This window comes from Amblyraja radiata, chromosome 5, assembly GCF_010909765.2.
Source record: "Amblyraja radiata isolate CabotCenter1 chromosome 5, sAmbRad1.1.pri, whole genome shotgun sequence".
NCBI classification, from domain to species: domain Eukaryota; kingdom Metazoa; phylum Chordata; class Chondrichthyes; order Rajiformes; family Rajidae; genus Amblyraja; species Amblyraja radiata.
The window spans coordinates 43,481,450-43,553,538 of NC_045960.1; the positions used below are offsets into that span (position 1 = coordinate 43,481,450).

At 43.9% G+C, this 72,089-nt stretch overlaps 1 protein-coding gene across 2 annotated transcripts; it reads left to right on the top strand.

Moving 5' to 3' along the window:
• The first annotated feature begins 14,283 nt into the window (after nucleotides 1–14,283).
• On the top strand, nucleotides 14,284–38,155 carry LOC116973230 (G-protein coupled receptor family C group 6 member A-like). 2 transcript variants are annotated; one of them, XM_033021105.1, is made up of 6 exons: nucleotides 14,284–14,569; nucleotides 24,770–25,073; nucleotides 27,507–28,355; nucleotides 30,310–30,513; nucleotides 34,352–34,475; nucleotides 36,621–38,155. In XM_033021105.1, the coding sequence occupies exons 1-6, from the start codon at nucleotides 14,358–14,360 to the stop codon at nucleotides 37,700–37,702; spliced, it is 2,775 nt and encodes a 924-aa protein (XP_032876996.1). In that variant the 5' UTR covers nucleotides 14,284–14,357; the 3' UTR covers nucleotides 37,703–38,155. The 2 variants fall into 2 exon arrangements, with proteins under 2 accessions (XP_032876996.1, XP_032876997.1); XM_033021106.1 differs by lacking the exon at nucleotides 30,310–30,513.
• Nucleotides 38,156–72,089: the final 33,934 nt, after the last annotated feature.

Consider the following 72,089-nt stretch of genomic DNA (forward strand, 5'->3'; position numbering starts at 1 on the left):
CCACAGATGCTGCCTATCTCATTGAGTTCCTCTGGCAAGTTTGCAGCATCTGTAGTTTAGACGTTAGAGAGATACAGCGCAGAAACAGGCCTTACGGCCCACCGAGTCCATGCCAACCGGCGATCACCCCACACACTAACACTATCTTACGCACTCGGGACAGTTGACAATTTTACCAAAGCCAATTAACCTACAAAGCTGTACGTCTTTGGAGTGTGGGAAGAAACCGGAGGATCCGGACAAAACCCACGCGATCACAGGGAGAACGAAAAAACTCCATGCAGACAGCACCTGTGGTCAGGATTTAACCCGGATCTGTAAGGTAGAAGCTCAACGGCTTTGCCACTGTGGCACCCAAAGTGCCTCATGTGTGCGTGTGATTTCTCTGCAATAATCAAACACCATTGTCTCTTAAGAACACATACAGGCTGCCAGTTTCAACATGGGAGGCCACTTAATTGACAACCTGCGGCTTTTATGCATATCCATTAAACCAGCCTTGGATATGTTGCATCCTGATTCTGTACCATTGTAACTCAGCAAGGAAGACCATGGCTCATGTTAATTGGCCTTCATCATCACTATTTTTTAAAACACTCTGAAGGAACGGTTACTGTAGGTTTAAGGTGAGGGAGGAAAGTTTTAATAGGAACCTGATGGAACGAGCTGCCAGAGGAGGTAGTTGTGGCAGGTATATACCAAAGTTTGAATTTAGAACATGGACAGATAATGCTTCGGGTCAGGACCATTCTTCATATTCAACGTTGTCTATCCAGTTATCCAGAGATGTTGCCTGATCCGCTTACTCCAACACTTTGTGTCTTTTTTTGTAATCCAGCATCTGCAGTTTCTTGTTTCTAAATTCTTGCTTGCTGCAGCTTTAAATCCACATTGAATGCAACAGCACGTCAAATAAATATACAATAAATGATCAGTTACAGTAGGTAAACCAGACTATATTAGTTCAAGCCAAATTACGTAATTAAACCACAGTGTACAAAGCCCATACTAGTTCAGTGTCGTGGTGTGGGTGTGGTTATGGTTTTACAGCGTGGTTTAAGAAACTGATGCTTGATGGAAAGAACCTGGTTGTAATGGCTCTCAGACTCCTGCACCGTCTTCCTGATGGTAGCAGAGAAGAAAGCGTGACTAGGTTGGTGTGGGCCTTTGATGATATTAGCTGCCTTCTTGAAACACGTTTACTGTAGATCCCATCGATGATGTGGAGGTAAATTCCCATGATGGACCAAGCAATAGTCTTGGTTTAGGCTTAAGTTCAAGGACTTGGACTTCACCCGGGAATGGACCTTGTGTACCATCCATGGTTTAATTTGGGGAACACACCAATCGCCTCCTTTGGTTCACAGATCCCGACGCACTTGCTGATGAAGTCTGTGGCAAGGCATATTCATCTGGCAATGTCCGTGATTTTCTGCGGCCTCTTTCATTCATGGGCATTCGAATTACTGAATGTGTTAAGAGGGAGAGATAGATCAGCCATGATTGAATGACAGAGTAGACTTGATGGGCCGAATGGCCTAATTCTACTCCATTCCTTATGACCTCATAAATGAACTAGACTGCGATACAACAAGACAGCATGCACTCCACCATGCAGCTGTAGAAGTTTGATACCGTTCTCGGTAAAGTAGGTTGAGGAGTTCGGAGGTGAGTTTGGTTGGAATTATGGGGTTAAAGGTGGAAGGAACAACTGATTGTATTGCCACATTTGGCATTAGTAATAGAGTTGTCCTGCCCAGATGTACATTTACTCTTCGGAAAAAAGAAATAGTAGGGCTGCTGCTATCTGACTAGTGACAGCATGAGAGGCAGAATTAAAAAGGCACAGGAGATAGAGTTATGTTTAAAAGAATCAGAGATACAAAAGCCCTGAGGAGCATGAGAGACAGAGGACCATGCGTGTATGTGCCTGTGTCCATTCATTTGTGCATGTCCACGTGTGTGCACTAAGTCTATGCAGCACGGCATAGTCTACATTCATTTTGCCAGTGGGTCAATACTTCACACTGTAAAACGCATCTAGTAGCTACTGAGCAACAGTCACCCCACATTGAAAGAATTCACATGCAGGCATCTTCTACTCCACAGAACTGAAGTGGATGCAAGTCATCCTTAATCCCGAGAACACCTAAAATTTAGTTAGTTTAGTTTAGTTTAGTTTAGAGGTACTGTTTAGTTTGGAGAAATTAAGAGATTTAGAATTGACCCCATCCTTGGCCTGTCTTTTGTCATTGTAGGTAGCATTTACCAGTGTTCTAGCACTAACCAAGCCTTAAGTTATCATGCAATACTGACAAGAACAAAAAATGTGTCTTTATACAATGGAAACATTGGGAAAATAATCAGCGTTGTGCGTCTAACCCGTTTACTGCCATGTTTTTTTTACTATTGGCCATGACCCAAATATACTCAGGGGTGGCACTGAACAGATGAAGTGAGTATTAGGGGAAGGACGGTGATGCAGTGGTAGAGTTGCTGCCTTACAGGGCCAGAGATCCGGGTTTGATCCTAACTACTGGTGCTGTGTGTGTACAGAGTTTGTACGTTCTCCCCGTGACCGTTGTGGGCTTTCCTCCCACACTCCAAAAGACGTACAGGTTTGTAGGTTAATTGGTTTTGGTAATTGTCCCTAATGTGTAGGACAGTGCTAGAGTACAGGGATCGCTGGTCGGCGTGGACTCGGTGAGCCGAAGGACCTGTTTCCACGCTGTATCTCTAAACTAAAGTGTTTGCTTGGTCACAAATATGTGAAACCACCATGGCTGCCAGGTTAAGAGCAAAAAGCAGATCTGACAGTTCATCCGTGTCCACACGCTCTGTAGATTATATTACTGTAGATTAGATCAAACTCAGACAGAGAAACCTCCAGCTTTATGTTTGTTTTCCTGACAACGGTGCTCATTCTTAAACCAGCACCCACCAAATTTTAAACAGGGCAGAGAGACTGGGTTTGTAAATACTGAAAAAGTTGAGAATAAATGTGCAAACACGCAGGCTTGGTATTGCGTGACTGTTGCGCGACAAGGATAAACTGGTTTCACAACTTGGGGGTGCATAATAAGCCATGTATATCATTCACAGTGCACACTGGAGAGGATGGAGGTATTTATAGGGGCCAGCCAGGGGCAATGCACAGGCCTTTAATGCTGAAGCAAATCATAGAACAAAAGGAAAATCGATGAGAAGTGAGGACAGGTCCATTGGTTTAAATGGGTAGTTAGAGGGTGATCATGCACTGTATACTTGTATTTATACTTATGCATTTTAAACATGTATGTCATGTTTTATACTTTGGCAATATAACAATGTTTTTTTATCATACCAATAAAGTTTTTTAATTGAATTGAATTGATGTCTTTTTTTTGTCTCTGTTAAGTGTTGCTTATAGTAGGGTTGAGAGACGTATCCAGTAGATCAGGACTTATAAAGGAGGTGGGAAAACACAATAAAGGAGGGGGGGGGGGGGGGGGAAGAGGCAAAATTACAGATGAATGCCCAGATCTGATGCAGAGTTTTAAAAAAAGAACTAGTTGCTGGTTCGTAATTTAGTCCAGTCATCCACAGTAATCCCAAGCATAAAATAAGATGGTGTTCTTCATGGTTGCATTGGGCATCTTTGTGACAGTACAAAAAGCCACAGGAAAAATAAGTTGGAACAGGAATACAATGGGGGATTCAAGTGGTAGGAAGCTCTGGGAATAAATATATGTGCTTTGCAAAGTGATCACCCAATCTGTATCTGATATCTCCAACTCTTTAACTCTGCATTCTGGTGTCATACAAGGAGCTACATATCTGACTACAATCGATTTGAGTGTCTATTAACTGCAAGAAAACAGTTGATCTGCTTTTGATAAAAATCAATATAGACCTATTAGAACGGTTAAGATAAGAATTGCCAGAGTTAAGATGAAACCTTGCCACACATAAGGAACTAGTTATCATTCACCGCCAACAACAGTTCACATTGCATTTCTTTGAGCATTTTATGTGTAATAATGACATCAACAGCCTATTGATTTCCTCAACCCTGCTATTAACACACACAAAAGAGACAAAATTAATTACCACCCTGATTACAATGGAACTACAGAGAGATCTGTTGGAATGATAAGTCGTCTATTACTAACACGCTGTTTAAATACCATACTACATTGCTAGTTTTCCTCCAGCAGAGTGAAATGTTTCAGGTCAAAGACCTCTCTGTAGAACTGAGAAAGAGACAAAATAATTTAGGTTTATGGTGCACTGGTAGGACAAAGGGAACACCAACAGCTTATCTCGTCCCTTTCTTCTTTTGTTGTATTTAGTCTTTTTACTTGTACGTTTTAGTGTAATTTTAGTTCTTGTATTATGTGGGGGGTTGGGAGAAACTTTTTGTATCTCTTTCCTCGACAAAGTTACGACTTTTTCCGTATCTCTCCGTCCACACAGTGGCCTTAACATCGTGGAGCTGGCGGTCCCTTTGTTGGCGATTGTTAGGCGCTCACCCCCCCTGGTGAATGCTATGTACTTACCTTTCTCTGTTTCTCTCCCGAGTACAGGCCTCGTGGCTGTGAGTCTGGAATCAAGGGGTTAAAGGCTCCTGTACCCGATTGGCCAAGCTGCGTCAGGTGACGGGTGACTCATCTGAAGCTTAAATACCAGAGTTTCCCAGGATTCTCTCTCTTCTTCGTAGACCCTGACTTGTGAGAATCCTGCTGGTGTGAGCTGAGGAAGGCCTGGCCACATGGCATAGAACTTTGTGTACTTTCACCATTACTTGTTAACAAATATTGAATTGGGACGGATAAGGTCTGACCTTAGTGTTTTCGGGTATTTTGTTTCAGGGTTATATCTCTTTAGGCAGGTTTTAGAGTCCTGACGGCCCATTACGTGGCTGGCTAGAGCACTGTTTAATTGTTTGTTAGTCCATCCATATCCCTGACTGGGTTGTTTGAATCAGGTTTGGGTTTTGTGTTCCATTGAAAAATTTAAACTATTTTTGAACTTGAACCTGGTTTTTGAATTATGTTACGCGGCTCTGAAGTACCTGCATTCGGGAGTCGTAACAGCGATCGACTTCGGGAGCTCCAACCGCAGGAGCTTCGACCGCCTCGATCATGGGAGCTTTGATTGCCCCGATGCGGGGGCATCAATCGCCGACTGCGGGAGCCTCAATCGTCCCGACAGCGGATATTTCGATTGCCCCGACCGCAGGAGAAAAGTAGGAAAGAAGGTTTACGTTATTTGCCTTCCATCACAGTGGGGAATGTGAGGTTGCCGAAAAACAAGATGGACATGCTGCCTGCGCTGGTGCGGACTCGGAGGGAGTGCCGTGAGTGCAGTGATCTCAGTGTTTGCGGGGACATCGCTCCATGAGGATATCCCAGACATCCTAGTGTGATTGTGGACGGCTTTATGGCTGTTCCGGAGGACAGGGACTGCAGAGAGAGTGACAGCAGTCATAGAAACATAGAAACATAGAAAATAGGTGCAGGAGTAGGCCATTCGGCACTTCGAGCCTGCACCGCCATTCAATAAGATCATGGCTGATCATCCAACTCAGTATCCCGTACCTGCCTTCTCTACATACCCCCTGATCCCTTTAGCCACAAGGGCCACATCTAACTCCCTCTTAAATATAGCCAATGAACTGGCCTCAACTACCTTCTGTGGCAGAGAATTCCAGAGATTCACCACTCTATGTGTGAAAAATGTTTTCCTCATCTCGGTCCTTAAAGATTTCCCCCTTATCCTTAAACTGTGACCCCTTGTTCTGGACTTCCCCAACATCGGGAACAATCTTCCTGCATCTAGCCTGTCCAACCCCTTAAGAATTTTGTAAGTTTCTATAAGATCCCCCCTCAATCTTCTAAATTCTAACGAATACAAGCCGAGTCTATCCAGTCTTTCTTCATATGAAAGTCCTGACATCCCAGGAATCAGTTTGGTGAACCTTCTCTGTACTCCCTCTATGGCAAGAATGTCTTTCCTCAGATTAGGAGACCAAAACTGTACGCAATACTCCAGGTGTGGCCTCACCAAGACCCTGTACAACTGCAGTAGAACCTCCCTGCTCCTATACTCAAATCCTTTTGCTATGAATGCGAACATACAATAGTGTCATCCGCAAACTTGGAGATGTTGCATTCAATTCCCTCATCCAAATCATTAATATATATTGTAAATAGCTGGGGTCCCAGCACTGAGCCTTGCGGTACCCCACTACTCACTGCCTGCCATTCTGAAAAGGACCCGTTTACTCCTACTCTTTGCTTCCTGTCTGCCAGCCAGTTCTCTATCCACATCAATACTGACCCCCCAATACTGTGTGCTTTAAGTTTGTATACTAATCTCTTATGTGGGACCTTGTCGAAAGCCTTCTGAAAGTCCAGATATAACACATCCACTGGTTCTCCTCTATCCACTCTACTAGTTACATCCTCGAAAAATTCTATAAGATTCGCCAGACATGATTTACCTTTCATAAATCCATGCTGACTTTGTCCAATGATTTCACCACTTTCCAAATGTGCTGTCGGTACAACTCTGGTCACACCACGGTTAAGGGACGTGTGTGACGCATGGGCATTGAACTTGTGTGAGGCATGGGCCTGTGGGCCTCTGCTTATGCTGTGTGTCTTGAGGATTCTCACATGCCACTGTGGTGGCTGTTTATGCAGATCAGAGAAATTCCACTTGTACTTTCCATCCTCTAAGCATCCTCCCACCCTACCCTTGCCACAGAAAGCCTTTTGCCAGAGGTCAAATCAGTGGATATTTTTAAGGCAGAGATAGATACATTCTTGATTAGTACAGGTGTCAGAGGTTATGGGGAGAAGGCAGGAGAATGGGGTTAGGGAGGAGAGATAGATCAGCCATGATTGAATGATAGAGTAGACTTGATGGGCCAAATGGCCTAATTCTATTCCTATTCCTTATGACGTTATTACTCCCTCTCCTCCACAGTAATTCACACACACACACATCATATTCTCACTGTAACTTAAAACTAACCTGTTTTCTCTTTTTTTAGTTTAGTTTAGTTTAGAGATACAGTGTGGAAACAGGCTCTTCGGCCCATCGAGTCCGCGCCAATCAGCGATCCCCGCACATTAACACTATCCTACTCACACTAGTGACAATTTGCACATCCACCAGGCCAATTAACCTACAAACCTTTGATGTGTGGGAGGAAACCAAAGATCTCGGAGAAAACCCACGCGGTCACAGGGAGAATGTACAAACTCCATACCGACAGCACCCGTAGTCGGGATCGAACCCGGATCTCCGGCACTGTAAGGCAGCAACTCTACCACTGCGGTACCATGCCACCCGTCTTCGCCAGTTCTGAGGAAGGATATTCAACAAGAGACCATAGATGCTGGAATCTTGGGCGATAAACAAACTACTGGAAAAATTCAACGGGTTAGGCAGCATTTGTAGTGGGAAATGGATAGAATAATGAAGATTATTTTTCTACAATCTGAACTTTTTTTTTCAATTCTTCAGCTGTTGACTCTGTTTCTCTCTGCAGAGGTGTTGACCTACTGAGTTTCCAGCGCTGTCTGTTTCTATTTCAGAATTCAAACATTTATAATTTTGGTTATCAAATTTCTCAGTGAATTTGTTCAATACGTCAAATTTATGCATTCAAGAAGGATGCAAAACGTTTAATTTGGATTAAAATAGGAAAAAAGGTATTAAATGAGACAAAACGTATTTATTCTTCTTGCAATAAAAGTAATTAATTTCTTCATTCCCTGTTCCCATATTATATGAAAAAAACTCAATTGATGAGGAAACTTGAAGCACTGTAATATAAATAATAACAAAATATTACTCCATCAATAGAGAAGACTGATGTATTTTGTTGCAACTTTAATGAAAAACCAATCGGAAAAATGAAAAAGTTGTGTGGCTGTTTGCATCAAAAGAATAAAGTTACAGTAAATTTGAAAAAGAGAGTGAGGAATTCAGGTATCAATCCGCGTGGATCCAAAATGGCAGCCAAGCCAGGTGACTCTTTGTGTGTTGGTCACAGAAGTGGATCTGCAATCATGCTTTACAATCACTCCACTATTTTAAATCTCTACTTCAACAGTAGCATTTCTTAAACGTTATTCCCTTTATCGTGTACATGTACACTCTGGATGGCTCGATTGTAATCATGAGCTGCCTCTCCGCTGACTGGTTAGCACACGACAAAAGCTTTTTGCTGTACCTCGGTGCACATGACAATAAACTAAACTAAACTAAGGTAAACAACAATGACGAGAGAAGAGATCAGCCCACATCTGTGGTGAGAGTCAGCATTTCATGTCATCATCATCATCGAAACGAGTATGACTGTCCTCTCCATAGGGTCGTCTGTTTGTGGGTTTGCAGATGTCTGTAGAGGCCAATCTGCGATCCACACACCTTGGTGCAACGTGGGCAGTGGAGACTGGCGGTAATTGGTAGTCGTCGCGCCCCCTTCTCTCTCTCCTTACGGTGCTGTCACTTTGTCTCCACGACACGGCGTAGTTCCATTTCGTGAAGTGTAGCTCCTTTCTGCACGGATTTCCTCCAGGAGCGCCTGTCCAGTGCAATGTGCTCCCAATTGCTTGATGTGATGTGGAATTTCTTCAGACTGTTTCTTCAAGGACTTTCAGGTTGAAGAGCCTGCCGTCAGTTCTGTAGGGGATTGGGGTCCCCTGTGGCAGCTCTTCACCAATGAGGTGAAGTATGGCAGCAATGAAGCCGACAAACAGGGTGGATGCGATGATGTATCCCTGTTTGACCACCGTTTCCACAGTGAAGGGCTCGGAGTCAGAGCCGCAGTTGCTGAGCACTGCGACCGACATGCCATCATGTTGAAGCCTCAATTTCATGTCATAGACCCTTTGTCAGACTGAAAAGATTTCTTCTTCTGATGAAGGGTGCCTGACTTGAAACTTTGACTGTTTCTCTTCCCACAGGTGAGGCCTGAACCACTGCGTATTCCCTGTATTTACTGTTTTTGTTTTGTTTGCAGATATTTTTATTTTCACCAGGGAAGAGGTACTGAGCAAACTGCCTGCCCTGAGAATTTCCAAGTCCTGATAAACATTCATCCTAAGACCTTAAACAAAGTAGTCAGACAGATGTTTGATGCATGGTTTAATTTTTTTTTAAATTTCTTTGATTCAGGGAAGGTTTCAGTAGCTGGAGAAATAACAGATTTAACTAATTCATTCAAAAAGTGAGGGAGACAGAAACCTGGAAACTACAGGACAGTTAACTTAACATCTGTCATAAGGCAAATGTTGGTAGCTACATAAAAGAGGTTATTGCAAGGTACTTTGTAAAATTCAAGATAATCAGACAAACATGGATTTGTGCAAGACAAATTATGTTTGCCCAATTAATTGGAGCTCTTTGAAGAAGTAACATGTGGTGTGCATAAAAGGGAACCAGTGGATGTGTTATGGATGCTTAGATTTGCAGATGCTATTTGATAAATTGCCACATCAAAGGTAATTGCGTAAAATAACAGGATGAGAACATATTAGCTTGGATAGAAGATTGGCTGGCCTACAGGAGATTGTAATCGCAAATGAGTATTTTCTGGTTGGCAAAATGTGGTGAACAGTGTACTATGAGATTCAACTCATGTAAATGCCTTGGAAGAAAGCAATGGAGTTCTGGTTTCTAAATTTGCTGATGACATGAAGTAGGTAGGAAAATAGTTAGTGAAGAAACCTAAGAAGGTTACAAAGGGATAGGTCAATTGAGTCAGCTAGACCTTACTCAAAGCGCAGTATTGATCTCCAAATTTATAGAAGGATGTTAATACATTAGAAGCTATTCAGGAAAAGTTATCTAGATTAATATCTGGAGTTTGTTAATTATCTTAAGAGGAAAGACTGTATACGCTAGGCTTTTAACCACTGGGGAGTCAAAGATAAATACAGGATTTGTCTTCAAATCCCTTAGGAGATCCTCATAGACCAGATGGACATGGAGCCAACAATATCTCTTGTGGGCAAAACTAGATCTGTGTCACTTTCATCTGGTCTCCCTTTTGACATTATAGAACGCCTTCAATTGAGAAGGATATTATTATATATGTGTGGCCGCATGTGGGTATCAAGTCATATGTCCCTAAACAATGAAATTCTTACTTATATATAGTGCAAAGATAAAGACAATTCCCCCCAAGTCTATGTAAATCAGAGCTTAGTTGGAGGCTGTAGTGTTTTTTAACCTGATGGCTGTCATGGGAAGCTGCTCCTCAACCTGTACATTACAATTTTCAGGCTCCTATACCTTCTACCCAATGGCAGGAGTGAAATGAGAGTGTGTTCAGGGTGATGTGGGGCGCTGATGACACTGGCTGCCTTTTTGATTCTTTTGATGGTTTAATTTTAGTTGTGTTTAGTTTAGTTTTAGTTGGTGGGGAGGTCAGTATCGGTGACGGACTGGGCAGTGTTCACCATTTTTTCCAATCTCCTTTATTCCTGGGTATTTGAGTTGCCGTACCAGAACGTGAGTGAGTGAGTGGGCAAATGCATGGCAGATGCAGTATAATGTGGATAAATGTGAGGAAAGTAGATTATTATCTGAATGGTGGCCGATTAGGAAAGGGGGAGATGCAACGAGACCTGGGTGTCATGGTACACCAGTCATTAAAAGTAGGCATGCAGGTGCAGCAGGCAGTGAAGAAGGCGAATGGTATGTTAGCATTCATAGCAAAAGGATTTGAGTATAGGAGCAGGGAGGTTCTACTGCAGTTGTACAGGGTCTTGGTGAGACCACACCTGGAGTATTGCGTACAGTTTTGGTCTCCTAATCTGAGGAAAGACATTCTTGCCATAGAGGGAGTACAGAGAAGGTTCACCAGACTGATTCCTGGGATGTCAGGACTTTCATATGAAGAAAGACTGGATAGACTCGGGTTGTACTCGCTAGAATTTAGAAGATTGAGGGGGGATCTTATAGAAACTTACAAAATTCTTAAGGGGTTGGACAGGCTAGATGCAGGAAGATTGTTCCCGATGTTGGGGAAGTCCAGAACAAGGGGTCACAGTTTAAGGATAAGGGGGAAATCTTTAAGGACCGAGATGAGGAAAACTTTTTTCACACAGAGAGTGGTGAATCTCTGGAATTCTCTCCCGCAGAAGGTAGTTGAGGCCAGTTCATTGGCTATATTTAAGAGGGAGTTAGATGTGGCCCTTGTGGCTAAAGGGATCAGGGGGTATAGAGAGAAGGCAGGTACAGGATACTGAGTTGGATGATCAGCCATGATCATATTGAATGGCGGTGCATGCTCGAAGGGCCGAATGGCCTACTCCTGCACCTATTTTCTATGTTTCTATGTGATGTGACATAGAATACAATGGCAAAATAATACATGAGGAATAACATTGAAGCTGGTCTTTGACTTCGATTCCTCTTGGCATCGGCAAATTTTGACCTGGCAGGTGAAGTCGAAATGGGTAGCAGCAGAGGTAAATGGCTTGTGTGCATCTTCTGTTACACTTCCACATTACTTCCTCGTTCGGGTTATACAACCTGATAATGTGATCCTGCCCGTAAACTTGGCTGGGTTTCCCACCATCTTGAGCGGATGATCGGTCTACTTACACCTCTGATTAGGTACCCACGAGGTTAACATTGGAGTCATTTAAAGTTTAGACATTGGTGGATAGTTTGTCTCCTGAGATGGAAGCAAGAAATACAATAAGTGAGGAAGGTGTAGAAAATAGTGAAAGCAAACTTGAGGGCAAGGTGGGAGTCAGTAGCAAAAATAATAAAGTTGACATGTACTGCAAGAGTGAAGGAAGAAACAACAATGCAGGCATCAATGTCACAGAAAAGTTTGGGGAGAGCCAAAATAAGCTTTGAACAAGAAATGTTGCACGTAGCCAAAGAAAAGACAGATTGTAGCCAGGGACTATTTAAGTGCCTTCATAACAAGAGGGTTTCAGTATAAGAGTAAAGAGGTTCTTCTGCAGTTGTATAGGGCTCTGGTGAGACCACATCTGGAGTATTGTGTACAGTTTTGGTCTCCTAATTTGAGGAAGGACATCCTTGTGATTGAGGCAGTGCAGCGTAGGTTCGTGAGATTGATCCCTGGAATGGCGGGACTGTCATATGAGGAAAGATTGAAAAGAGTAGGCTTGTATTCACTGGAGTTTAGAAGGATGAGAGGGTCTTATAGAAACATTTAAAATTATAAAAGGACTGGACAAGCAGGAAAAATGTTCCCAATGTTGGGCGAGTCCAGAACCAGGGGCCACAGTCTTAGAATAAAGGGGAGGCCATTTAAGACTGAGGTGAGAAAAAAATGTTTTCACCCAGAGAATTGTGAATTTGTGGAATTCCCTGCCACAGAGGGCAGTGGAGGCCAAGTAGAATCAAGGGATATGGGGAGAAGGCAGGCACGGGTTATTGATAGTCCCTGGCTACAATCTGTCTTTTCTTTGGCTACGTGCAACATTTCTTGTTCAAAGCTTATTTTGGCTCTCTCCTCAACTTTTTCTGTGACATTGATGCCTGAATTGTTGTTTCTTCCTTCACTCTTCCAGTACATGTCAACACACACACACACACACACACACACACACGCTGGGACCAGTAGAACAAAGAAACACTGTGAAAATGGTCTGGTGAGAGCAAAGCTGAAGGCAAATTCATGCCCATGTAGTATGGTCTTGAGAAGATAAAGTGTCTTGGAACAGCCATTTTGCAAAGGAACGGTATGATGAGAATGAAGATATGAGGATGCATTTTGTTGATTCAGCACTTGGATGAGTAATAACTTGAAATGATTGACCAGAATTGTGCGAGCCTTGGATTGGAACAAATGCATCCTTTAAGAGTTTGAAGGAAAAAATTGTATAAAAGAAAGGCAGTCTGTGACTTCCGCAGTGACAATCCTGGAACAACCATCACAAGAAGGAGGGACCTGAATTCGAAATTCAAAGAAGAGTACCCCCTACCAATAGAGTGAATCTGCCAAATTCATTCATACGGGTAATATCATAATCCAAGTCATGAGTTTTATGCAGTTATTAGAAGTCAATGGTTTGCATGTATGCTTAAGTAACTCCAGTGTTAATAAAGATTAAATTGTACCAAACCTTGTTTTAGAGTCTTTGGTTCAACATGTAAGTTGATACCCTATAAAGGTAATAGGGTCAACACTAGTGTGCAGGATAGTGCTTGTGTACGAAGATTGTGGGTCAGCATGGACTAGGTGGGGCAAAGGACCTGCTTCCGTGCTGTATCTCTAAACTAAAAAAATACAAATGGATGGTTGTCCAGCATGAATTGATGGACCAAACTTTTTGACTACTTAGATCTATTGCTAATTATTCTTCGGTTTGAATAGCACATCTTCAGTGCTTCATATCAGGTCTTACTAAAAATAAAGAGGCCGCAAGAGTAGCTTTTAAACAACGGAAAATCCAATCCAGGATTCCCTTTCCTCAAAATGTCCCTTAGTTACATTTTTTGTCCAATATCCGTCCAACATTTCAGATCGTAGGAGATGGGGTGAATGGCCCACTTCTATAGCACTGACATTCAGTCTGATGCAGGCAGGACACATACAGTTGGTTGAAGAGTCCTGCTGGTTATGATCAAACTGCATCAACTTGGTAAGGAACTATCTGCAAAGCTATCAGTTTTCTCATGGTAACTGGCTGACAAATAAAATATACATTACTGCTTCACCATGCATTTCACCTGTTAGTGATAACATCTCACTTAAACAAAATGAAGACATTGTCAAGGCAGCCCAGAATTAAATTAGCCATACAAACTCTTCCCACAATGACAGTCCACAGCACAAATACAAACCTTATCCTTTCCCCTACTCCCTTCCCCCACCCAAACAAGAAGCCCTAATCTCTCTCCGAACCCTCGACCACACCAAGCACAGTGAGATACAAGCCTCACCCCTTATTTCTTACTGGCCAGTCCTGATTTGGTTTTCCTGCCAAGAGGCTCCAATAGTGCTCTGCTCAAGCCTGAATAAACATGACTTTAGGATTTAATTAATGTCATTGTGGTCCTGCCAACACGTGGTGAGTTTGTTCCCCCTTAAGGTTTGCTATTTTATCAGCCTAAAAACAATTAAGTAAAACACGAATTGAAACCATAACGTAACACCTACATAATGATCCACAGAGCACTTTTGATTGACACAGATAGGGTTTGCACAATCCAAGGAACCTACCTGTCACACCAATTGGAAAGCTGAAGCACATTTAAGTAGGGTGTGGTTGAATGTTTGCGACTTGGTTTCCCTTGTAACCGTGAGATACCAGGAACCTGTGAACTTTGTAAAAGTAAACGCAGCCTGTTCTAACCACTCCAATCTGAAAATGTTAAAAATGCTCAGAAACGTGCTTCTGTTTCAAGTTTTGTTTGTGGTATGCACTTTGTCAATGCAAACTCCGAGCACCTGTGAAAATTTGCATGACTTCTACAATATTGAGTCTCCGGGAGATATCATCATTGGAGGTCTCTTTGCAGTCCATGTCAAGATTGAAAGTTCGGTGGATCTGAAAAAACCCGAGGGTCAAACATGTAAAGGGTAAGTAACTAACTGATTCAAAGCCTTGGTAAATGTAATATTTAAGGTTAACTAAATTTTGTATGCGATGAGAAATAATTAATCTAAATTAAAATTTAGATTTAAAATTTAGATTCATACATTGACATAAAATGAGGAGAGTACTCATACTGTTACAGTCAAAAGGGAAGAGGAAAGCTTTTAATACACTGCAATATGTTCTGAAATGAAAATAATGATTTTGTAGATTGGAGTTGTTAAAGTCGCTTAGGAGCCAGAAATACAAAAGTAAATTTAACTATCGGGAAGACTAATTTTTACTGTGTCAAATCAAGGAAATAATGATGCCTTACAATAGCAATAAAGATTTAGAACATTTTTACAAATATATTCAAAACTGCTAAGTTTTCTTTAGCGCTTTTAGGTAATTATGACTTTTACTTGGCAGAACAGTCACATAGGGGAACCATGTAAGGAATATGTTAGAATTTTTAATTAGCAGAAAACATTTATGTTTAAGTAATATATCTGAACACTCATGAATGACTGTATCATAGATCAGTAAGGATACCCATCCCCAGTTTAGCCCTCAACTTATTATTTGTAAATCCAATGAAACCAAATAGATTATGTGATCACTTCAGACATGTAAATGTAAAACATGTGGGTATTGGTTTGTTATCTAACTGAACCCACTTTGCAAGTTTTCAATCTGAACAATGAATGCTGTTGTTGGTACTTTTAAAACTCTCTCCTTTGTCTTCAAATCGCTCTGTCGCCCCTTTTCAACATATATCTGTAGTCGTTTCCAGTGTTACTGCTCTCAGAGAACACAATGGTCTGCTAGTAGTAGAAGCAAATAACTGCAGATGCCGGTTTACAAAAAAGGACACAAAGTGCTGGAATAGTTCAGCGGGTCAGACAGCATCTCTGAAGAGCATGGATAGGTGATGTTTTGAGTTGGAACCCTTCTCCAAACTGTGGGGATGGGCCAGGGGGGAAGAAAGTTGACCTCTCACTGTCTCCAAGTGAAAGGTGTAGCCATGGACCAGATACAAATAATTAAATATATAAATGTCAGAGTGCTGAATATAGTGCTCCCCATTATACTGTAGCCTTACAGAAAAGCCATATCTTCCATTACATTTTCTATTCAATTGTTCTATTCTTTCCTATTGTGGTATGTTATGAGATTGTGGCTGAAAATGCACCTTTGAAGCCACCATAGCTGACCAGTTTAGCGTGGATACAGGCCCTTCAACCCATTGAGTCCGTGCCTTACAATGTTATCCTGGTTTTGCATCCTACACAGAAACTCACAGAAACCAACTAACGTACAAACCTGCACATCTTTGGAATGTGGGAGGAAACTAGAGCACCCGGGGAAAACCCACATGGTCATAGGGAGAATGTACAAACTCTGTATAGAAGGACCCTTAGTCAGGATTGAACCTGGGTCTCTGGTGTTGTAAGGCAGCAATCCTACCACTGCGTCATTGTGCCACCCCCAAAGTGCATTAAGGGTGAGAAAGATGAACACAAAGGATGAAAATAATTAATTTGTACCTGAGATCAACATGGTCCAGGATTTCCATATATATGGTATATTATTTAATCGTATTTACATAATAACAGGTGTAAACAAAAGCACCTGCATGTCAGGTATTGTGCATAATGATGATGACACAGCCATTCACTCATCAGACACCATCGGGGGGCCTACAATGCCCACAGAAGTTTTCATGCATTACCTGAGTGAATTATGTTTTCTCATAGTAAATGGACTTGCAGTTGGAAGGTTCAAAAGAGAATTAACAGAGCAGGGATGAGTTCAATGCCCTAGAGAAAGGGATTAGGTCATTGCACAGTGATTCCACTGAGTGCCTTGGCACTGAGACACAACAACACTATTCTTCACAGTCTAGATTATTAGTCCTTTACATCTGTGTTACATTACATTCAAATCTTTCAGAGCACCTTTGTCTCATGATGTACCAATGAAACAGTCTAGCAACTAACATTAAACCACTCAAATGAGCAGAAAATACTAAACACAGTGGGATTCAAATGTCAATGTACCAAGAGGATACAATAGATGGGCCTGAGTAGAACACTGATTACATTTTCACTCAAGGGCTTCCACTGCACTGTTGAAGTTTGGAAAATGTGCAGGGGTTGGAAGTAAACATTGAAAAATAGACAAATGGGAAGCTCGTTGAGCCCACCTCCACTATTCAATACCCTCATGACTGATTATCTACTTTAATACCATATTTCCACCTTCTCCCCATATCCCACAATGTCTTTTGTTCCATGGCTGGGAGTATCTGTCGTTAGTTTATCATTGTCACAGTGAAAATATGGTGAGAAACTTTGATTACCTGCTACAAGTCAAATCATACTGCACATGAGTTTAATCAAGCCATACACTAGTACAACAGGTAGTACAAAGAGAGAAAAATGCCAGAGTGCAGAAGATAGTGTTACCACATTATAGTGTTGAAGAGAAACTGCAAATAAAAAGAAGAGCAAAGTCCATAATAATGGAGGTTGGGAGATTGAGGGTGTACCCTAGCTTATTGGAGGACCATTCAGTCAATAAATAGGAGTCTGATGTGGTGTTTGTGTTATCCAGCTGTTCCAGCAATGAGTGTAGGGCCAGGGAGAAGGCGTCTGCTGTGGACCTGTTGTGACAGTAGGTGAACTGCAGTGGATTTGGGCCATCCCCGAAGCTGGCGTTAATGTGCACAATGACCAACAGTTGGGGGAAGAAGACAGAGCAGAGCTTGTGCCACTGCTTTAAGTAGGAATGTGTAGGTGATAAAAGAACTGGCTTCAGATTCAGAATCAGAACCCCCAACAGTGCTCGCACTCAAAACAGCATAAAACATAGAATAGTACAGCGCAAGAACATGCTCTTCAGCCCACAATGTCTGCTCCAAACATGATGCCAAGATCATCTCTTATCTATCTGCACGTAATCCACTTCCCTCCATTCCCTGTGTATCCATATGCTTAGCCAAAAGTCTCTTAAATGCCACTGTAGTATTTATTTCAACCATCAACTACAACAGTGCAATCTAGGCACACACCATCTTCTAGACCATTGAAACATAGACAAATGGGATGGTCCTTGAGCCTACCTTCGCTATTCAATACCCACATGGACGATAATCTATATCTGTACTATAAAGAAACCATTGACCATTGACCATTGACCTCTGTGTAGAAAACCTGCTCCGCGCATCTCCTTTAAACTTTACTTTTTAAAGCTGTCCCCTCTTGTATTTGATTTTTTCATCCTGGGAAAAATATTATGACTGTCTACCCAATCCATGCCTCACATAATTTTATATACTTCAAACATGTTTCGTTTTGCCCCGAAAGGAGAGGCAGAGAGTGTGGGGAGTGAGATCTCGAAGGAATTTTAAATCAAGGACGAGAATTTTTTAATTGAGGTTCGGCATAGCCAAGAGGCAATGCAGATTAAGATGCACAGAGGGAAGAATGAAAAGGATGTGTTGTGAGGTGGGCAGGGCAGGTGGATTGCAATGCAGAAGGAAGCAAGTGAAGCAGCAAATGAGCACAGGCAGCTGCATTGTCCAACGTTACTCTTCAGGTGGAAAATGGTCATGTGAATAAATGATTGGGTAATCATCATGTTGTCAAAAATGATGACAACATTTAGCCTCAATTACTCGGGAGAGAGGGAAGGTCAGTGACCAGGAAGTGTCACTGACCTTCTTGAGGGGGGATCTTATAGAACCTCACTTGAGGGGGGATCTTATAGAAACTTACAAAATTCTTAAGGGGTTGGACAGGCTAGATGCAGGAAGATTGTTCCCGATGTTGGGGAAGTCCAGAACAAGGGGTCACAGTTTAAGGATAAAGGGGAAATCTTTTAGGACTGAGATGAGGAAAACATTTTTTCACACAGAGAGTGGTGAATCTCTGGGATTCTCTGCCACAGAATGTAGTTGAGGCCAGTTCATTGGCTATATTTAAGAGGGAGTTAGATGTGGCCCTTGTGGCTATAGGGATCAGGGGGTATGGAGAGAAAGCAGGTACAGGATACTGAGTTGGATGATCAGCCATGATCATATTGAATGGCAGTGCAGGCTCGAAGGGCCGAATGGCCTACTCCTGCACCTGTTTTCTATGTTTCTAAGTTTCTATGTTTTATGGTGTTTGCTGTGTAGACAATGGCTTTAGTTTTCCCAATATTTTGTTGCAATAAATTTCTGCTCACACGAGATCAGTCAAGAAGGTCAACAATTTAGGGGGAGGGAAGGGATGAAAATGGGAGGTGAACATACCTGTTCTGTGAGAAAGAAAATATTTGGCAGAGCTAAGCAAAGCTGAGCAAAGATCATTTAAGTAATGAAGCAGGTGAGTCAGACTGAGAACGTCACAGCATTTCAGTGAAGAACTCAAAAAACAAACAGCTGTGGACTGTGGAAATCTAAAAAGTAATTCAGGCAATTCCCTTCCCTGAAGTCCCTGTCTTCGAAGACCATCTCCGCAGTAAATACAGATGAGTATAAATTTAAAATCGCGCCCATCTGCTATGGTGCAACACCTAGACAACGTCGCTGATCGTGAAGGGGACCTATTTTTAGTTTAGTTTAGTTTAGTTTTGAGATACAGTGCGGAAACAGGCTCTTCGACCCATTGAGTCTGCACGGAAATCGCTATCAAAACATGGGGGGGACATAATTTCTTGGCAGCCGTGCCGCGCAATCGCACAAACGCGAGGCTTCGGCCGTGGGCCCTGTGGACGGTAACATCGAAAGCTGACCTGGTTGGTGACCGACTCCGAACTCCAGCAACAGCAGCTTCGTCCGCCCCGAATCGTGGGGCTTCAATCAGCCCATTCGCGGGGCCTTTCATTGCCCGGCGGGGGCTTCAATATCGGGAGCCTCGATCGCCTCGACACAGCAATTTGACCACAGGGCGGTGGAAGATCCTGCGGCCAATTTTAAGCTGCGCCGGGCCGGGGGATGAAAGGCCCCGCGAACGAGCCGATTCAAGCTCCGCTCTATGATCTTTGCTCCTTCCTCCAATCACTGCGCTCTATCCTCAGTCCCACCCCCCTACTTCTGCCTCTGACCGACACCTCCCTCCTCCAATCATCGCGCTGAATCATCATGGTTCCCCCCCTCCCCTCTCCCACTGCCTGTGACTGAGTCTCTCTCATCCAATGAGCGCCCTCGATCATCAGTCCCACCCCCACTGTCTCGCGGAAAGCGGAGATTTTTTATAGCTTTTTTTTCACCAAGTTTTAAAATCCGGATTACAAAACATGGGGGGGAATCGTTCTCCACCTCTCAAAACATGGGGGGGGGGGGATGTGTTCCCCTGTACCCCGGGATTTCCGCCCATGGCACCAACCATCGATCCCCGTGCATTAGCACTACCCTGCACAATAGGGACAATTTACAATTTTTACCAGAGCTAAATTAACCTATGTTTGGTCCTCGCTGCCCACCCTTGACATGCCTTCTTCTTTCTCCTGATCAGAGCCTCAGTATCCTCAGTAATGAATCCTCAGTAGCCTCACAGCCTCAGTAATTAAGGGACAGAAGTTTAGGGGTAACATGAGGGGGAACTTCTTTACTCAGAGAATGGTAGCTGTGTGGAATGAGCTTCCAGTGGAAGTGGTGGAGGCACGTTCGATTTTATTATTTAAAAATAAATTGGATAGGTATATGGACGGGAAAGGAATGGAGGGTTATGGTCTGAGTGCAGGTAGATGGGACTAGGTGAGAGTAAGTGTTCAGCACGGACTAGAAGGGCCGAGATGGCCTGTTTCCGTGCTGTAATTGTTATATGGTTATATGGTTATCCCTCATCAGCCAGAGTTCCCTAATCCTATTAAACTTGCCATTCACTCTAACATGAGCATGTTGGCCCTGAACTCTACCTATATCACTTTTAAAAGTCTCACACTTGCCAGACATCCATTTACCTGCCCACAGCCTTTCCTGATCTACCTTTGCAGATTCCTTTCTAATGCCCTAAAAATCAGCCTTGCTCCAAGTTAGGACTTTAATTTATGGACGATCTCATTTTCTATAACTATTATAAAACTATTAGAATTGTGGTTGCTGGTTCCAATGTGCTCACCCACTGACACTTCAGCCACTGAGGAGGGCAAATATTGTCTTCTCTCTAGAAGGCCAATTGTGCATTGCTTGAGAAAACATTCCTGTATACACCTTATAAATTCAGCTTCATCTAACCCCTTGTGCGGCATGGTGGCGCAGTGGTAGAGTTACTGCCTTACAGTGCCAGAGACCCGGAGTCGTTCCTGACTACGGATCCTGTCTGTACGGAGTTTGTACATTCCCCCGTGACCAGTGTGGACTTTCTCTGGGTGCTCTGGTTCCCCCCACACTCCATGTAGGCTAATTGGATTGATATTATTGTTAGTTGTCCCTAGTGCATGTAGGATAGTGTTAAGGGCCTGTCCCACAAGCATGCGCCTCCATGCGGCAAGCACGACCTAAAGGGCCTGTCCAACGAGCATGCGACTGCATGCGGCAAGCGCGACCAAACCAGAAGCGGGGGCCGCGCGGAGGTCGAGTGAGTGACATGAAGTTCGAGCGAATTCCGCGGGATGTTCGCGTGTGACGTACGGCGTCGAGACGGTGCGTACGGTGTCGAGGCGGCTGCGGGATTTTTGAACATGGTCAGTTTCTCGGAGCCCCGCGCGATGTTGGGACCAGCTCTGCACAACTCCATACGGCTCCGGCGATCGAAGTGGGACCGGCCCCGAAAGGTCGTACGGCTCAAGCGACCACGTTAGGTCTCGCTTGCCGCATGGAGTCGCATGCTCGTTTGACAGGCCCTTTAGGTCACGCTTGCCGCATGGAGTCGCATGCTCGTGGGCAGGCCCTTAACACTATCCTACACGCACTAGGGACAACTAACAATAATACCAATCCAATTAGCCTACATGGAGTGTGGGGGGAACCAGAGCACCCACAAAGGGCCTGTTTCCACACTATATGTCTAAACTTAACTGAACTAAATTAAAAAGCTACTTATGTTTGATGAGGGATACCGTTACCTGTGTACCTATGTACCATCCCAACACGAATAACATGTGTAGGGAAGAACTGCAGATGCTGCTTTATACCGAAGATGATACAAAATGCTGGAGTAACTATGCGGGTCAGGCAGCATTTCTGGAGAAAAGGAACATGTGACGTTCTGGGTCGGAACCCTTCTTCAGACCTTTTCTCCAGGGATCACATATGTAATATGTAATATAAATGTTGCTGCTCTGCCACGTTGAAAGAGCTAAGATGATCGATCAAAGCAAGACATGCTCATTTAACTATAAAATGTCAGAAGAAGGGTCTTGACCCGAAATATCACCCATTCCTTCTCTCCAGAGATACTGACTGTCCCGCTGAGTTAATCCAGCTTTTTGTGTCTATCTTATATTTAAACCAGCATCTGCAGTTCCTTCTAACATAAACTGTTAATTGCCTGATGCAAGGCTGATTTTTCACCAGATTGGGCAGCTTTGTGAATATAGGAAAGATATTGTCAAGCTTGAAAGGGTTCAGAAAAGATTTATGAAGATGTTGCCAGGACTAGAGGGTCTGAGCTATAGGGAGAGGTTGAGTAGGCTGGGACTCTATTCCTTGGAGCGCAGGAGGATGAGGAGTGATCTTATAGAGGTGTATAAAATCATGAGAGGAATAGAATGTGTAGATGCACAGAATCTAGAGTAGGGGAAGGGGAAAAGATTTAATCTGAGGGGTGACTTTTTCCACACAGTGGTGGATGTATGGAACAAGAAGAGGTAGTTGAGGCTGGGACTATCCCATCGTTTAAGAAACAGTTAGACAGGTACATGGATAGGACAGGTTTGGAGGGATACGGACCAAACACAGGCAGGTGGGACTAGTGTAGCTGGGACATGTTGGCCGGTGTGGGCAAGTTGAGCCAAATGGCCTGTTTCCACACCATATCACTCTATGACTCAATTACTCTTTCAAGGAATAGGGAAGGTGGAAACGACAACACAGTGATGAGCTGACTCTACATTACGCCACCCTGTAGTGTTTGTAACTAGCTCACACCTATTCAAGGAGAAATGTGTTCTGACTAAAACTGGCAGGTACTTTACATGTGAATCAGATGTGGAAGGCTGTGAATAATAGAATTGTCAATTCTTAGGATTTAATTTAATGATAGATACCCCGTATCTATGATTGGATGCCGGGGTAGAATGATATATATATAAACTGTATATACTCAACTTTTTCGTTGTTGTTTATTATGGTGTTTACAGAATACTATGTCTACATATCTGTTGTGCTGCTGCAAGTAAGATTGTCATTGTTCTGTTTCGGGACATATAACAATAAAATGCTCTTGACTCTCTTGACTTGACACAAGAATCAAGTTAAAGACCTGGTTGTCATGCTGCAAGAAGTGCAACAAACTTCACATTCCATGACCAAACAATTAGACTACCAGGGTCATTCAATACCATGTGCCACATCCCCACCACATACTGCCAACAATTTCTATCGATCAGTGTTGACGCCCAACACAATCTCTTCCAACTTACCGGCTGCAGATGGTGCATGCATGCACCACTCACATTCCACGCTTCCCATTTACTTCAGACACCCACGAAACTCCACATGGCCAGGGTGCAAAGGAATAGCAAAGCATCAATAACGACCAAAAGATTTCCATTTCACATTGGAGCTGCACCCATCAGCTCATTTAGCGAACAAATGCAGGAACAAACGTTATAGTCGTTTCTGGCATTAACATACTGAAGGAAAGTGACTGAATTATGGCTAGTTAAGGATGTTATTAGATCCAAAGAGGAGTCATATAAAGTTGCAAAAATAAGCAGCAAGCCTTAAAATTAGAAACGGTTCAGCAAAAATATACCATGGGATTGATTAAAAGAGCAAAAATATAATGCAAGAGTTAGCTTGCAAATAATATAATAATGGAGTGCAAAGGCTTCGTCAGCAATGCAAAAAATAAAGATTGATAAAACAAATATGGGTCCCTTACAGTCAGAAATTAGAGTTTTGTGATGGAGAACAAGGAAATGGAAAAGCAATTTAAGAAATATTTTAGTTGTGCCTTCACGAAATGGACATAAATAAGACGTACCTAGAATCTAATGTTTTTAAAAAAACAGTGCTGGAAAAATATCTTCATTTGTAGCTGAAAGGAGACGGCTGAAAGGAGAAACAAACTGCTGGAGGAATTCAGCGAGTCAAACAGCATCTGTGAGGGAGAGCAATCATCAGTGGTTTGGGTTTGATGTTGGGTCTCAACCCAAAACTGACAATTCCTTTCTGCCCACAGATGCTGCTCAATCGCTGAGTCCATCCAGCACTTTGTTCTTTTGCTTCAGATTTCAGCATCTTCAGCCTCTTCTGTCCCCATAAAAGCTCAATGTCACAATTACCTAAGCAAGCAATAGACAATAGACAATAGGTGCAGGAGTAGGCCATTCGCTCCCTCGTGCCAGCACCACCATTCAATGTGATCATGGCTGATCATCCCCAATCAGTACCCTGTTCCTGCCTTCTCCCCATATCCCCAGACTCCGCTATCTTTAAGAGCCCTATCTAGCTCTCTCTTGAAAGCAAACAAGAACTAGAGGTTTCTGGTGTGAGGGGAAATATTTGATTGGAACCTGAGGGACAACCTTTTTCCACACAGAGGGTGCCTGAGGAAGTAATTGAGGCAAGTAACGTAACAATTTTTAAAATACATTTTGGCAGGTACATTGACAGGAAATGTGTGCAAATAGGATCAACTTCGTTAGGGCATTTGATCAGCATGGATGAGTCATAGAGTCATAGAGTGATACAGTGTGGAAACAGGCCCTTTGGCCCAACTTGCCCACACTGGCCAACAATGTCCCAGCTACACTAGTCCCACTTGCCTGCGCTTGGTCCATATCCGTCCAAACTTGTCCTATCCATGTATGAGTTGGACCAGAGGGCCTGTTTCCGTGTTGTATTGGTCCATGACTTTGAACTGTCCAACATATGTGAAAGATTGTACACAATTGAAAGTCTATCATAATAATAATTATCCTAGCAAATGTCATATGCATTATCCAAATAACACTAGAAATAATGGTGATGGTATTGATAATACTGTACATCCAAAGCAGCAGATTGCAGTTATTGTTTCTACCTAATTACACTCTCTAATTTTCAGGTTTGATGTGCGAGGTCTGGTAAAAGTTCTTGCCATGATCCACTCCATAGAGAAGATAAACAATTCAACTCTCTTACCTGGAATTAAACTGGGATACAAGATATATGATACCTGCACGGAGCCGACAATGGCTTTGAGAGCAGTCATGAAGTTTCTTTCTAAAGCCAACTCGTCAGACGACTGTGTTGAAGTGCGCTGCAATTATACAGATTACTTGCCAACAGTTAAAGCAGTTATAGGACCTGCTACATCAGAAGTTAGCATTTCCGTAGCACGGTTGTTGAACATAAACCTTATGCCTCAGGTAATCAAATTATATTCATTGCACCATCTCAGTTTATATTTAACTGTAATATATTTATTCACCCTCCTTCTCTCAATTCATAGTCCTGCCTGATTTTGTTTATGTTTAATGAAAATTATGGCAGAATGTGGTAACATTTGTATGTTCAGAAGCAAAGCATGTTAACATTTAGAAAACACATTAGGCTAATCGAGCTGTCCTTTCTGATGGCCTCAAAAGTGACATATTTCTTAATACCTGATCGTAGACACGCCAGCCAAAGGAAACATTATCCCTGCAACTAATCTGTTGAGCCCTAAAAGAATTGACTACATTCCAATGAGATCATTTTCTCATTTTGTTGAAATCAAGAGAATACCGGCCCAGTCAACTTAACCTGAATTCCATAGAGTTGCCGACAGCTTTCGTGCATGAGACACGCACGCTTCATTTCCAGAACATTCTGGTCGCGTGACGCACGGTTGCATTTCGCTCTCTCTCTCTCTCCCCCTCTCTCTCCCCATCTCTCTCTCCCCCCCTCTCTCTCTCCCCCTTCCTCTCCCCCACCCACCTGCCCTCCCCCATCCTCCCTCCCCTAAACCCTCTTCCCCCTCCCCTCCACCCCTCCCCTCCAACCCTCCCCTCCAACCCTCCCCTACCCCCTTCCCTCCACCCCATCCCCTCCCTCCCCACCCTCCCTCCCCTTCCCCCTCCCTTCCCCCCCAACTCTCCCCCTCCCATCCCTCTCCCCTTCCCTTTCCCCCTCTCAGCCCCCCTCTCTCTCTCCTCCTTTCTCTCTCTCCTCCCATCTCTCTCACCCCTCCTCCCCCACCCTCCCCCCCCCCCTCACCCACCTTCCCTCTCCTCCTCCCCTCCACCCCCCTCTCCCTCTGTCTCTTGCCCTTCTGTCTCTGCCCATTTCTCTCTGTCTCTCCCCATTTTCTCTCTGCCCTCACTCCCTACTCCCCATCCCTCTCTAGATGCCCCTGTGAGTTGGGGGCTATGCGTCAGTGGATAGGGTAGTTATGGGGTAAAAGGAGCAAATTAATAATATTAATATAATATCAAGGGAAGTAGTTAGCGTGTGTGCGGGGGGGGGTAGTAGTTTGTGTGACGCCCCATGCCGCCCCCAGCCCCCCCCCCCCCCGCAATAGGTCTGCACTTGGTCTAGTATTTGATAAAATTAAGAATGACGTAAAGAGAACTCCAAATGTCTCTATCTATAGAGAAATGGGAGAGGATTCTTCAATTAGTCAATACCTCTTCAATGTGTGCAAGACACGCTCTGATACAATTCAAGGTGGTTCACAGAGCTCATATGTCAAAAGATAAGTTAGCTCGTTTTTATGGTCATATAAATCCTACCTGTGACAGATGTAACTCTGAAGTGGCCTCACTGACCCATATGTTTTGGTCCTGCCCACTTTTGGAAAAATGTTGGAAATAGATTTTTCATACTATTTCTGTAGTCTTAGGTATTGATTTACAACCTCATCCTATTACTGCAATTTTTGGGCTACCAATGTTAGATTCTATTCATTTGGTCCGCTCCGCCCATCGGTTGATTGCTTTTACCACATTAATTGCCAGAAGATCTATTTTATTTAAATGGAAAGACTCCAACCCTCCGACCACACTCCATTGGTACTCTGAAACGATATCATGTTTAAATTTAGAAAAAATCAGGTGACATTGTTGAACCCTTGGTTAAATTTGATAAGACTTGGGGAAAAATGTATTCAACACTTTCACACAACATAAATTGCTCCCTCTCTAACCGTTATAAAAACTATTTTACCCTTATATGGTGGAACGGACTTGACGACAAACTGACTTAAATTGTTGAAATTCTCAGCTCAGATTCTGTTTTGTTTTGTTTTGGGGTTTTTTTCTTTAGTTTAGGGGGGTTTTGTTTCTTCCTTTTTCCCTTTTACTTTTTTCTTTCTTTTTATCTTTGTGTTTTTTTTCTACATATATAAGTTTTCTTTTAAATATTTAACTATATTTACATAGAGACCGGGAGGTCTATATTCAATGCGTATTTTGACACTGGACATATTTAGGTTATACCTGTTATTAATGTAATCCTGATCCATATGTATCAATATCATTGTAATGTTTATCATTATTCTTTTTGCTTTGTTTTTTTGTTGTTTTTTTTTGTTTTTTGGAAAAAAAACGAATAAAAAGAATTTAAAAGAAAGAAAGGATCGAACCCGGGCCTCTGGCGCTGTAAGGCTGTAAGGTCTACCACTACGCCACCGTGCCACCCCAAATTCTGCGAATCAAAATAAACAAAAATATTTAATATATCTCCCATTTCTTACTCCTCCAAACAATTTCTCATACCTGGTCTGTAAGAGGCCCGAGTTACTATTTTTTTTATTTTTCTTTACCAGAAATATAAACTTCAAAGTAAAAAACTTTAATTTTGACTATTTGAATCTTTTCCAGATCAGCTACTCAGCTTCTGCAAAAATTCTGAGCGATAAAACTCGATTTCCTTCATTCATGAGAACTATTCCAAGTGACACCTTTCAGTCTAAAGCCATGGCCATGCTGGTTCAAACCTTTGAGTGGAATTGGGTGGGAACTATTGCAAGTGACGATGACTACAGTCGGTCCGGAATAGATAGCTTCATTTCCGAAGCTGAGCTCCTGGGTGCATGCATTGCTTTCCAAGAAATTATTCCATTTTATTCATCTGATCAGATAACAACCTCCCGGATAAAAGAAGTGGCAAAAACTATCATCAACCGAACGCGAGTGAATGTCATTGTTATGTTTGCTAGAGCCTCCCATGTCGTTGAACTGTTTGAAATATTAAATACTCACAACGTAAGTAAAATTTGGATTGCCAGTGACAGCTGGTCAAGCAACAATAATATCACTCGCATGGAGAAAATTCAGAACATTGGGAATATTATTGGATTCACATTTAAAAGTAGAAATATTTCAAAATTTCGAGATTACGTGAAAAAATTGTCATTTAATTCGGCAGGTGTTAACACATTTCTGAAGAAGTATTACATGCTTTATAACTTTTGTACAGCCGAGCAAAACGAAGATCTAGACTCATGTATTTCAGATGCAAAATACCCGCTCAAATATAATGAACATCAGAATATGAGCAATAGCAAGGAATTGCAATACCTGGAAAATGACTTTCTCGTGAATAATATTGAAGCAGGTGTTACTTCCAGCATTCAGTGGTCAGTGTATGCTCTTACACATGCGCTTCAAAATCTGTTAAAATGCAGTGAAGGAATTTGCCATAGATCATCAGACTTTGCACCATGGGAGGTAAGCCTTTACCTTAAAGTATAACGAATAACATATTCTCACTCGCAGATTAATTCTTGTACAGTTTCCCTGTAGATCCCCGTATGCACCGCTATAATTGAAATGATATTTTACAAAGCAAAGTGTTGTGGCCCCCTCTTCTGTATGGTGCAGGAAGATTACCAGTAGTTGCACCAAAAATGAAATCAATGATTAATATCCAACAAATGTTTCCTGCCCTTACTGTACATTTACATTTTGACAGACAGTCTGAAGAAGGGTTTCGGCCCGAAACGTCGCCTATTTCCTTCGCTCCATAGATGCTGCTGCACCCGCTGAGTTTCCCCAGCAATTGTGTGTACCTTTACATTTTGACACCTGGAGTAGTGTTAACATGAGTTATCTTATGGATGGCTTTACCAGAATTGCTCCAAGGGTGGCACGGTGGGGCAGTGGTAGAGTTGCTGCGTTACAACGCTTGCAGCGCCAGAGACTTGGGTTCGATCCCGACTATGGGTGATGTCCGTACGGAGTTTTTACATTCTCCCCATGACCGCGTGGGTTTTCTCTGAGATCTTTGGTTTCCCCCCACACTCAAAAGACGTACGGGTTTGTAGGTTAATTGGCTTGGTATAAGTGAAAATTGTCCCTAGTGTGTGTAGGATAGTGTTAATGTGCGGGGATCACTGGTCGGTGCGGACTCGATGAGCCGAAGGGCCTATTTCCACGCTATATCTCTAAACTAAAAAAAATTCAGGTGTGACTGGAATTATCTTCACTTATAACATTACTCATACTTAAGGTCAATCAAAAGACAGATAATTTAAAATTCTGTCACTACATCTGTAGACACTGTGCTATTTAAGTTCATTGAGAATCTGATCACAGGTTATTTGTACACTGATACACATTTTTAGGCATTCAAACCCCCATGCTAATGACTCGCCTGATGTTAATCTGTGTACATTGTACAAATAGTGGTGATCTTGTGATTTTCAAATTGACCATAAGTGAAGACCACTGTCCTCAGATATAGGAGCAGCCCTTCATTGGATTGTACAGGCTGCTTCCATGTTATCTAAAGGGTCTGTCCCTTCCAGAGCTCTCCCTTGTTGTGCACTCCAAGGCTTTTCCAGGGAGCAGTGGCAGGAATTAATTGCAGCAATGTGGTGCTTTATGATAGTTTTGAGACTGCAGTTTCTATACACGAATCCTGGAATCACAAGACATTTGGCCCTTTAATACATTGTGCAGTATTACTCCTTGGAGATTAAGCATCAAATTGATATGGGTCCCCTGGGCAACAATGTTTCACCATGAACCTTCTGAATCTTCTGAATTTTATAGTCAGCAGGGCAGTACTCTGCAAATCGCCAACTTGGACAATTTTTACATTTTTATCAAGCCAATTAATCAATCCAATTAACCTACAAACTTGTACGTCTTTGGAGTGTGGGAGGAAACCGAAGATCTCGGAGAAAAACCACGCAGATCACGGGGAGAACGTACAAACTCCATACAGACAGCGCCCGTAGTCGGGATCGAACCCGGATCCCTGGCGCTGCATTTTGCTGTAAGGCAGCAACTCTACCGCTGTGCCACTGTGACTTTCATATGGAATTTCTGGGCCAGAAACTTTGAAATTTGTTATCCAATTAACTGCCACCCTGGTTGGCTGAAAAGATCAGTTACAATTAGTGCTGATTAGTGACATCACCATATAGGAAAATCACAATATTCCCCGTGGAATCTACCTTTAATTGCTCATTTCATAATTCATACCTAATTATAAAGGATTACGTTCTTCTATGGCTTCAAAGAGTTGTTTAGATTTTATACGTTACATTCTTAATATTAATATTAAAGACTTAAGCAATAATATTTGGATTCACTTTATTAGAAAACTATATCAACCAAAGCAATGTTCTCAATTTAAAAAAATGATTATTATTTTAGTCCTTTAATCTTCTTACAGTTATTGCAAGAACTGAAGAAAGTGAACATAACTGAAGAGGGAAATAGAATCCAATTTGATTCTTTTGGAAATTTTATCTCTGGATATGATATCCTCATGTGGAAACCCATCAAAGACAAAATGGCTCTTGGTCACATAATTGCAGAATATGATATACAGACGAATAAATTTATAATTAAGGATTTACGTTTCAATAACTTCAAGGTAATTTTCTATCATTGTTAACTTTTCATTATATATTTAAGTATAGACCACAATGATTTCACCAAATATATATCTAACTTGTTTATAGCTAGCATCACAAATGCACATGTTAACAGAGTGAATAGATTAATGTTTCAACTCCTTTGTCCACTTCTTCAGACATCACCCCTGCTCTATTCACTATCCCCTTGTATCTCTAAACCTCTTCCTCTGCATAAACTGTACAGGCAAATCCCTTGATGGTGACTGCTCCCATTGCCATTACATTTATAAACAAAAACATCTTTCCTATGTTCTTCTTTCCTTCCTCTCTTTGCCATTTAGGCAATCCCTTAAGATTGATGATGGTTTGCTATCACTCCAGCTTTGTGGGTTCTAAAATGGCTATGGTGGCCACTGAGGCCAATGTGAGAACAGGAGATTCTTCCATAGATGGGACAGGAGATGACCAAGGGAACAGGCCAAAATATAGGTTGTGAGATAGTCTTCTCATTCTGCTGATTACACAGGGCCTCTGTATCTTCCCAATGTAAGGTCTTGAGGTTCTTTCAGCTGCCCCAATTGCTCCTTCTCCACCTTGAATGATCATGGTCCAGGAGTTCCTGGGCATCTGAAGGGATGTTGCACTTTTCAGAGGAAGCGTCGAGCACACCCTTGAGTCTTTTCCTCTATCCGCCTATAGTTTCTACCCATAGCTGAAGCTTGAAATAGAGTCTCTCTTTCAGAAGATAGACATAAAATGCTGGAGTAACTCAGAGGGACAGGCAACATCTCTGGATAGAAGGGATGGGTGATGTTTCGGGTTGAGACCCTTCTTTAGACTGTTTTCAGGTGTGAAAATGAGAGATCAAAGGGGACGAAGGTCAAGAAAAATATAGAATAGATCTTAGCGAGCTTAACCTCTGTGGTTGGCAACTTACTAGAGAGTATTCTGAAGGATAGGTTATACAGGCATTTGGATGGGCAAGGGCTGATTAGGGATAGTCAGCATGGTTTTGTACGTGGGAGATCCTGTCTCACAAATCTGATTGAGTTTTTTGAAGACATGACAAAAAAGGTCGATGAGGGCAGAGTTGTAGATATAGTATACATGGATTTCAGTAAGGCGTTCTAAAGGTTCCGATGGTAGGCTGCTCTGGAAGGTTAGATCGCATGGGATCGAAGGAGAGAAAGCTGAATGGATAGCAAATGGGCTTCATGGAAGGAAGCAGAGGGTGATGGAGGAAGGTTGCTTCTTGGACTGGAGGCCTGACTAGTGGTGTGCCTCAGGGTTCGGTGCTGGGCCCTTTATTGTTTGTCATCTACATCAATGATTTAGATGAGAACATACAAGACAAGATTAGCAAGTTTGCTGATGATACAAAAGTCAGTAGTTTGCAGATAGTGAAGATGGTTGTGAAAGATTGCGGTAGGATCTTGATCGATTGGCCAGGTGGGCTGAGGAATGATTGATGGAATTTAATACAGAGGTGTTGCATTTTGAGATGTCTAACAAGGATAGGAACTACATAGTGAATGGTAGGCCTCTGGGGAGTGTTGTACAGCAGAGGGATCTAGGAGTGCAGGTACATGGTTCCTTGAAGGTCGTGTCACAGGTAGATAAGGTGGTCAAAAAGGCTTTTGGCACATTGGCCTTTATCAGTCAGAGTATTGAGTATAGAAGTTGGGAGGTCATATTGCAGTTGTATAAGATGTTGCTGAGACCGCATTTGAAATATTGTGTTCAGTTCGGGGTACCATGTTATAGGAAATATATTGCCAAGCTTGAAAGGGTTCAGAAAATATTAATGAGGATGTTGCCAGGACTAGAGGGTGTGAGCTATAGTGAGCGGTTGAGTAGGCTGGGTCTCTATTCCTTGGAGCGCAGGAGGATGAGGTGTGATCTTACAGAGGTGTACAAAATCATGAGAGGAATAGATCGGATAGATGCACAGAATCTCTTGCCCAGAGTAGGGGAATTGAGGACCAGAGGACATAGGTTCAAGGTGAAGGGAAAAAGATTTAATAGGAATCTGAGGGGTAACTTTTTCACACAAAGGGTGGTGGGTGTATGGAACAAGTTGCCAGAGGAGGTAGGTGAGGCTGGGTCTATCTCACCTTTTAAGGAACAGTTAGACAGGCACATGGATAGGACAGGTTTGGAGGAATATAGACCAAGCGCAGGCAGGTGGGACTAGTGTAGCTGGGATATGTTGGCCGGTCTGGGCAAGTTGGGCCGAAGGGTATGTTTCCACACTGTATCTCTCTATGACTCTACGACTCTAGATCGATGTTAGCGAGGGGGAGGTGAAAACGAGGCATGCAAAAATAAAATATAGTCAGGAGGACAGCCAGACTGGTCAGAGAACTAGGATGGAGAGAGACAGAAACCAAGGGTTACTTGAAGTTGAAGAAGTCAATGTTCATACCGCTGGGTTGTAAGATGCCCAAGTGAAATATCAGGTGATGTTCCTCCAATTTATGCTGGGCCTTACTCTGACAGTGGAGGAGGTCCAGGACAGAAAGATCAATGTGGGAATGGGAGGGGGAGTTAAAGTGTTTAGCAACCAGAAGTCTGGAGTCAGGCATGCAAACCGAGGTAGGCATCCTACCCAACATAGCCTGCTGAGAGGATATTCCACCACCAATAATCCTCTACCTTGGTTCACCAGTAAAACTTATTTCCCAAGTTACTTCCAAATGAACTTTTAAAGCAATCAAACTTATAGCAACCAAAGGAAATACATTTATGAATAAGAAATGTGTTTGACAAAGCTTTTTTGAATTTTTTGAGAACCTAGCTAAAAAACTTCAGACAAAACTCTGTCTATTTCATAGGCTTAGTTCACTGAGCTTCTTCAAAGGGCAATGAAAGACTTTGAATATTTTTATGGGTAAGATAGATACTTGCTTGAAAAGCAACTGTTGAAAGGTAATTTTGGATAGAAAAAAATGTTGAATTGAAGTTACAACAGATCAGCCAATAATGGTGGAGCAGGCTGAATGAGCCCGGTGGTCTGTTCCTGCTCCTTATCCATGTATTTGTATGCTCCTAAATGTTAATGAATCTGTAAATTCGACATCCACAAAATGAATTTTTGCTTGATTGCGTATTTGTTGATGCAATTTGCCATGATGAAATGAACCACCTCAACTTAGTAGAATTTTTTAATGAAATTTGCAATGTCTTAAAAAATTTCTTGACACCTTCAAGCATGGTAACATGGTGACGTTTGACGTTTAAACACCTACAAATTACAACAATGACTATTCTTAGACACTGTCAATCTCAAAATGTTTTCAAACCAATTACAAATGAATGAAATTTACTTTTATACATAACATATGTAAAACAAATGTATAGTGTTATTTGCATTCAGCAGTTTCTTTACAAACATTGATAAATAGTTAGCTACTAAGGAAGCAAGTGATATGAGATTAGTGCAAAGAGGTGGTGCTGTAATAAAAGACCATCTGTGATTTTGTTTAATGTCAAGGCAGGCATTACTGTACGTGCCAAATGGCCTGTCCTTTCACTATCTCTTCCTAAAAGATCCCAGAATCTCAAGCTGCAGTAAATACAAATTGCAGTTATAATTTCACAGTCAATTGTTCCATTTACATAAATTGCCTGCTATCAAAATACATGGTTGATCTGATTGTAACCTCAACATGATTTGAAATTGTATTTAAATAACCTTTCAACATTTGCCAAAAAGATATAATGTTTATCCTTTTTAGTTTCAAAGTTAATATTGGTTTGCACATATCATGCCTTGTTGTTGGCATAACTAGATTACACTTTGTGGTTATTGATTTTTCTGAATATTTCTAAATATTTGTTTTCATTTCTTTAAAGAATGTGGTATCAAAATGCTCTAGCCCCTGCCAACTGGGACAACTGAAACTGTCATCAGAAGGTCAACACACATGCTGCTATGATTGTGTAAACTGCAGTTCCGATACGTTCTCCAATACAACTGGTAAGGAGTAAATAAATTAATCTGCAAAATATTTGTCAGGATACACAAGGAACTGTAGATGCTGGAATCTTGAGCAAAATGGTGGAGTAACTCAGCAGGTCGGGCCACCTGTAGAGCGAATAGATACGTGAGGTTTTGGATCGGAACAATTCTTGAGACTGATTGCAGTTAGGGGGGGGGGTGAATGCTGGAAAGGAGGAGGGTGGGGTGGGGGGGAAAGCCTGGCAAGTGATAGGTGGATACAAGTGAGGAAGGTATCATTTGGTGTATAGGTGGAGCAAGTGACAAGGGCCAGAGATAAGAAAAGGAGACTAAAATGGTGTCAGATTAAGAGAGAAGAGGAGTGATATGTAAAGCCAGAGAGAGACAGGGGCACAGTGGAGGGGGGGGGGGGGGGCATAGAGGGGCAATAGAAGAAATAAGTGTACACTGGGGTTGGGGAGGGCACAGAAAAGAGAGGGGATCTAGGGAATATTATTTACAGTTGGAGAATTCAACGTTCATACTGTTGGGTTGTATGTTCCCAAGTGGAATTTGAGATGCGGTTCCTCCACTTTGCACGTGGCCTCACTCTGGCAATGGAGGAGGTCCACTTGCCTAAGGTATCTATTTGTAAAGTCACAATTTACACTATAGTCATAGAATTACACAGCGTAGAAATATGCCCTGCATCCCATCTCATCCAAGCTGACATTCTTGCTCATCTACACTACTCCCATTTTCCTGCATCAAGATTGTATCCCTCTGTGCCTTGCCGATTTAAGTGTCTGTCCAAATGCGTCTTTAAACCTCTTTAAACCTTGCAATTTTATCTGATTCCACCAACTCCTCTGGCAGAGTGTTCCAGATATCAATTACTCTCCATATCAAAACATACTCTCAGCTCCTTTTACAGTTCTTTTTTTCTCACTTTAGTTGTTAAATACAAAAATCTACGGAGAGGGACAATATTTTTGATTAACCGTCTTTCCGACAATGAATTTAGTGGAAGCATTGAATGTACAGTATATTCTGTAGATCATTACCCAAGCCATTGTGATATACCGCTCTTGTTCTTGTTAGCAGAGTTATTAAAATAGTAAACAATCTAAACACCATCCTTCATTTTCGCTTGAACCTAATCTATGATGACAAATCTTCTTCCATACTTCCCATTGTTATTCAGGTGTCCACCTACCTTGCTCAAATAGGCAATAGCAGTGACAGTGACTGCAATAAGAAGGGTATCACAGTCAACCATCTCCAAAAGTAAACTCATTTGTTTTCCGGAAAGAATACCAATTATAATCTGCGCTGCCTCATTTTCTAAAGCAGAGGAACCAAGGCTCATAATCACATTTCAGCCAGTTTTAACTAACTTCATCCAGGTCAGCAAAGAGTGGCGATGAAGCCTGGAATTCTTTGAACCTCCTTTGGTGTAACAAATGTTCCATTGAAATCTATCTGGAGACAGTACAGAAGAGGTTTACAAGAATGATCCCAGAAATGAGTGGGTTAACATATGATGAGTGTGTGGGACTGGGCCTATACTCGCTGGAGTTTAGAAGAAAGAGGAGGGACCTCATTGAAATGTACTGAATAGTGAAAGGCTTGGATAGAGTGGACGTGGAGAGGATGTTTCCACGAGTCTAGGACTAGAGGTCATAGCCTCAGAATTAAAGGACGTTCCATTAGGAAGGAAATGAAGTGGAATTTCTTTAGTCAGAGGGTGGAGAATCTCTGGAATTATTTGCCACAGAAGACTGTAGAGGCCAAGTCAATGGATAATTTTAAGGCAGAGATAGATATGGTTGATTGGTACGGGTGTCAGGCGTTATGGGGAGAAGGCAGGAAAATGGGGTAAGGAGGGAGAGATAGATCATCTATGATTGAATGATGGAGTAAATGATTGAATGATGGGCTGAATGACCTAATTCTGCTCCTATCATTTATGGCCTTATGACCTTCTTGTAATTGCCCTTGAAATAGTTTAAATCTTTCTAATAATTGTTATCTTAAACAACAGTGTATGACTTACCTGTTCTTTAGGAAAATTAATTCATCCGTAAATCCTTCAAAGACTGCTACAAAGTTCTTTCACGAAAGTGATATATAACTAAATAAGCCGATATATTAATTGCTGTTTTCTTTGAACTTTAATTTCAGATGCGCAGCAGTGTTTCCATTGTTCTGAGGATGAATGGGCTCCAACTGGAAGTGCCTCATGCAACAAAAAAGACATTATGTTTCTTAAACGGACAAATGCATTTTCCATAGTATTGCTAATCTTTTCAGCCCTTGGAATAGTTTTAATCTTGGTCATAATTGTTATCTTTATCAAGAACATCAACACACCAGCCGTTAAATCCAATGGCGGTATCTTATCGATTGTTATGCTCTTGTCTTTGATGCTGAGCTTTACAAGTGTCTACTTTTTTCTTGGAAAGCCAAATAATGTAACCTGCAAATTCAGGCAGTGTTTATTTGGCATCAGCTTCACTCTTTCTGTTTCATGCGCATTGACAAAATCCCTTGCAATACTCTTCGCATTTAACTTTAACCCAGCTAATCAAAAATATTTGAAGAATTGTTATAATCCATGGCTCATCATCGGTATTTGCACGGGATTTCAGGTTATCATTTGTGCACTGTGGTTAATTTTTAATGCTCCAAGAGCTGACAGGGATGTTAGAAGGCTCCCAAAAGAGATTTTACTGGAATGCATTGAGGGTTCTGATGTAGCTTTTGCTGTTATGTTGGGGTACATAGCTCTCCTTGCCCTGATTTGCTTTATATTTGCCTTTATAGGTAGAAAGCTGCCAGAAAATTACAATGAGGCCAAGTTTATTACATTTAGCATGCTGATTTATTTCATTTCATGGATTACTTTTGTACCTGTCTATGTAACCACTAAAGGTCAGTTTCTGCCAGCTGTGGAAGTGGTGACAATTTTATCTTCCACCTATGGGATATTATGCTGCCAGTTTTTCCCTAAATGTTATATCATTTTGTTTAAGAAAGAATATAACACTGCCAGTTCATTTTTGAAAAATCTTTATGACTTTTCACTGAAAAGTTCAAAGACTATTTGTCAACACCAAATTTCTGCACAATCCTCATTGAGCTCTCTTCCTCACTTGTCCATCAAACATGACAGCTTCCAAAAGTCAGATAACATAAATCGTAATTCTTTCATCGAGAGCAACAGAATGAAATGGATTCCAAGGAAGCGATTTTCCAGTTTATAGTTGTTCAATTGATGAAACAGATTTCCACTCAAAATATTCAATCCATATTGAGGGATAGCTATCTAGATTTGAACGTATATTGAGGTCTTTTTAATTTTTGGCCACCGTAGCACTAATGCACTTTGTTACTTTTGAGCACTGGAAGCTCAAGGTGATGGTTTATACAAACTATGTATTGTATCTTTGTGATGGAACAACATATTAGATAAAGATGAGTACCAATTCAAGATGTTCATTAGCATTCTCTCCAGATTACTTACGTTAGTCAAAAAGTAGACTTTGGCTTCCATTATCCACAACTAAAGAACAGGGTATCATCAGATCATCTCAGGGCAGCACAGAGGCACAGCGGTAGAGTAGCTGCCTCACAGCACCAGAGACCCGGGTTCGATCCAGACTACAGGTTATGTCTGCAAGGAGTTTGTACGTTCTCCCCATGACCCATGTGGGTTTTCCCCGGGATCTCTGATTTCCTCCCACACTCCAAAGACGTACGGGTTTGTAGGCTAATTGACTTGATATCATTGTAAAATGCCCCTAGTGTGTGTAGGATAGTGTTAGTGTGCGGAGATCGCTGGTCAGCGCGGACTCGGTGGGCTGAAGGGTGTGTTTCCCCATTGTATCTCTAGACTAAGCTAAACCAAAAAAAAACTTACATTTAGATGTTTCCATGACCTGATAAGTAAGCAAGTTGTTTTCTTGATCCATGCTGTTCTGCAGTTTTCCTTTGGAGATTTTTGCAGCAGTTTAATGAGAATCAGTGTTGATTCTCCATCTCTATTTATCTGCCACAAGTATATCTTACAAAGTTATGAAAAGTTCATCAAACTATAGCAGCAGATTATTCCACAACTTCTTTCTTGTTGATTATGGTTCAGTGAGAGAAAAGTCCTAGTGTAATGTTTAAAATGTTCTGTTCATTACTGTTACACAACAGCCACGATAAGTACATATAATAATGGACATGCAATTTATTTTAGCTATTTAAATATCTATCAAAACTACTTTAAGTTAATAAATGGATGATTTGTTTATGATAATTCTACATGTAAACATTGAGAATTCTGTGTAAGATTTTTTTAATATCCATATAAATATGAAACCCTTTACACTTTGTAAATTGCAATCTTGTGTATTCTTATACAATATTTATATACAAACATAATAATTGATCATAATGGGTGAACATAATGGTTTTCCTTCTGACTCTTATAGCAACTCAGAAATGATATCCAAACATGGATAGCTCAATTGTTTCATATCACATTTGTGAGTTTCATCAATTCCAAGTTCAATCCTTTAAGATTACAAAAAATATTTAAATATCCCATGAAATTACTGAAACATTTAAATTGGAAATTATTTAATCGGAACAAGTGTGAGATGTTACACTTTGAGAGGTCCAATGTATGGGGAAAGGCAAGATCCTTAACAGCATTAATGTGCAGAGGGTCAGAGTCCATAACTCCTTGAAAGTGGCAAAGCAAGTAAATACAGTGGTAAAAAAGAAACATGCATTTATTGGTCCCGGCTTTGAGTATAAGAGACAGTAAGTCATGATGCAGCCTTTTAAGGCTGCACTTGGAATATTCCATGGAGTTCTGGTCATCCCCATTACAGGAAGGATATGGCAATGGTGCAGAAGAGGTTTACGTGGATGCTGCCTGGATTAGAGTGTATTAGCTATAAGGAGAGTGTAGGAAGGAACTGCAGATGCTGGTTTAAACCGAAGATAGACACAAAATGTTGGAGTAACTCAGCAGGACAGGCAGCATCTCTGGAGAAGGAATGGGTGACGTTTCAGATCTGAAGAAGGGTCTCGACCCAAAACGTCACTCATTCCTTCTCTCCAGAGATGCTGCCTGTCCCGCTGAGGTACTCCAGCATTTTGTGTCTATCTTAGCTATAAGGAGAGGTTGGGCAAACTTGGATTGTTTTCTCAGGAGCCTCGAAGGTTGAGGGAAAATCTGATAGAAGTATGAGAGACATAGATTCACCATCCCCCCCCCCCCCCCCCCCCCCCCCCCCTGACCTTTCCCTCTCGGATACCAAACGGTCTATCCTCAGCAGAGGCTTCACCTTTGTTCCCCTCCGTCCCCACCTCAATGAGTTCCGCGTCCGCCACGATGTGGAGCTATTCTTCCATTGCCTCCGCATCAAAGCGTTTTTCCATGGGAAGGAGTCCTCACCCCCCAGTGATGACCCCTTCTCCCGTCTCCAATGGACCCCTTCCTCTTGGACTCCCCCTCATGGCCATCTACCTGCTTTAGACCTTTTTATTTTAAACTGCTGGCGGGTTCAACTTCTCCATTCCGATTTCTCACTCTAACCTCTCCCCCCCTGAAAGTACAGCCCTCCACTCACTCTGCAACAACCCAGACTGGGTGATCAAACCTGCCGACAAGGGAGGTGCCGTGGTAGAGCGGCGCACTGATCTTTACAAGTCTGAGGCCAGGCGCCAACTCTCAGACACCTCCTCCTACTTATCCTTGAACCATGACCCCACAGACGAGCACCAGACCATGATATCTAACACTATCTCTGACCATCACTTCTGGCTCCCTGCCCTCCCAAGCCTCCAACCTCATCGTTCCCCAGCCCCGCACGGCCCAATTTTATTTTCTCCCCAAACTCCACAAACCTGTCTGTCCTGGCAGACCCATTGTTTCTGCCTGTTCATGTCACACCGAACTTATTTCCACATACATTGACTCCATCCTATCCCCCCTGGATAAATCCCTCCCTACCTATGTTCAAGACACCTCACACGCTCTTCGTCTACTCCATGACTTCCATTTTCCAGGTCCCCATTCCCTCATCTTCACCATGGATGTCCAGTCACTCTACACCTCCATCCCCCACCAGGAGAGTCTTAAAGCCCTCCGTTTCTTCCTCGACCGTAGAACCAACCAATCCCCGTCTACTGATACTCTTCTCCGCCTAGCGGAGCTGGTCCTTACCCTTAATAACTTTTTGTTTGACTCCTCCCATTTCCTCCAAATACAAGGAGTAGCAATGGCATGGGCATGGGCCTAAGCTATGCCTGCCTCTTTGTAGGGTACGTTGAACAATCTTTGTTCGAGGCATACCGTGGCCCTATACCCGAACTCTACCTCTGCTACATCGACAACTGTATTGATGCTACCTCCTGCACCCACACACAACACTGACTTCATCCATTTCACCACTAACTTCCATCCGGCACTCAAATACACCTGGACCATTTCCGACATTTCCCTACCATTTCTCGACCTCACTATCTCCATTGCAGGTGATAGACTACTGACCGACATCTACTATAAACCCACTGACTCCCATGGCTAACTGGACTACACTTCTTCCAAACCTGCTTCCTGTAAGAACTCCATCCCCTACTCCCAATTCCTCCGTCTTCGCCGCATCTGCACCCAGGATGAGGTGTTCCAAACCAGGGCATCGGAGATGTCCTCATTTATCAGGGAATGGGGGTTCCCCTCTTCTACTATAGATGAGACTCTCACCAGGGTCTCTTCTATACCCCTTAACTCTTTTCTCCCTCCCCATCCCCCCACTTGTAACAAGGACAGAGTCCCCCTTGTCCTCACCTTCCACCCTACCAACCGTCACATGCAACAAATAGTCCTCCGACATTTTCGCCACCTCCAACGGGATCCCACCACTGGCCACATCTTCCCATCTCCTCCCCTGTCTGCTTTCCACAGAGACCACTCCCTCTTTACTCCCTGGTCAATTTGTCCCTTCACACCCAAGCCATCCCCTCTCCTGGCACTTTCCCTTGCAACCGCAGGAAATGCTACACTCGTCACTTTACCTCCCCCCTTGACTCCGTTCAAGGACCCAAGCAGTCTTTCCAGGTGCGGCAGAGGTTCACCTGCACCTCCTCCAACCTCATCTATTGCATCCACTGCTCTAGGTGTCAGCTGCTCTACATCGGTGAGACCAAGCGTAGGCTTGGCGATCGCTTCGCCCAACGCCTCCTCTCGGTTCGCAATAACCAACCTGATCTCTCGGTGTCTCAGCACTTCAACTCCCCCTCCCATTCCGAATCTGATCTTTCTGTCCTGGGCCTCCTCCATGGCCAGAGTGAGGCCCACCGTAAATTGGAGGAGCAGCACCTCATATTTTGTTTGGGCAGTTTACACCCCAGCGGTATGAACATTGACCTCCAATTTCAGGTAGTCCCTGCTTTCTCCTCCCCTTCCCAGCTCTCCCTCAGCCCACAGCTTGGTATCATGTTTTGCACGTGGGCTGAAGGACCTGTTCTGGGGTTGTACTTTTCTATCTATTTTGTTACATGACTTAAACGTCCTTGTATGTGGCATCCTTCCACTGTAATTGGCCAATTAAAAAAATACTGTATGCCAAAGAATCATCCTGGATTGCTTTTACAGAGTCACTTCGATCAATTTCTGTATTGATTTCATTTAAAGGTTCATTTACTGCATTATATCTTGTGACAGAACAATGTATTATCCCAGTTCTTCATTGTCTGACTACATTCCAGACTGCAGTCCTCCTCAATTGTCATTTGAATTACTACTGAAATTGCTTGTATTATTCGTGGATCTCTATGTTGTTAAAATGTAAGCATTCTTTTAGCAGGTAAAACTTCTGGCTCTTCTATAGTGGTAAGAGAATGGTGAGTGAAGGCCATTGTAGCAATTGGCACTGGCTGGATTTGTCTTACCCGAACTCCTTAGACTTGATGTTGTACTCTTAGACTTTGCCATGAATCTCTGATCATGAACTGTAGTCTGAGGTTTAGGTGAGTGGTCAAGATAGGATAAATGGATTATATAATGGGAAAATGTAAAATTGTCCTTTACGACAATATTTTTTTTAAATGAAGCGCATTATCCAAATGGTGAGAGATTGTGTAGGTCTGAGGGAGCCAGATGTCGGAGTGCATGATTCACAAAAAGCTAATGTGGGGCAAATACTGACACTACCCAAGTTATGTAAGGGTTACATTCCATGGACCCTTTCTATGACACAATGAACCTTGCATGTCAGATGTTACGCAAGTCGGAAATGGACGTGCTATTACACATGAGTAAATTTACCATTCGCACTATGTAGTACGTACCAGTAGGAGCTCTGACATGGAGGCCACGTGGCAGCTCCGTCACAGAGACCATGCGGGAGGTCTGACGCAGAGACCACGTGAGAGCTCTAACATGGAGACCACATAAGAGCATCCACAAGAACAGCTTAATGGCTTGCAGAACAACCGCATGCACAGTAGAGCACTGCGACCAAAACTACCGCGATACGCAGTGGGCTTAAAGGATTGATTACAGAAATAAAGCAGTGGGCTTAAAGGATTGCTTACATAAATGCGAGCTTACGTAAGTCACCCCTTACATAAATTGGGGAGTGCGTGAATAGAGCAAAGAAAGCTAAACGTATATTATTGTTTATTGCTAGCGGAAATAAATACAAAAGTATGGACATTATGCTTGTTATATAGGACATTGGAGAGCCCACATCAGGGGTAACATAGTGAGTTATATTATGGTTACATTCTGGTTTCTTTATAGCATCTTCATCAGGATATCTTTTACACTAACTATTCCCTTAGAAAAGAAAATATTTACCCATATGCCAAGTGCATTCAGTCCAGTCTTGAAGTATATTAATCTTTTCCGGTCCAATATTAGATTAAATTGTGCACTCACAATATAAATTCTTCATCACTCTCCAGTATTTTGTTTTCTTTAACAATAGGTACACATTCAGTTAATATACAATACTGCTCACTTTAGACATTAGACTTTAGAGATAACTCATGGAAACAGACCCTTCGGCCCACCATGTCCGCACCGACCAGCAATCACCGCGTACACTATCCTACACACTAAGGGCAACGTACAATTTTGCTGAAGCCAATTAATCTACAAACCTGTACGTCTCTGGAATGTGGGAGGAAACCATAGCATACGGAGAAAACACACACAGTCATGGGGAGAACACATAAACTCCATATCGACAGCACCCATAGTCAGGATCGAACCTGAATCTCTGGTGTTAAATATCAATTTGCTTCAAACAGATAACAACACAAAAATTAGTAACATCTTTATTTCGCCATGCGGGTGTGGGAACTCTCACAGTATGTAAATATAGGCTATAGTCCCCCTTTCTCCACACACAGAGGAGATGTTCAATCAGATATATTTATACCCTAATAATCAGCAATTCTTTATCTTACAGTGCATAATACAGCCTCTTGCCTTGTTCATATCTGATTAAAATCAGAGGATTGACAGGTTCTTCCAATAGAGGAAAGGTTAGCCCATATATGGGTATGCTGAAGAGGCTATTTTTTGCAGATTCAAGCACTCTTGTTTTTTGACCTTGTTGAATAATTGTCTGTGCATTACAATCTGTAGAATAGAGGGTAAGAACCGAGTTGTCTGAACATCTTTCTGATTGTTTATATCATAGAGCAAAAGATCTAGTGTTATTGTGCTGAAATCCCGCTAGTGTAATAGAAGAAAGGCAAAAAAATCATGTTATTGTGCTGTAATCTTGCTAGTGTTTATATTATAGGACAAGATACCTGGTCTTTTTGAGATGAAATCTAGCTAGTGTAATAGAAGAAAGGTTAAGCATTCATTTTGTAACTTCTAAATCTACAGCAGAATCCATTTTGTAACTTCATTACTTCATTTAACTCTTTCACTGGCGCTGTAGAAATACTCATTGAGGACCTGGACCATCTGGCGCTGTAAGGCAGTAACTCTACCGCTGCACCATTGTGCTGCCTCAACCTCTCACCTTTAACATATGCACTCTCAATTTCACCAGTCAGTGCAGCCACGTGCCTCTATCAACATCTGACACTAACATGGCTAAAAATTGTATATACAATTGATCCAGTGATGTCAATACAGCTGTTCTTTCCTCCGTGGCTTGGTATGGTACACATTTGTATCAATATATAAAGAGACCTTAGCCAAATAAGATTCAGTGCAAGTGGTCATAGGAAAGCCTTGTGAAAATATTAGACTTTATGCTCTGAACTCACTTAAAATTTGCGAAATAAAAGTCATCAATGTCCTTCAGTCAATCTGAAAGTCAAACCACCATACACACTACCAAAATGTAATTCATTCACAAATGTGTAACGGCATATGCACATTGATGAGGGAGGGACATGTTGCTGCCAACAATACTTCCTGGCCTAGCTTTTGTAGCTCGTTATGGCATGCAACCCTTGCCACAATCTACAGGTATTCAAGTCAATGCCTCGAGACTCCAGCTTAGTCCAGAATTCCCTCTCGGCATCTTCACTGGCTTTGCAAAGGTCATAGATAGATTTCTTGTTTGATTTGAATGCTGCAAACTTGGACTTCACCTGGCTGGCAGTAGGTTGATTTCAAAGACTTTATTACGAAAGTAAGGTGAAAACAACGGTAATCTTGAGACGGCTAAATACAGTGCTACTACGACAACGGTGGTCAACTGAATGAATGGGTCACGTGTCCGAGGTAGCCAACCTCAGGGTTCAACTACCTACAGGCACCAGTAGGTGCTGCTACAGGACCCCCCCCCCCCCAGAACCCGAGGTATGGAACAGAGCGGGGACCTGGACGCAACGACCATAACGAAGGCGGGGCGGGCGTAACATGGGGGACCGGTGAAACAAGGCCGGGATCAGGTAATGGAGCGGAAAGAACAGGGGCGGGGGAAACAGGCACACTCAGTGCGGGTGGAAGGGCCGGTGGACGACCTCTACGTCGTGGTGAAGCAACAACCACCGGGCTGTCCACATCCACGTGGGCGGGTTTGAGATAGCTAACAGAGCCAAACTCCTCCCGGCCTCCCACGTCCACAGTGAACGTGGCGACCCCGGATCACAGCACCCGGAATGGCCCCTCGTAAACTCGCTGAAATGACGAGCAGCGAGCGAATAAAACCATAGGCACATTTTGGCAACACTGCGGGCACATGCACCACAGACGAACCGTGCTGTGAAGTGGGAACAGGGGCCAACGTGCTCAACCGCTCCTGGAGCCTAGCCAGCAACTCCGGGGCTGATGCCACCTGGCCGCGGGCGCTAGAAAGAAAATCCCCGGGCACCCGCAGGGCCGAACCGTACACTAGCTTGGCAGAGGAAGCAGCCAAATCTTCCTTAGGGGTGGTGCGGATACTGAGGAGCACTCACGGCAGCTGGTCCACCCAGTCCGGGCCCGTGAGCTGAGCCTTTGAGGTGCCGATGGAACCGTTCGACCAGCCCGTTGGCCTGCGGGTGGTAGGCAGTCGTATGATGCAACCGGGTGCTGTAGAGCTGGGCCAGAGCAGACCACAAGGAAGAGGTGAACTGGGCCCCCCGGTCGGTGGAAATGTCAGACGGCACCCTGAACCGGGCAATCCAGTGGGTCGCCAGAGCCTGAGCACAAGCCATGGCGGAAGTACCTGCAAGTGGGATCACCTCCGGTCACCGTGTGAAATGGTCCACTATGGTGAGCAGGTGCGTAGCGCCGCGGGACTGCGGCAACGGACCTACCAAGTTGACATGCACATGCAGGAACCGGCCCGCGGGAACCTCGAACTCCTGCACTGGGGGACGCACATGCCGCTGGACCTTGGATGTCTGGCAAGGGACACAGGCGCGGGCCCAGGCAGCCACCTGTTTACGGAGTCCGTGCCAAACAAACTTGGCCGTGGACGTCGCCTGTATGGACGGATGAGCCAGGCCATGGGCAGCGTCGAAAACCCGGCATTGCCAACTGACAGGGCCGATGGGACGGGCTTAACCCGTGGAGACGTCGCACAGGACCATGGTGCCCGGTGCTCCGCAAGGCACTTCGGCCAGCCGAAGGCCAGAAACAGCGGTGCGGTAGCCTTCCATGCCTGCATCTGCCAGCTCATCGTAGTCAACGCCGTGGTCGAGGGCTGAAATGGAGGGAATGGTGGGGCGGGACAAAGCGTCGGCAATGACGTTCAGTTTACCCGCGATGTGACGGGTGTCGGTAGTGAATTCCGAAATGTAGGCAAGGTGCCGCTGCTGATGGGCAGACCACGGATCAGAGATCTTGCCCAGGGAGAAAGTGAAGGGCTTGTGGTCCGTGAAAGCGGTAAACGGCCGGCCCTCGAAAAAATATTGGAAATGTCTTATGGCGAGCTATAATGCTAGAAGCTCGAGGTCGATCGCGCTGTGGTTGCATTCGGGATCATGCAGCGATTGCCAGCGGCCGTCTACAAGCTACTCCAGAATGCCACCCACAGCAGCATCCGAGGAGCCTACGGTGAGTACAGTGGAAGCGGAAGCACGCGGGTGCACCAACATGATAGTGTTGGCCAGGGCTGCCTTGGCCCCTTCGAAACCCGCATCCGCCTCCGCGGACCACACGAGGTCCCGTGGCTTGCACGCCAGACATTGGAATAGGAGGCCCATGATGTTAGCAGCTGCCGGCACGAAACGGTGATAAAAATTCACCATGCTGATAAACACCTGGAGCCTCTTCATAGTGAGCGGCCATGGGAACTGCCGAATGGCCTCAACTTTCGCGGGTAGCGGAACAGCGCCCTGAGGAGTAACGCTGTGCCCCAGGAAGGAGATGGAGTGGAGGCCGAACTGGCACTTCGCGGGGTTAATAACGAGGCCGTGCTCACGGAGGTGCTGGAACAGTGTCCAGAAGTGGGTGACGTGCTCCTCCTGCGAGGGGCTGGCGTCCAGAATGTCGTCCAGATAAATAAACATAAAAGGCAGACCCCGCCCGACCTGGTTCATCAGCCGCTGGAATGCCTGCGCGGTGTTTTTTAACCCGAAAGGAATTCGGAGCTATTCAAACAGGCCGAACGGGGTGATCGTGGCGGTTTTCAGGGTGCACGGGGATGTGGTTGTAACCCTGGACGAGGTCAACATTAGGAAAGAACGCAGCACCCTCGAGGTGTGTGGAGGCACTGGGTAGTGGTCCGCCATGGTCATGGCGTTCAGACGCCGGTAATCCTCGCATGGTCTCCACCCCCCCCCCCCCAGATGCTTTTGAGACCATATGTGGCATGGGCTCTCGGACCACCGGACGATCCCCATGTCCTCCATTAGTTGAAACTCATCCCGGGCGATGCGCAGCTTGAACGGCGGGAGGAGGCGCGTCTGGAAGTGTACCAGAGGACCCACGGTGGGGATGTGGTGTACGACCCTGTGTTTAGGGGCTGTCCCGCTGAAATGGGGTGTCAGGAGCTCAGGAAAGCCAGAGAGCATGGCAGCATATGGACCATCGACCTCGGCGACGACGCTGAGCTGCGAGTTGGGTGGGGGCACGGGCCGCGGCGCGGTGGAGCCGATGGCCGATCGTGGAGTCATGCAACCGCCCCGTACATCCACGACGAGGGAAAACGCATGCTGGAAATCATCCCCGAGGAGCGGCTGGGCGACGTCTGCCACGATAAACGTCCACTCATATGGGCGGGAATCGAAGGTGAGTGAGAGGGTCCGCGTATGTAAGTTCGGATGGTGCTCCCATTGACGGTTGTGAGCATAGGGCCCCGCTTACCAGCACGAGTGTCGCGCCCGGTCGGAGGGAGGATGCTGACAATTGCACCGGAGTCCACGAGAAAATGGCAGCCGGAGTGGCGGTCGCGGACGTAGAGGCGGTTGTTCAGGCCGATCGTGATTGCTTCAGACGATCGGCTGAGGCATTTCCCTAAAACGCACAGGGCTGGAGGTAGCGTCGAGCCTCCGTGCCCCATCGGAAATGATAGAAACACCAACAGTGCCTACCGTGGGTCCCGGATTGCTGCTGTGGCTCCGCGTTGGAACTCATGGGCGGGGCCTCATTACGGTCACGCTGAGGTGAAGGGAGCGCTGGTGCAGAAATGCGATTAGTGGCGCTGCCATCTTGGTGCTTCGTCAGCCAAAGTTCGTCAGCCCGTTCGGTGAGCTGCAGAGGATTGGCGAAATCCGCGCCTGCGAGCATGATGCGAACATCGTCTGGCATCTGTTCTAAGAATGCCTGCTCGAACAGCAGGCACGGACGATGGCTGTCCATGAGGGCGAGCATCTCGGCCATGAGTACAGATGGCTTGCGATCTCCAAGCCGTCTATGTGCAGGAGGCGGGCGGCGCGATCCCGCCGGCTGAGCCCGAAAGTGTGCAGGAGGAGGACCTTGGGGCCTTTGTGCTTGGCGGTCGCGGGTGGGTTCTGCAGGAAGGGCAGCATCCGAGAAGCTGACTCTTGCGTAAAGGGTCCCGTGGAAATATTTGGTTTCATCAACGACTATGCGGTGCAGGCGGAACTGCGCCTCCACATGCGCGAACCACACTTGAGGCTGTTCGGGCTAGAACACTGGCAGCTTGAGGCTGACGGCGCTCTGATGGGCGTCGGGAATGGCGTCAGGAACTGCAGCGTCTTGCATGTCGGCGTCCAATATCAATTGGGCGCGTCGGGGTCACCAGTTTATCAAGTCGAGACAGTAGGTTGATTTCAAAGACCTTAGTACGAAAGTAGGGTGTAAACAACAGTAATCTTGAGACGGCTAAATACAGTGCTACTACCACAACGGCGGTCAACTGAATGAATGGGCTTGCCCAGAAAAGCGCGCGAAACAAACTCCTCCCTGCGGTCACGTGTCCGAGATAGCCAACCGCAGTGTTCGACTACCTACAATGGTATTTAATAGAGAGAAATGTGAGGTGTTGCATTTTGGCAAGTCTAACATGGGCAGGACCTACACAGTGAATGGTAGAGCTCTGGGGAGTGTTGCAGAGTTGAGGGATCTAGGAGTGCAGGTGCATGGTTCCTTGAAGGTGGAGTTGCAGGTAGATAGGGTGGTCAAAATGGCGTTTGGCACATTGGCCTTCATTAGTCAGAGTATTGAGTATAAAAGTTGAGAGGTGTATAAAAGTTGCAGATGTATAAGACGTTTGTGAGGCCGCATTTAGAGTATTGTGTTTAGTTCTGGGCACCATGTTATAGGAAATATGTTGTCAAGCTGGAAAGGGTACAGAGAAGAATTACAAAGATGTTCCCAGGTCTAGATGATCTGAGCTATAGACAGAGGTTGAGTAGGCTTGGACTATTCCATGGGGCACAGGAGGATGGGGGGTGATCTTATTGAGGTATATAAAATCATGATTAGATTAGATTAGATTAGATTAGTTTATTTTCATTCAGACCTTTCGGTCTGAACGAATTTTCATTTCCCTGCAGTCATACATATAATTAAAAATGACAAAAACACACAATCAACACAAATTTAACATCCACCACAGTGAGTTCACCAAACACCTCTGCACTGTGTTGGAAGACAAAATCATAACTCTCTGTCTCTTCCCTCTTTGTTCTCCCTCTGTGCCGAGGCGACGTTTCAAACTCCGAGGGTGGTCGCTGCCGCCACCACAGCTCCGAGGCCGAGTCGGGTCTCCGCTGCTGCCGCCACAGTTCCGGGGCCGAGTCGGGTCTCCGTTGCCGCTGCTGCAGCCTCCGCCGCCGCCACAACTCTGAGGCCGAGTCGGGTCTCCGCTGCCGCTGCCTCCGCCACAGCTTCGGGGCCGAGTCAGGTCTCCGCTGCCGCTGCCACTGCCGCCGCCGCAGCTCCGGGGCCGAGTCGGGTCTCCGCTGCTGCCGCTACAGCTCCGGGGCCGAGTCGGTCTCCGCTGCCGCCGCTACAGCTTCGGGGCCGAGTCGGGTCTCCGCTGCCGCCGCTACAGCTCCGGGGCTGAGTCGGGTCTCCGCTGCCGCCGCCACAGCTTCGGGGCCGAGTCGGGTCTCCGCTAACGCTGCCACTGCCGCCGCCACAGCTTCAGGGCTGAGTCGGGTCTCCGCTGCCGCTGCCACTTCCGCCGCCACAGCTTCGGGGCCGAGTCGGGTCTCCGCTGCCGCTGCTGCCGCCACAGCACCGAGGCCGCCAGCTCCGCCATTAGGCCTCGGCGCAGACGGAGACGGGGACAGGGAATACGACAGAAAAAAAGTTGCATCCCCCGAAGGAAGAGACCAAGACATGTTTCTCCCACCCCACCCACACACATACACAACTTAATAAAACAAAATTAACTAAAACATGACAAGGAACAAAAAGAAATAGATAGGTAGATGCACAGAATCTCTTGCCCAGAGTAGGTGAATTGAGGACCAGAGGACATAGGTTTAAGGTGATGGGGAAAAGATTTAGTAGGAATCTGAGGGGTAACTTTTTCACACAAAGGGTGGTGGGTGTAAGGAACAAGCTGCCAGAGGAGGTAGTTGAGGCAGGGATTATCCCCACATTTAAGAAACAGTTAGACAGTGTAAATGATTGTTACGTTACACAGGTCTGGAGTTTAAAGTCATCTTTAATTGAAACACATAGTATAGCGGTACAGCAGGTTGCTAGTTGTTAATTCATCATCACCGCTTCCGAGACTACCTAATGTGGGAAGTGGGTGTTAATATAAAGTATACAGTAAGGTGGGTTTAATGATGCTACTCTACTATGATTGGTTCACATGCAATAACCAATCTGCATCCTTCCCCGTAAAGATCAAATATAGTTAAGCACATGTAAGGCGCGCAAATGTAAACATATTCGCCGTATCTGTCAGGCGGTCGACTAATACAACCCAAACGCATATGGACCAACCCCTCTCCCTCCACGCCAGAAAAGTTAGTGGGGGAAGGAGGCAGTGAACCCGGAAGGGATAGAGCAGCTGGGGGCACTTTAGGCGACCGATAGGGTGAGCATGCGGGAGAGGTAGTGTTGTTGTTAGACAGGGTCGCCGTTCGTGGCGGAGAACGGGACATGCTGGGACTAGAGATAGCAGCAGCAGCAGACGGTTTGAACATCAGAGGTGGAGCAAAGGGATCGGCTGGTGGCGAACAAGGTTCTTTGACAAGCAGCAAGTGTTGGCGGCTCCGTCGGTACAGGGCACCATCGACGTTGACAAGGTAGGAGCGGGGTTCCTTAGACGGGCCGACCACGAAACCTAGACGGGAATGTCCCATAGTAGCCTGCAAACGGATGACGTGGCCCCGCAGTAGCGGTTTCATTGGTTTGCTGGACCTATCATAGGATCGTTTCTGGATGTTGTGTTTCTCCTGGATGCGCTTCTGGACCATGGCTGGTTTAAACACCTGTGGCACCAGCTTCTGCTGGGCAATTGGTATTGGAGGTTGTGTTGTCCTAGACATCAGGCGTTGGGCTGGTGAGCCTAGGACCCCGTCTCTAGAGATGTTTCTGAGGTTTAAAGGGTCTAGATACACATCCGACTTGGCCAGGTGGGAGCGTTCCATTAGTTGTTTTATGTTCAGCATTTACAGGGTGTCAGTCAGCGTGAGGTAACCCACTGCATCCGTATATCAGGTTTTATTTCTGTTGATCAGTTTCATTTGTATCACTATGGCTCACTTGTGCCGAAAGCCAACGCAGCTCATCTTCTATTCTGACATCGGGGAACGATGGAGGCGTGGGTTCGAATCCCACTTCTGACACTATGTAAATGGTTTTACGTTACACAGGTCTGGAGTTTAAAGTCATCTTTAATTGAAACACATAGTATAGCGGTACAGCAGGCTGCTAGTTGTTAATTCATCATCACCGCTTCCAAGACTACCTAATGTAGGAAGTGGGTGTTAATATAAAGTATACAGTAAGGTGGGGTTAACAATGCTATTCTACTATGATTGGTTCACATGCAATAACCAATCTACAGACAGGTACATGGATAGGACAGGTTTGGAGGGATATGGACTAAGTGTGGGCAGGTAGGACTAGTGTAGCTGGGGTATTGTTGGCCGGTGTGGGCATGTTGGGCAGAAGGGCCTGTTTCCACACTGTATCACTCTATGACTATGACCTGGAGTTATTCTCATGCTTCACCTATTGTTTCTTGTTGGGGAACGTTCGGGAAGTATCGTCTCTTTGGTTCGCATTCCTCCGCACACTTGCTAATGGAGTCTGTGACAGCAGTGGCATTCTCATTTAGGTTAGCCATAGAGTCCACTGATTCAAAGCAGTCACGAAGGATTTCATATGTTTGGCTTTAACGTGTAGTTTGTCTAGTGCCACGACTGATTTCCAGACATTTATTAATTAAATGTGTCAAATCAGCTGACTGATTAATTGCTTAGCATCTACAATAACTTGTTAATAATACACATTGCTGGGCACTCCTTGTACTGCTCTAATTACCAATTGGCTCCAACCCAAACTGAGGTAGGGTGGGGACATCCTTCAGAAGAAGAATATTTGAGCAGTTCCTCCATATTTACAAGAACTCAGGAACTCACTGATTACCGAGAAACAAACCTTAAGGTCCTTAGTTTACTGACAAAGATATGGCACCCACATAAGAGGGGGAAAACAGTCCAAAATGGGGGGTTATCCTCTGCAGTGGTTAAACTACATATTGTTTAAAGTGCAGAGTGCTGGGAAACCAAAGTTCTTTAAGTGGATCTAAACCTAAATCTAAGTGGGTCTAAAATTAAATAGTAGGGGGGGGGGGTCAAGAACGTGGAAGTGTATGTGTGCAGTTAATGGGAAAGAGAGTGCAGGAAAAGCCATGTGTAAACTAATATGGCAGGGTGATGGGAACCAATGCAGGCAGACAGGTGGCTGTAAAATGAGGGCAGAAGCAAAAGGTAGAAGGGAGAAAAGAAAAACAAACCAGAAAGCATTGTGTCTTAATGCGAGGATCATCCGTAATAAGGTGGATGACGTGAATGCGTAGTCAGTTGTTAACGGATATGATATAGTTGGGATTACGGTGACATGTTTCCAGGGTGACCATGGTTGGAGCTCAATATGCAGGGGTATTCAATATTCAGGAAGGATAGACCGAAAGGACTAGGAGGTGGGGTGACATTTCTGGTTAAAGATGAGATTCATGCAATAGTAAGGAGAGACATTAGCTTGGATGCTGTAGAATCTGTATGGGTTGAACTGCAAAATAGCCAAGGGCAGAAAACGCTTGTTGGAGTTGTATACTAACCACCAAACAGCAGTAGTGAGGTTGGGGATAGCATCAAACAGGAAATTAGAGATGTGTGCAGCAAAGGTACAGCAGTTATCATGGGTGACTTTAATCTGCATATAGATTGGACTAACCAAATTGGTAACACTGAGAAGGAGGATTTCCTGGAATGTATACGGGGTGGTTTTCAAAGCCAATATGTAGAGGGCAGGCCATCCTAGACTGGGTATTGTGTAATGAGGAAGGATTAGTTAGCGATCTTGTAGCGCAAAGCCCCTTGGGCAACAGTGACCATATTATGTGGAATTCTACATTACGATGGAGAGTGACACAGTTAATTCAGAGACAAGAGTCCTGAACATAAAGAAAGGTAACTTTGATGGTATGAGACGGAAATTGGCTAGGATAGACTGCGAATGATACTTGATGGTGGAGATGCAATGGCAAAGATTTAAAGATCGCATGGATGAATTACAACGATTGTTCACCCCTGCAGGGAAGGAGGCTCAACCATGGCTTCGTGACTTTTTTATATTTTTAAAGATTAAAAAAGATCATTCAAGCAAATCTATAAGGTCTGATTATAGGTGTATAATTGTTCTGTTGCTGCTGATTTCAGGGAATGTTCAACCTAACCCAGGCCCAGGCTCTGCTGAGTCTGCTGTTAATTTTAACACCCCTGCTGAATTTGAATCAAGGTCTGGACTTGGTTTCATCCATTTGAATGTGCGCAGTATGATTGCTAAAATGGATATGATTCGTATCTGGGCTCATTCAACTGATGCTGATGTTATTGTCATATCTGAAACTTGGCTAAACAAAGCAGTTTTAAACAAGGATATCAACATTGACGGCTACAATGTGTATAGGACTGACCGAACCAAGAAGGGCGGAGGGGTCGCAGTCTATGTCAAATCTAAGTTTCATGTGAAGATCCGTCTCTCTACATCAGTGAGTAAGCAATTTGAACTTCTGGCTCTTGACATGGAAATCTCAAAAACTCTCCACATCACTGTCGTCGGTTGCTATAGGCCACCTTCAGCTATCAGCTGCACCTTATCATCTTTAATGGAGCTTTTATCCGGGTTGAACTTTAATGAAATTGTCCTTATTGGTGACCTAAACTGGAACTGGCTGCTACCAGCATCAGATGATTTTAAAGCATTTTGTGATTCGTTTAATTTCTTTCAGATTGTTGACAGTCCTACTAGACCTAATCTGAAATGTCCGGAAAAATCTTCGTTAATTGATCTTATCTTAACTAATGTTCCTCATAAATATTCTGCTGCTTCTGTTTTTGCAAATGACATCAGTGACCACTGTGTCATTGCAACAGTAAGAAATACAAAAGTTCCTAAAACCAAACCGCGTGTCATCATAAAGCGGGACATGAAACATTTTGTGGAGCAAGCATTTTTTCATGACCTGTTTCTCTTTGGCTGGGAGAAAATTAATGTAATTCCTGATGTTGAAAATGCCTGGAAATTCTTTTATGATGGTTTTATTGAAATTGTTAACAAGCACGCTCCTTTTAGGAAGTATAGAATAAGGGGCAGGGATAATGCATGGTTCACGTCAGAGTTATCCATTTTACTCCATGAGCGCAATGTGGTATGGTCTAAAGCCAGGAGTACTGGTCTTGGATCAGACTGGTTGCCCTTTAGGCAGCTGCGAAATGCAAGCACAGTTGCAACTAAGATTTTTGCCTCCACCACAGTGAGGAGGTGCTTGGAGGATACACTGTGGTGGATGTTAATTTGTGTTTATTGTTGTTTTTTATGTATGATTGTATGTGTGACTGCAGGCACGAAATTTTGTTCAGACCGTAAGGTCTGAATGACAATAAAGGTATTCAATTCAATTCAATTAGAAAAGCCAAAGCTGATCATTTCCTTACTGAAACTTCAAATAACCTAAACAATCCGTTGAAATTCTGGAAAACCATTAAATCAATAACTGGAAATAAAAATGTTATTGAGCTACCTCCATGCATTGTCAAAGACTCTACCCAAATTTATGAAAAGGCTGACATGCTTGGTTGTTTTAATGAGCATTTCATTGCCTCTGGTTCACTTTTCAACTCTCAAAACACAGCTCAAGGCTCCTCTGCTTGCTCTGATAGTAGTTGTTTTTTTGAGGGACAAGCCTTTACTTTTGACGCTGTTACACTTTCAGAGGTGCATAAGGCCCTGATATGTTTAGACACAAAAAAATCGGCAGGTCCAGACAACCTTGAGCCTTACTTCCTAAAGTTAGCCGCTGATTTTATTGCATTGCCTCTGACTTATCTTTTTAATCTATCCCTGGAGACAAACAAAATTCCCCTTATTTGGAAATCTGCCTTTGTTCTCCCACTGTTAAAAGGGGGGGACCCCACTGTGCTAAACAACTATAGGCCCATCTCCAAACTGTCTGTTTTAATTAAGGTGCTGGAATCCATTGTAAACCAACAACTGAAGGACTTTTTATCAACTAACAGTATTTTATCTGAATTTCAATCTGGTTTTAGGAAAAAATATAGTACGTCAACAGCTGCTTTAAAAGTAGTAAATGATTTTATTGAATTTTTAGACAATAAGCAACACTGTGCAGCCCTTTTCGTTGACCAATCAAAGGCTTTCAATACTGTGGATCATGCCTTATTGTTACAAAGACTATGCAGCATCGGTTTGTCTGATCAAGCTGTCTGTTGGTTTAAAAACTATCTATCAGGCAGATCCCAGTGTGTGCGAGCAGAAGGTATTACTTCTAGCTCTCTTAATGTATCCAAGGGTGTGCCACAGGGATCGGTTCTAGGACCTTTATTATTTACTATTTATATTAATAGTCTAGATCATAAAGCTCCGAACGCAAATTTTCACTTTTATGCTGACGACACAGTGATATATTGCTCTGCGTCTACCCCAAATCAGGCTCTCTCTCAGCTCCAAACTGCTTTTAACACTGTGCAACGTAACCTGTGTGATTTAAAACTTGTTTTAAATGCTGACAAGACAAAGCTCATGCTGTTCACTAAAGCTAAATCAAAGCCCTCAGACCTCCCTCCTATCACCACTTTGCAGGGCTCTGTGGTTGAATCTGTGTCTCAATATAAATATCTGGGAATTATAATTGACGATTCTCTCTCTTTTAAACCTCATATTCAGCAACGTGAAAAAACTAAAGATAAAATTAGGTTTTCACTTTAGAAACAAATCTTGTTTTTCTTTTGAAGCCAAAAAAAGACTTGTTGCTGCAACGTTTATGTCTGTGTTGGACTATGGTGATGTTTTATATATGAATGCATCTTCAAAATGCCTACAGTCTTTGGACACGGTCTACCACAGAGCACTGAGATGTGTTACTAATTTTAAAACCCTCATGCACCACTGCACTTTGTATGCTCAAGTTGGATGGTTTGCCCTGTCCACCTGCAGACTCCATCATTGGCATATCCTTATTTATAAGACTATCCTCGGTGTTCTTCCTTCATACCTGCAGAAGTATGTATTTCGAAAAAGCACAGGAACTTATCAGCTCCGCTCTGAGGACTTGTTCTTACTAACTGTACCTAAAGTCCGTACTGAACTGGGGAAAAGGGCATTTAGTTATGCTGCTCCCTTCGCATGGAACCAGCTGCAGAATGAACTGAAACTTAAGGAGCTGGTTTCTATAAACAGATTTAAATCCCGTCTTAATGATGTTGAAGCGGGCTCTTCTGTCTGTACATGCTTTGTTTGATGATGTTCTGACTGTGACTCTATTTATATGTTCTCTGTTGTTTTTAAATTATTGTCTGTAACTGTGGAACTGTGCCGCTGCCTGTCTTGGCCAGGACTCTCTTGTAAAAGAGATTTTTAATCTCAATGAGACTTCTCCTGGTTAAATAAAGGTTAAATAAAAAAAATAAAATGACTAATGAGGGAAATTAGGGATAATGTAAAATTCAAGGAAGAGGCATATAAATTGGCCAGACGTCAATAGCAGCAAATCGGAGGACAGGGAGAAATTTAGAATTCAACAGAGGACAAAGGAGTTAATTAAGAGGGGGAAAATTGAGCATGAAAGAAAGATGTAGGGAATATAAAAACTGACTGTAAAAGCATCTTAGATTAGTGAAGACAAATGTAGGTCCCTTACAATCTGAGACAGGTGAATCAGCATGGATTTATGAAGGGAAAATCATGCTTGAATAATCTTCTGGAATTTTTTGAGGATGTAACAAGTAGAATGGATAATGGAGAGCCATTGGATGTGGTGTATCTGGGCTTTTAAAAAGTCTTTGACAAAGTTCCACACAAGAGATTAGTGTGCAAAATGAGAGTACATGGTATTGGGGGTAAGATATTGACATAGGTAGATAACTGGTTGGAAGACAGGAAGCAAAGAGTAGGAATTAACGGGTCCTTTTCAGAATGGCAGGCAGTGACTAGTGCTGGGACTCCAGTTATTTACAATATATATTAACGATTTAGACGATGGAATGAAATGTGACATCTCCAAGTTTGCGGATGGCACAAAGCTGGGTGGTAGTGTGAGCTGCGAAGAGGATGCTATGAGGCTGCAAGGTGACTTGGATAGGTTGGGTGAGTGGGCAGATGCATGGCAGATGCAGTGTAATGTGGATAAATGTGAGGTTATCCACTTTGGTGGCAAGAATGGGAAGGCAGATAATTATCTGAATGCTGTCAGATTAGGGAAAGGTGTGGTACAATGAGACCCGAGTGTGCTTGTACATCAGTCACTGAAAGTTAGCATGCAGTGAAAAAAGCTAATGGCATGTTGGCCTTCATTGCAAGAGGATTTGAGTATAGGAGCAAGGAGGTCCTACTGCAGTTGTACGGAGCCCTGGTGAGACCACACCTGGAGTTATGAGTGCAATTTTGGTCTCCTAATTTGTGGAATTATATTATTGCTATTGAGAGAGTGCAGAGTAGGTTCACCAGGTTAATTTCCAGGATGTCAGGACTGATATATGATAAAAGAATGGGTCGACAGGGCTTGTATTCACTGGAATTAAGAAGGATGAGAGGGTATCTTATAGAAACATATACAATTCTTAAACGATTGGACAGGCTAGATGCAGCAAAAAATTTGTTCCCGATGTTGTGGGAATTCAGAACCAGGGGTCACAGTTTAAGATTAAGGGGTAGGCCATTTAGGACTGAGATCAGGAAAACATTCTTCACCAAACGAGTTGTGAATCTGTGGAATTCTCTGCCACAGAAGGCAGTGGAGGCCAATTTACTGTATGTTTTCAAGAGAGAGTTAATTTAGCTCTTAGTGATCAAGGAATATGGGGAAAAAGCAGGAACGGGGTACTGATTTTAGATGATAAGCCATGATCATATTGAATGGCGGTGCTGGCTCGAAGGACCGGATGGCCTACTCCACCTATTTTTCTATGTTTCTATGTTTCTATGTTCTGTCTTCACTGAGGAAGATACAAATAATCTCTCGGAAATACTAGGGGACCGAGGATCCAGTGGGAGGAACTGAAGGAAATTCACATTAGGCAGGAAATGGTGTTGGGTAAACTGTTGGATCTGAAGGCAGATAAACTCCCAGGGCCTGATGGTCTGCATCCCAGAGTACTCAAGGAGGTTGTCCGAGACATCGTGGATGCATTGGTGATCATTTTTCAATGTTCTATAGACTCTGGATCAGTTCCTGGGGACTGGAGGGTAGCTAATGCAGCCCCACTTTTTAGGAAAGGAGGGAGAGAGAAAAATAGGAAATTATAGACCAGTTTGCCTTACATCAGCAGTGGGGAAGTTGCTTGAGTCGATTATTAAAGATGTAATAGCAGCGCATTTGGAAGGCAGTGACAGGATCAGCATGGATTTATGAAGAGGAAATCATGCTTGAGTTTTCTTTAGGGCAGAGATGAGGAAACCTTTTCAGCCAGAGAGTTGTGAATCTGTGGAATTCTCTGTCGCAGAAGGCTGTAGAGGCCAATTCACTGGATGTTTTCAAGAGAGAGTTGCATATAGCTCTTAGGGCTAACATAATCAAGGGATATGGGGAGAAAGCAGGAACAGGGGTATTGGTTTTAGATGATCAGCCATGATCATATTGAATGGCGGAGCTGGCTCGAAGGGCCGATTGGCCTACTCTTGCACCTATTTTCTATGTTTTTATGCTTAGGGGATGGAGAGTGATTAGAGAAGCGACTAGAGATGGAAGGGAGTGGTTGTTGGAACAATGAGAGATGAGGCTGTGGGTGGAGGGTGGTAATAGGGTGCAATGGTGTTTTTTGGGAGTAACAGTGGAAACAGCGGTGGTGTGGTTTGCTGGAGGCTCAAGGGTGCTTTTGAAGGACATTGAGGGATGGTGGGGTGAGGGATGTTGATATAGGGGCTGAGGTAGCAGGAGCCTGATGGAGCATGTGAGATTTTGAGGGCAGGTTGGATTGTCCAGAGTAGGGGGAATTAGAGGATGCTGGAGGTTTCAGGGATGGGGAGACGGGATGGAGAATAACGCAATGGAGTCATAGCTAAATGATTTGGGAAGGCTGATAGGAGGTCAGGTCTAGGATGTGTGTTAATGGAGTGTCCGGACCAGAGGGATGGTTTGCAGAACATTAATGAATGAGGGAAAGGTTGAGCGGGAGAGGAGTGACTGGATGTTGGAGACAGGATAGGTGGTGGAGATCGACAGAAGAAATGAGTGGAAAGATGCATTGGGGAAATTGGAGATTCGCAGAGGTCAGTGGGGAGTAGGGGATGAGGCAGCTGTAGATTAAATGTGGAAGAGTGACACAAAGGAAAAGGGGAAAGGAAAAGGGAGGAAAGGGGGAGAGGGGCTTTCTGGAGCGCTAGTATGGGTGTCGTGGGCCGAAGGGACTGGTTTCAAGAGGGCTAATATGGACATTGTGGGCCAAATGGATTCTTGGGCTGGCAGCTCAATCACTCAGGCCTGATGGGCTGGCAGCTCAGTCACTCAGGCCTGGTGGGCTGGCAGCTCAGTCACTCAGGCCTGGTGGGCTGGCAGCTCAGTCACTCAGGCCTGGTGAGCTTGTAAATAGCTCGTTCTAAGCTCCCCCCAGTCTAGTTTCAGTCAATAAAATATTGAATCAAGCACTTGAGCAACTAAACTTTATTCTGGATAACACAACACAAATCCCTTATACAATACCTAACCACCGCGGGTTCGATCCTTGTATCTGCTTGGCCAAGCCCTTCTAGCCTCGTGCAAGCAGAGACACTCCAAAAGGTCATGTAGTCCCAAGCTTTCTTCCAGAAGATCGACACAGGACCTCATGGGGGCTACCTTTTATAGGTCCCCAAACCATGAGGGGGCGAACTACATGGAGGTGGTCTCTGTACAGTCCAATAACACATATCAATTACGACAGTACATGATATTTTATTTTATTTTATTTAACCTTTATTTAACCAGGATAAGTCTCATTGAGATTAAAAATCTCTTTTACAAGAGAGTCCTGGCCAAGACAGGCAGCAGCACAGTTCCACAGTTACAGACAATAATTTAAAAAAACAACAGAGAACATATAAATAGAGTCACAGTCAGATTCAAATTCAGCAGGGGTGTTAAAATTAACAGCAGACTCAGCAGAGCCTGGGCCTGGGTTAGGTTGAACATTCCCTGAAATCATATTTGTAAAACAAACAGACATAGTTAGAGACAGGAGGAGACGTGTGCTGCCATCTTGGATTTTTGCCACAGAAGATGTCGAGACGGTGCAGGTTTGGAATTCCTCCCACACCACACGAAAGCCAGACCGGCCCGGTCAGCACCGGCGAGGCAGTAGGGGGGGGGGGGGGGGGCTGTTCTGGATGCAGGTGTCAAAGTCCAGAAAGATTTTCTCCCCTCTTTTGGTGCGCTAGTTTCATGGCAGGTTGCCAGCCACAGTTGTGGGAGCTCGGCAGTTAGTTGATAAGACTGCTCGCAGTCCCAAAACAAGCAGAAACTTTTAAAATAAATCTCTGCAGCGTCGCAGCGATACTCCAAGATGTTAAGGGTTCCGCTGTGCCTCCTCCGAAGTCCAAAAAGATGTTTAAATTCACTCACTTTTGTGTCTGGACAGGAGCTCCGCAACACCACACCTCTCTGCTGCCACACCTCCTGTCATGACTGTCATGATAGACAATTCCCTAACCCAATAACATAGTAACTAACACATTGTATTCGAAAGGAGCTTCTAGAAAGAAGCTAACATAGATGAATAATGCAACATGTGCCTCGGGATTCAGACAACCCAGACAAAGCTTAACATTTCAACCAATCAACAACTAACACAAGGTTTGCAACATTATTTACACTATGTATACCTGGTTTGCATTGACCCAATCAGTTCCATGCATTTTACACCTCATTGCCAGACAACTGCAGATGTCCCATTCTTTCTCTGCAGCTCTTATCTGGGCCACAGGCAAACTGTCCCAAACTGTCCACCACACCCTGCCCCTTATGTTCAGCAGCAGAAGCAACCTAGACTATGGTCCTCCCCCACCGAGCCTTGGCGTTGCACCGAGCTTCAGTGCATCCCTCAGCACGTACTCCTGCAGACTGGCCCGGTGCAGACTCAAAATAAGGGAAGGGATTCTACGCCAGTGGGCCACATGAGTGGCAAGGGTGTGGGGTAAAATTGTGGTTTGGGGAAACTGTATTGAATGTATGTATAGCCTCCGAGAAAGTTGTATGGAGTTTTGTATGGATCTTGTATTGTATATACGTAATTATTTCTCGAATAAAGTATATTTTGAAATTAAATAAAAAGAACTGAGTGGAGGTGTTGTACGAAACAATTGCCAAGCCTGCACTTGGTCTCACCGAGGTTGATCATATGCTGAATAATCCAACCACATTTTTGTTTGGAATTGGAAGGAAATAATAGAAATTGCATTCATTGCAATGTTTGAAAAGAGTTGAGATACTATATTATAATTTTGCTGCATGTCATTGTGGTATATATCATGTCTTGATTGGTGAATATATTTAGTTTGTGATTTTATTTGAAGCAGAAATAATATGTGAATACTTCATTGAGCATAATTCCGACTGGTAACTATGCACTTTGTCCGAGCACATTATCACACGTGTCATGCAAGCCGTCTTAAATACAATACAATACAATACAATTCAATTTATTGTCATTTGGACCCCTTGAGGTCCAAACGAAATGTCGTTTCTGCAGCCATACATTACAAACAAATAGACCCAAGACACAACATAATTTACATAAACATCCATCACATTGCTGTGATGGAAGGCCAAAAAAACTTATCTCTCCACTGCACTCTCCCCCCCGATGTTAGAGTCAAAGTCAAAGTCAAAGCCCCCGGCGGGCGATGGCGATTGTCCCGCGGCCATTAAAGCCACGCCGGTTGATGCAAGGTCGCTCACCGGGTCTTGATGTTAGAGCCCCCGGCGTGCGCTCGCAAAGTCCCGCAGCCATTCCAAGCCGCGCGGGGCGATGGTGTAAGGCCCCGCTCCAGGAGCTCTTCAACCCCGCAACTCGGGCGGGAGAAGTCGCCGTTGCGGAAGCCCTGAAAAGCGGTCTCCCTCCAGGGACCCGCGGGCTCCCGGTGCCGCCGTCCGCCAAACCCGCAGTTGCAGCCTCCGAAGCTCCGGAGGTCGAGCCGCAGCAGCGTCCACCACCGCTCCACCCGCTCTGGACTCGGCCAACACTGCGACGGTGAGGTGAGTAGTCGGCACCAGAGCCCCCGGTCTTCCTGTTGGAGGCCGCTCCTCGTTGCAGCCCCAACGACAACGGAGACCCGACAAAGAAAAGGTCGGGTCTCCCGTGCAGGGAGAGATTTAAAAGTTACCCCCTCCCCCCCCCACACCACCCCCACCCCCCACACACACACCCCAACAAAAAATAACAAAAACTACATAAAAACATAGACATAAAATAATAAAAACGCAGACGGACTGCAGAGGCCGCTGCTGACGAGAGTCGCGCCGCCCACCGAAATGACCACCTAAACTGTCATTTTGCAACTGTCAACTGTCCTTAGTGTGTAGGATAGTATTAATGTACAAGGTGATCGCTGGGTGATCTGATGAAGGGTCTCCAACCTGAAGCATTGACTCTGTGGCTCTTTCCATAGATGTGGCTTGACGTGCTGAGTATTTCCAGCAGGTAGACGCAAAGAACTGCAGATGCTGGTTTACAAAGAAAAGTGCTGGAATAACTCAGTGGGTCAGGCAGCACCTCTGGGTGAAATGGATAGGTGATGTTTCAGGTCAGGAAAAGCCCCAACTCGTAACATCACATCCATCTCCTCTAGAGATGCTGCCTGACCCGTTGGGTGTATTTTCAGCATTTTCTGTTTTTGTTTTAGATTTTCAGCATTTGCAGTTTAAAAAAAATCTGGAATGTATTCTTCCTGTAAATGAGAAAAATGAGACAATTGTCAGAACACATACATTATTTACTTGAGTGAAGGGGAAATGTTTCCACCATTATAAATCATGGGAGTCAAGGAGGGTGAGGAGTCTTTGAAGTTTGCTCCAGCTCACATTGTTTGCATTGTATGTTGCCAGCTGTACCAGTCAAGATTTCCCTATCCAGAAATATCTGAAAATGGAATTACATCAGAGGATTCAACTGCTAAGAAGGGGATATAGGTGAAGTAGGTGTATAGGTGTATAGCAGGGTGTGGGTGAAGTAAATGGTCCTGGAGCACTCAAGCAATATCTGGACAAACATAGTGGGAAGAAGCACACAGAGGGACATGCAGGTAAAAACAGATGAGGAAAGATGGGAGCTTGCTCAAGACGATTATAATGGTGAAATGGTCTGAACAAACCAATGATCTGTTTCTACGCTATATATGTAATCCTTCATAAGGAAGTTTGTATGCAGTTTCCGTGTCAAACAACAATGGTATTCTCCAATGTTCTATTTCTTGGCACATGACACCAATTGCATGCTCTAGCATAAAATTGCTTCAAACTGGGGATAGTGCACTATAGAGAAAAATCCTTATAGCAATTAAAGGTTGTGATTTATCTCAAAGTCATCAGTAATGCTATGTCATCACAAATGTTAATCAGCATTTAATTGAACATAATAAATGGGTTTGAAGTTAATTTACTCTGCTGTTAATTGAAGTTCCAATAAAGGAGTGGAACAATTGATTATTGGTAGGAAATCAATATGCTTGTTACAAGCATGCTAAGGATATTCATTGTTTAATCATTATGTTGAATATGCAACAACAAATACTATTATCACTCCAAAAATCAAGTCTCTAAATTCATTATTTTTGTTAAAGGAATATTATTTTCATTAACCAAAATTGTACCAAACTGTCCCATTATTTGTGGTAACTCTGTTTAGACAAAGGATGAATTTGATCGTAGGTCTAAATTAATAACGATTCAGTGAGTTAAAATATTACTAATTATTGTAATAAAGGAATTACTAAACAAGATGTTGAAAATAAATTAGCATTAAAGAGCTGTCCATTAACTGGGGATTTCGCATTGATGTAGATTGATACCATGAACCAATTATAATTCATCTCTATATTAATATCCCAATGGTGGTACGTTTGGCTTGCAGTACACATAGCTCTGCTCTTACCCCCACCCAACCACCACTCCACCCCACCATTATCCATACCACAGAGCTATTCTCATGCTTGATTATGTAGAATATAAATTAATATAAATGATAGAGAATTAGGCCATTCAACCCATTCCAATTATACTCCTCCTTGGACTTCATTGTCTTTCCTTCAAGAGGGGGGAGTTAGAAGAAATGCCGTAGTGATAGGGGATAGTATTATTCGGGGGGTAGATAAGGTTCTCTGCGGCCAGCAGAACATGTCCCGAAGGCTGTGTTGCCTACCCGGTGCTAGGGTTAAGGATATCTCTGCGATGCTGGAGAGAAATTTGCAGAGGGAGGGGGAGGATCCAGTGGTCGTGGTCCATGTGGGGACCAATGACATAGGAAGGACGAGGAAGGAGGATCTGCTGAAGGAGTTTGAGCAGTTAGGGAATAAATTAAAAAGCAGAACCTCGAGGGTACTGATCTCCGGATTGCTACCTGAGCCACGGGCCAAATCGGCGAGGGTACGTAAAATTAAAAAGCTAAATGCGTGGCTCAAAGACTGGTGTGGGAATAATGGGTTTGGTTTCTTGGGCCACTGGCACCAGTACTGGGACAGGGGGGATCTGTTCTGTAAGGACGGACTTCACCTGAACGGTGCTGGGACTGGGGTCCTGGCAAATCATATAACTAGGGCAGTAGAGAGGTCTTTAAACTAAGTAGCGGGGGGGAGGTATCAAGGGGGGTAATAACGGCAGGGGTAGAGGAAATAGAGCAGGGTATCAGTGGGGAAGCGGAAATTCAAAATGTGACAGGAGACAGAATTTGTGAAGATAAAGATCTAGATGTAAAAGGGGCAAAAACGGAAAGGAAGGGTAGTAAAAATCATCTGAAAGTGCTTTATCTAAATGCACGGAGTATTCGTAATAAGATAAATGAATTAACGGTGCAATTAAGTATATATAGTTATGATATCGTGGCCATTACGGAGACATGGCTGCAAGGAGATCAGGACTGGGAGTTAAATATAGAGGGGTACTCGACAATTAGGAAAGATAGACAGGAAAGAAAGGGAGGAGGGGTGGCCCTTTTAATAAGGGAGGGAATAACGGCAATAGAGAGGAAGGATATTGCGTTGAAGGATCAGGATAGTGAAACAGCTTGGGTACAGATAGAGAATAATAAGGGGAAAAAAACACTAGTGGGTGTAATTTATAGACCTCCAAATAGCTGTGACGCTGTTAGTCAGAACATAAATCTGCAAATAGTTGACGCATGTAAAAAGGGAACTGCTGTAATCATGGGGGACTTCAATTTTCATATTAATTGGGCAAACCAAACTGGGCAGGGTAGACTAGAGGAAGAGTTTATAGAATGTATTAGAGACGGGTTCCTAGAACAGTATGTCACCGAACCGACAAGGGGGGAGGCAATCTTGGATCTGGTCCTGTGTAATGAAGCAGGATTAATTAAAAATGTCATAGTTAGGGACTCGTTGGGAACAAGTGACCACTATATGGTCGAATTCCATATTCAAATAGAAGGGGAGCAGGTTGAAACTCAGGCTAGGGTGCTTAGTCTAAATAAGGGGGATTATGAAGGTATGAGGACTGAGCTGATCAAAGTTGACTGGGATAGCAGACTCAAGAATAAGACGGTACATGAGCAGTGGTGTACGTTTAAGGGTATACTGTATAACCTTCAAGAAAAATTTATTCCTATGAAGAAAAAAAGGGGTAAGGGTAAGAACAGTCAGCCATGGCTCAGTAAAACTATAAAGGATAGTATTCGGCTGAAGGCAAGGGCATATAAGGTAGCCAGAGATAGTGGGAGGGTAGAGGATTGGGAAGCATTTAAAGGTCAGCAAAAAATAACTAAGAGATTAATTAAGACGGGGAAAATAGACTATGAAAGGAATTTAGCGAACAACATAAAAACTAATAGTAAGAGTTTTTATAGCTATATAAAAAGAAAAAGGGTGGCTAAGGTGAACGTTGGTCCATTGGAGGGTGAGACTGGAGAGTTGTTGGTGGGGAACATGGAAATGGCAAAGGCATTAAACGAGTATTTTGTATCAGTCTTCACCATAGAAGACACAAAAAATATTCCAACGCTGGATAAACAGGGGGCGGTAGGAATGGAGGAGCTAAATACTATTAAGATCACCAAGGAGGTGGTATTAGGGAAATTAATGAGACTGAAGGAGGATAAATCCCCTGGGCCTGATGGATTACATCCAAGGGTCTTGAGGGAGATAGCGGTGGGGATTGTGGATGCATTGGTGATAATTTTCCAAAACTCCCTGGAGGCAGGAACGGTCCCAGTGGATTGGAAAATGGCCAATGTAACACCTATATTTAAAAAAGGAAGTAAACAGAAGGCGGGTAACTATAGACCGGTTAGTCTAACATCGGTGGTGGGTAAAATGTTAGAGACAATTATTAAAGAAACACTAACGGGGCACTTGGATAAACATGACTTCATCGGACAGAACCAGCATGGTTTTGTGAAGGGGAAGTCCTGTTTAACGAATCTGCTCGAATTCTTTGAGGAAGTAACAACCCGGGTGGATAAAGGGGAACCGGTGGATGTGGTATACTTGGACTTCCAAAAGGCTTTTGACAAGGTGCCACATAAGAGACTATTGCTAAAAATAAAAAATTATGGGATTGGGGGTAATATATTAGCATGGGTAGAGGATTGGCTAACAAATAGGAAGCAGAGAGTGGGGATAAATGGTTCATACTCGGGATGGCAACCGGTAACTAGCGGGGTTCCGCAAGGGTCGGTGCTGGGACCCCAGTTGTTCACAATTTATATAAATGATTTGGAGGAGGGAACCAAGTGTAATATATCAAAATTTGCGGACGATACAAAAATGGGAGGAAAAGTAGGGGATGAGGAGGATAGGAAGAGTCTGCAAAAGGATATAGATAAGCTAGGTGAGTGGGCAACAACTTGGCAGATGAAATTTAATACTAATAAATGTGAAGTCATTCACTTTGGGAAAAAAAATGATAGGTCAAGTTATTTTCTAAATGAGGAGGAGCTGCGTTGTAATGCAACGCAAAGGGATCTAGGGGTATTAGTACATGAATCACTAAAAGTTAGTATGCAGGTGCAGCAAGCAATCAGGAAGGCCAATGGAGTTTTGGCCTTTATTGCTAGGGGGATTGAGTATAAAAACACGGAGGTCTTGCTGCAGCTGTACACAGTATTAGTGAGACCACATTTGGAATACTGTGTACAGTTCTGGGGTCCATACTTAAGAAAGGATGTACTAGCCCTGGAGGCAGTGCAGCGAAGGTTTACAAGATTAATTCCTGCAATGAGGGGATTGACATATGAGGAAAGGTTAAGTAGGCTGGAACTCTACTCTTTGGAGTTTAGAAGAATGAGAGGCGATCTCATTGAAACATATAAGATCGTGAGGGGCCTTGATCGGGTGGATGCACCGAGGATGTTCCCAATGATCGGGGAAACTAGAACTAGGGGACATAGTTGCAGAATAAGGGGGGGCTCTTTTAAAACTGAGATGAGGAAGAACTTCTTCACCCAGAGGGTGGTTAATTTATGGAATTCACTGCCCCAGGGAGCAGTGGAAGCAGAAACTTTAAATATATTTAAGACTAAAATAGATGGTTTTTTAGCTGCCAAGGGGATAAGGGGCTACGGGGAGAGGGCAGGGATATGGACCTAGGTATGGTTAGTATAGTAAGACCTGAGTGATCTCCTGGACAAGTGTCGATCGCCTGGATTGGGGTCGGAGAGGAATTTCCCGGATTTTTTTCCCGAATTGGACCTGGGTTTTTATCCGGTTTTTTGCCTCCCCCAGGAGATCGCGAGGTTCTTGGGGTGGAGAGGGGTGATAGCGGTATAAAGGGGAGGGTAGTGTCTTGTGTTCTGTGTCTTGTGTCTACTGTTTGTGGGTAAGTGTGTCTGTTTAGTGTTCAGCCATGAGCGAATGGCGGTGCGGGCTCGACGGACCTGGTGGTCTACTCTCGCACCTACTTTCTATGTTTCTATGTTTCTTATCTAAGGTGGCACAGCAGTAGAGTTGCTGTCTTACAGCACCAGAGACCTGGGTTCGATCCTGACTATGGGTGCTATCTGTACAGAGTTTGTACATTCTCCCAATGACCACATGGGTTTTCCCCGGTTAGTCCAGTTTCCTCCCACACTCTAAAGAGATATAGGTTTGTAGGTCAATTGGTGTGGTAATAATTGTAAATTGGTCCCTTGTGTGTGGGATAGTGCCAGTGTATGGGGCTAGTGTCACTGGTCGGCATGGACTTGGTGGGCTGAGGGGCCTGTTTCCAGGCTGTGTCTCTAAACTAAATTAAACTAAATCTGTCTGTGCTGCCTCCATTCTCACAGCCCCTTAAGTGTTTCTACATCTATATTTCAATCACTCGATGTGGTAAAAAAATCCACATTCTCATTATTTCTTGGGTAAAGATAGATTATTGTTACTCAACTCTTAGTGTAGTTGTTCCCTGTCCCTTATGAATAAAAGTCCTACTAGTTCTAACTTCACATAACATACTCATACCTGATGATTTAAATGGGTGATGACCTCTATCAGCTCTATGGCAAGGGCAATTTGTGTGCCGAATATATTGCTAATGAACTTTCAGTCATCCCGTCCCATATTCTGCCTATTCACCGTATTTAATTACTGTTCAGTTAACTAGCTATATGTTTTTACTGCACTATCAGAATGAATATGTATCAAAAAATGTACCCTGCAATAAACGAGTTCAGTATTCCGAAAAACGCAACGAATCATGGGATTTATCAAAGATCACCGGCTAGAAAGAAAAAATTAACGAAGCGCTGGCTGCATATACTGTATGTAAATTCTTATCTTTATTCATGATTTATGTATAAAAAGATTTTTAATCTGAGGAGCGGGGTGCCAGGTAGCGGGAGAGTGGGTGTAACAGCGAGAGAGAGGGGGCAGATGCCAGTGGGATACTGGAGAGCATGCACAGACCGGCACCTTATCCGCAACCCGGGTCGAGCCCGTGTCCCCGGCGCCCCAGGCGCTGCCGAGCTGCCATTGGACTGCTCCATCCCCCTCCCTCCCCCACTAGGCTGGACGGGCAGCATCCCCAGAGAAAAGGAATGGGTGACATTTCAGATCGAGACCCTTCTCTGGAGATGTTGCCTGGCCCGCCGCGGCGTACCGTGTGCGTCTCCGCCGGTGGCCGCCGCTCGGTCCCAGCCGCCACCAAACCTCTCCGTCTGAGTCACAACGCCCTCCACCAAGAGGGCAAACCAACGGCCACTGGACAGGGAGAGAGGCACGGCCTGCGGTACCGGTACTGCGGAGCCGGCGCCGAGCCCCCCCCCCTGATGCGACCCTGGCCCGACCGCTCCGGCTGCCTCTTGACGGGGACGGGACAATCGGGGGAGGGGTCAGGGACAACCCAGCAATGGCTCGGTGGCGCCTGACCCCGACCATGGACCCAACCACGACCACGACCATGACCCCGACCCCGACCCTGATCCCGACTCCACGGAGAGCAAGAAGCAAAAGCACTCACTGAAATGAAGGTCTGATAACTAAAGATAACACACAGCAGATCCGCACCCTCCAATGTTTACCTGCAGTGACCTATGACCTGGGCATGAGCAGTCGGAATACCGCTCACATATTGTAAACAATGTTAAAAATGTATAGAAATTTTTGATTAAGTTGTAGTTATATAGTTGCTTGATCTCACTAAACAATACTGTATATAATAGCATTCTATATATCAGCGAGATCAAGCGCAGGCTCGGCGATCGTTTTGCTGAATACCTCCGTTCAGTCCGCCTAAACCTACCTAATCTCCCAGTTGCTCAACACTTTAACTCCCCCTCCCATTCCCACACTGACCTTTCTGTCCTGGGCCTCCTCCATTGTCAGAGTGAGATCCAGCGCAAATTGGAGGAACAGCACCTCATATTTCGTTTGGGCAACTTACACCCCAGCGGTATGAACATTGAGTTCTCTAACTTCAAGTAAGTCTCGCTTTCCCTCTCTCTCCATCCCTCCCCTTCCCAGTTCTCCAACCAGTCTTACTGTCTCCGACGACATTCTATCTCTGTTTGCTTTGTTGCTACCTTCTTCCAGCTAACAATGATCTATTCTACATTTTCCTTGATCTACATTCCCTTTGTCCTATTTTCACACCTTCCACTTCCATATCTATGTATCTCCCTCTCCCCTAACATCAGTCTGAAGAAGGGTCTTGGCCCGAAACATCACCCATTCCTTCTCTCCAGAGATGCTGCCCGTCCCGCTGAGTTACTCCAGCATTTTGAGTCTATCTTCAATATATAATAGTTTTCAGATAGTCAAATAATATAAAAATGACTGCAATATCAAATCAAAGCAGATGTCTGTTAAAAATCCAATGCTAAGTTTGTTTTTGGAATATTCACAGCAGATTTACACGAAGTATTTGTGGTCAATGATTTAAAAAAAACATTCTCAGTCTGGAACTTCAGCCATGTTCTATTTTTTTTGGAATATTTTACTTTTATCAACTTATGTCTCAGATAACAATATTTTATCTCTAATAACAGAATCCAAAAGATTTCAGATACTTATTTATTCAAATATGTAACCATATTAGCATCCAATTCAATAAATCTGTGGAGGAAGTTTTAATCAGTTTTAGTGCCACTGTGGATTCTTACATTCCATGCCATACAAAGCAAACATTGTTATTCAGAGGTCATATGATATTGGTGGGGATGGATACCATGTGACATAATAATTTGACTGAGTCTTTGAAATGACTGTCTCATGACTTTTTACTTAATTAATAAAACATGAAAAGAGAAGGTAAGGATAATCTTAAAACATGCCAGCACTACTACGTAAATAAGACTTTGCGATTAGTATTTGATATCAGGATCTGATACCACTATGTGGAATTACCCAATCTCCCAACTATAATTTATTATAATAAAGCTCTGTTTATTTGCTTC

Coding starts and splice junctions, on each gene's coding strand:
- LOC116973230 (XM_033021105.1), top strand. CDS start 14,358: ATGTTAAAAATGCTCAGAAACGTGCTTCTGTTTCAAGTTTTGTTTGTG. Junction 14,570..24,769: donor GAGGGTCAAACATGTAAAGG/GTAAGTAACTAA, acceptor TCTAATTTTCAG/GTTTGATGTGCGAGGTCTGG. Junction 30,514..34,351: donor TACGTTTCAATAACTTCAAG/GTAATTTTCTAT, acceptor ATTTCTTTAAAG/AATGTGGTATCAAAATGCTC.